Below are 72,089 nucleotides of genomic sequence, written 5' to 3'. Positions count from 1 at the left end.
TATAATTTTAGCAGGAGGATAATATCTACCAATGAAAGCATCCTTACATTTAGTCCATGAATTAATACTATTCTTAGGCAATGATAGCAACCAATCTTTAGCTCTTCCTCTTAATGAGAAAGGAAACAATTTTAATTTTATATTGTCACCATCTACATCCTTATACTTTTGCATTTCACAAATTTCAACAAAATTATTGAGATGGGCGGCAGCATCATCAGAACTAGCACTAGAAAATTGCTCTCTCATAACAAGATTTAGTAAAGCAGGTTTAATTTCAAAGAATCCTGCTGTAGTAGCAGGTGGAGCAATAGGTGTGCATAAGAAATCATTATTATTTGTGTTTGTGAAGTCACACAACTTAGTATTTTCAGGAGTACCCATTTTAGCAATAGTAAATAAAGTAAACTAGATAAAGTAAATGCAAGTAACTAATTTTTTTGTGTTTTTAATATGGAAAACAAGACAGTAAATAAAGTAAAGCTAGCAACTATTTTTTTTGTATTTTGTTTTAGTGCAGCAAACAAAGTAGTAAATAAAAGTAAAGCAAGACAAAAACAAAGTAAAGAGATTGAAGGTGGAGACTCCCCTTGCAGCGTGTCTTGATCTCCCCGGCAACGGCGCCAGAAAAAGTGCTTGATACGCGTACAGCACGCGTCCGTTGGGAACCCCAAGGGGAAGGTGTGATGCGTACAGCGGCAAGTTTTCCCTCAGTAAGAAACCAAGGTTTATCGAACCAGTAGGAGCCAAGAAGCACGTTGAAGGTTGATGGCGGCGGAGTGTAGTGCGGCGCAACCCCAGGGATTCCGGCGCCAACGTGGAACCTGCACAACACAACCAAATTACTTTGCCCCAACGTGACAGTGAGGTTGTCAATCTCACCGGCTTGCTGTAACAAAGAATTAGATGTATAGTGTGGATGATGATGTTTGCAGAGAACAGTAGAACGAGTATTGCAATAGATTGTATTCGATGTAAAAGAATGGACCGGGGTCCACAGTTCACTAGTGGTGTCTCTCCCATAAGATAAATAGCATGTTGGGTGAACAAATTACAGTCGGGCAATTGACAAATAAAGAGGGCATGACCATGCGCATACATGTTATGATGAGTAGTGTGAGATTTAATTGGGCATTACGACAAAGTACATAGACCGCTATCCAGCATGCATCTATGCCTAAAAAGTCCACCTTCAGGTTATCATCCGAACCCCCTCCAGTATTAAGTTGCTAACAACAGACAATTGCATTAAGTATGGTGCGTAATGTAATCAACAAATACATCCTTAGACATAGCATTGATGTTTTATCCCTAGTGGCAACAGCACATCCACGACCTTAGAACTTTATGTCACTGTCCCAGATTTAATGGAGGCATGAACCCACTATCGAGCATAAATACTCCCTCTTGGAGTTACAAGTAACGACTTGGCCAGAGCCTCTACTAATAACGGAGAGCATGCAAGATCATAAACAACACATAGATGATAGATTGATAATCAACATAGCATAGTATTCCATATTCATCGGATCCCAACAAACGCAACATGTAGCATTACATATAGATGATCTTGATCCACTACAAGAAATGTGTTAACTAATGACCAACTTATTGTGACCGTGGATTGATTAGTCATAAATCTATGACTTTTTTGCACCAAATAGTCGTAAGGCGTTTGGGAGGGTTCAAACCCTAAATCATTACGACCATTTTGGTGAGAAAGGTCATACTTTTCTTGCATGCAATGGTCATATAATATATGATATGATTTATGATTTATTTTTAGCCGATTATGATCAATTTAAATGGCCATAACTGCCAATTCATGATGCCTTAAAATGATAGTTGGCCACCTCAACAATTTCACGTATGCGCCGTCCGTGTCCGCTTACGTGTCATGTCTATTTGACGACTTTTGCTTTCGTGTCCAATAAACAGCTGCCCACGGATCAGCGTCCATAAGACCTCTCCATCCAACGCCACAAATAACCCCAAAATCTGAACGGCCCTACCTGTAATCCCGCGCTGCATTTTGGCTCACGCGGCAAACGGAGTAAATGTAAATTGGGTCGAGCATGGTGGCGAGACCAAATCGAGCCCACACGCGGGAGATGAAATGTTGAGCGGGAGGCCACATTGCCTTCCAGCTCGAGCCCCACCCAATCTAAGAGCATCTCCACTCGTCTCCCCACAGAGCCCCCCACGGCCACTTTTTTTCATCCGGACGGCGAAAAACGGCCCAGTCAGGCCCCCAGTTCCTCGTTTTGGTCCGGATTTGAGCCTATTTTCGTCCGGACTCCCCATGCCATCCTCGGTTTCCCGGGGGTCTCCCGGGGACTCCGGATGAAGCTAAACCAACCGCCCACGCCCACGTGTCTCCTCTTTCGTCCGGATTTCCCGAGCCATCCTCTTTTTCCCCGAGAAACGCCGCTTGGGGAGCACACGACTGGGAAACTACTCCTCCCCACGCCAAATCTTCCTCCAATCCGGACGAAAATTTCGCCGGATTTGGGCGTGGGGAGCGCCAACGAGTGGGGATGCTCTAATAGAATCAATCTCCCACGACCTACCCCTCTTCTAGGCTCCCACCGCCTCCTCCTTCCCATTTCCTCCAACGCCGGCCAAGATCCCGGCCAACTCCGGCGATGCCCTGCCCCGCTGACCCCTGCCCCTGAACTCCCTCCTCCACCTCCATCTATTCCACCCCGTCAAACCTCGAAATCATGCGCCCCGACACAAACCCTAGCTCGGGATCCAGGTGGAGCTGCAGGAGGTCTATGGAGATGGTGGCGCCCCTGCAGCGAGCGGTGGTGACCCAGATCGGACGATGGGGGAACAGAAGATGTTAGCCCCGCGGCGGCTATGCCGAGATATATCCTCCACATCCAGGGCGGGCAGTGCGGGAACCAGATCGCGGCCATGAGCAGCATCCATCTGCCCGCATGCGCGAAGGTATTCTCATCCACTTCTCTCCAAATACCTAGAGCCCTACCTCCCTCTGACTATACCGTCTTTCTTCCACAGGGACGCCACGGGCGAGTCCTCCATGACCTCGGTGCCACCATACCCCCTCGTTCGGATCACACAGCCGCCGGATCCGCTCCTCCCCAACAAGGCCACTGCCGGATGCGCTCCTCCTCGACAAGGACGCCGCCGGATGCCTCCTCCTCGGCAGCCACCGTCCTCGTATCCATCTCTACCTGGCTTGCTCCTCCGGCCAGAACAGCGGCATCAGCAGGATCTATTCCTGGGCCTGAACCCCAAGTCCCTGGTCGCCAGTTTTACCGGTTACCTCATTCTCGTCTCCATGGTTGGTCAGATCCCAGCGCGCAGGATTTGTTCTTTTTCTTTGCTTATGTCTGTCAAAGCATTTGATTAGTTCTTGGTGAATCTTTCGGAATGGTGTATCGATGATGAATATGGTAGAAATGAATACAAGCTATGCGGTTCCTATTATTACAACCTGGATTTGTGACTGCAAAGAAAGTCTCATATAATTGCTAATTATGCCTAGCAGCTAGCAGTTGGCCTCGTAAAGAGCTATTAGTATTTAGTACCATGATTCTTATGACTGCTTGGATGTTCTCTGTTCATAGCACACTCTTGTACTGCTAGACGTGAAGTACCCTGGGGCAGTAAACACTAAACAGTAACATTTCCAGCACTAGCATATCAGATGGAGCTTGTTTTGTTTGTCCCCACGTATAGCCAGAATAGTGCATCATCACCATCATATTAGCTCTCTGGGGACGCTAGCTTACTGGATTGGGCATCGTTGAACTAGCATATCTAAGATTTGATCTTCATGTACTGTATTTAAAAAGTAATGAAGAGTAAAATATCGCTATAAATTTGAAGTTACCGTCTTTCTTTGAAAATTGTACCTTGCGGATGGCAGCATTACCTTTATTTCAGTCAATACCTATTACTTTTCTAGGAACTGATTTTTGTAACCATCTTTAGAGGATCTCTGAATTGCTAGCATAGTTTATAATGGTAATAATGTTATGCAACTTAGGCTGCACATGCATAGTTCACTGTTCCCTTTTTATTTTCTTCTTGGCCTTTCTGGTGCAATAATCTAATGTGGGTCTGTGGCTGCACTGCATGATGCCTTAATTTCCTGAACTATCTAATTATTTGTTGAACCACATTCACAGTTTGTGTAAGAAATAGTGAACACAGTGAGTATATCTTAAAACTTTTTGCGGATTGTTTATTTGTTGTTGCATTCCACCTACTGTTTTCAGATAAGCTGATACTATAGCAGCATACTCTTGTATACTTGATAGTTAACCTCAATCTATCTTCACACTCACAGCACCCTATATCACTAATACTATTTGTTTATGTACACAAACTCTCTGTTAGTCCTTTTGCTTCATGTTCATCTTGTTGGTCTCTTGCTAATGGCTTCTCATTTGTGTGTTGTGTAGCAGAACTAGAGCAAGGGAAGCAGTATGTGCAGGTGAAAATACGTTGGTATTCGGCCAGGCCAACTACCACAAGCTTCTCACCAAGGTTCCAAGCACAAGCAGATAATCCATCTGTCAGTGCTCCAGGAATGACCTACGTACGTCCTCTGCATCTCTGTGTGCACAACATATGTAAATGCCATATATAACTGATTAGTTACTCTTTGAGACACCATGGAACTGTTAGGTGCCCATACATTTGTAGATGCCCAAAATCCAAAGCATGTCAAATATGTATACAAGCTTAGAGTTGTAAGCATCAGCAGAAATAGAAAAGTGACATAATAAATAAGTAACTTGAACCCGCAGCTATTATTATTGCTAGCTTTGTTAATTTATTTTATTTGTATCAACCTTAGCTTGGTTGTTATTAACTTTGTTAACTGGATTTGTAGGTTCAAGTTGCATGTCTAACTGATTTATGTAACCTACATAAGTTCACTAAATTAGGATTACAGTTGATGCACCTAAGATATCTGTGCATGCTGCAGCTAAAAGCCCAAAAGTATCCCCACATTTTTGTCAATGCTGGCTTTAACGGTGCAGTTCTTGGAATCTGAGTTTAGTTAGCTCTGGTAAGCTGTTACACCACATGCTCACAGCTAACTCCTCTTTGAACTTTAGCTACTTGCATGATGTATTTGGAGCCTGCTAAGTTTGTCGCAAAGCTGAGCGAACTGAAAACGGATGGAAGATCCTGCTATTCATGTGCAATCTCGGTGCTGGGTACTTCTCCAACTCAGGAAGGTAAAGAATTTAGGCGAGTTCATGTTATTACTTGTTCTGCGATTGATGTCTGGTGCTTGTTATTGTCTTCTTTGTTTACAATGTAGTTCGTACCAAAAGAAATATCATTGTGTTTGCAGCCTAACTTATCCTTTTTAACCTGCAGTTTAGAGAAATTGCAAGACGATGTCACCTATTGCCTTCATCCTCAAGTCAGTGGCCCTTTTCAGGGAATTTCTGAAGCAGCAGGGATTCTGTCAAGTGATGCTTATAATGTTATTCTATATCTGGTGTTTTACTCTCTGAGCTGACCTGCAGGTACCTATGGTTGTTTACTCTTTGACAATATCGAAGATAGCTGACGTTCCAAGAACTACAGGCTGAAGAAATTTGGCTGTACTGTTACTCACCAAATAGCAGCTCTTATCTTATGATTATATTATGGTGTTTGTTTCTCTCTTTTCTGACAGGAATATTGTAATAGACTTAGCTGTTACTTGATGAGTGTTGGTCTGTCAATTTTAGATACTCGTTTTTACTATTTTGTAATGAGAACTAAGTTGTTATTTATCTAGAATGCTTTGGGCTTTGAACTGTAACGGTTGCTGATATGAAAAGAAATGTATTTGGATCTAAAAGGGATAGTCCCAACGACTCATTTCAAATTGCAACAAAATATAGGAAACGAAAACGAAAGGCCAACCCATAGGAAAACGGATGTAAAAAATCTGAAGCCGTAAAAAGAATTGGAATTTTTAAAGGCAAGGGCCCAAGAAGAAGCAGTCCGTAATTTTGGATTTGGCCCATATAAACAGCAGAACTGGATTGGGCTGATTTTGATGCATGATAATTTTGTTTGGTCAAAGATCTACCACGTAGGATTTGCCACGTTGGATCTGACGTGGACAGGCAAGCCAGCCCGTGACCAACATTTTGGTCGTAGAATCTACGACCATCAATTCTGGTCATAGAGGACTATGACCATTTAAATAAAAACGTCGTCGTGCGCCGTCAGTGACGCTCAACTGGCGACCAACTGTTATTGGTCACGGCGTGGTCACAGATGGTGCACAATGACCTTTCAGCGACCAATATAGAGGGTCGTCAGTCACCATATTTCTTGTAGTGATCATGTTTGGCAGCTCACAAGATCTAACAATGATAGCACAATTAGGAGAAGACGACCATCTAGCTACTGCTATGGACCCATAGTCCAGGGGTGAACTACTCACACATCACTCCGGAGGCGACCATGGTGGTGAAGAGTCCTCCGGGAGATGATTCCCCTCTCCGGCAGGGTGCCGGAGGCGATCTCCTGAATCCCCCGAGATGGGATTGGCGGCGGCGGCGTCTCTGGAAGGTTTTCCGTATCGTGGCTCTCGGTACTGGAGTGATTATCGACGAAGGCTTCTTATAGGAGAAGAGGTAGGTCAGGGAGCGACGCAAGGGACCCACACAGTAGGGCCGCGCGGCCAGGACCTGGGCCGCGCCGCCCTAGCGTGGCGTCGCCTTGTCGCCCCACTTCGTTTCCCTTTCGGACTTCTGGAAGTTTCGTGGAAAAATAAGATCCTGGGCGTTTATTTTGTCCAATACCGAGAATATTTCCTTACTAGGATTTCTGAAACCAAAAACAGCAGAAAACAACAACTGGCTCTTCGGCATCTCGTTAATAGGTTAGTGCCAAAAAATGCATAAATATGACATAAAGTATGTATAAAACATGTGTGTATCATCATAAAAGTAGCATGGAACATAAGAAATTATCGATACGTTGGAGACGTATCATGAACATGCTCAAACTTCTGAAAATGCTATTTCCTATAAGCATGTTAATTTTTGTGGAATTCATAGACCTTGTGAAAAGAACAAAATTGAAGAAGAATATTGTATCTTGGTGAAAAAGTTTGTGCCCTCTATCCTTTTATTTGTGAAGTTTGCCATAGAGTGGGTGATGACGCGTGAAGCACACGTTCGTTGGGAACCCCAAGTGGAAGGTGTGATGCGTACAGCAGCAAGTTTCCCTCAGTAAGAAACCAAGGTTATCGAACCAGTAGGAGATGAATGCCACGTGAAGGTTCTTGGTGAAGGAGTGTAGTGCGGCGCAACACCAGGGATTCCGGCGCCAACGTGGCACCTGCACAACACAATCAAAATACTTTTCCCCAACTTAACATTGAGGTTGTCAATCTCACCGGCTTTCTGTAAACAAAGGATTAAACGTATGGTGTGGAGAATGATGTTTGTTTGCAAAGAACATCAGAGAACAATGATTGCAGTAGATTGTATTCAGATCTAAAAGAATGGACCGGGGTCCACAGTTCACTAGTGTTGTCTCTCCAATAAGATAAATGGCATGTTGGGTGAACAAATTACATTTGGGCAATTGGCAAATAGAGAGGGCATAGCAATGCACATACATATCATGATGACCTAGTATTCCATATTCATCGGATCCCAACAAACACAACATGTAGCATTACAAATAGACGATCTTGATCATGATAGGCAGCTCACAAGATCTAAACATGATAGCACAAGAGGAGAAGACAACCATCTAGCTACTGCTATGGACCCATAGTCCAAGGATGAACTACTCACACATTAGTCCGGAGGTGATCATGGTGATGTAGAGTCCTCCGGGTGATGATTCCCCTCTCTGGCAGGGTGCCGGAGGTGATCTCCTGAATCCCCCGAGATGGGATTGGCGGCAGCGGCGTCTCTGGAACTTTTCTTGTATCGTGGCTCTCGGTAATAGGGTTTTCGTGACAGAGAGAATATATAGGCGAAGGGGCAGAGTCGGGGGAGTCCCGAGGGGCCCACCCCCTAGGGCGGCGCGCCCCCCTCCTTGGCTGCGCCGCCAGGTGGTGTGGGGCCCCCTCGGCTCCCCTTCCTTTCCTCTTCGGACTTCTGGAAGGCTCCGTGGAAAATAAGACCCTGGGCTTTTGTTTCGTCCGATTCCGAGAATATTTCCTGTGTAGGATTTCTGAAACCAAAAACAGCAGAAAACAGGAACTGGCGCTTCGACATCTTGTTAATAGGTTAGTGCCGGAAAATGCATAATAATGATATAAAGTGTATATAAAACATGTGAGTATTGTCATAAAACTAGCATGGAACATAAGAAATTATAGATACGTTTGAGACGTATCAAGCATCCGCAAGCTTAGTTCCTACTCGCCCTCGAGTAGGTAAACGATAACAAGGATAATTTCTGAAGTGACATGCTACTATCATAATCTTGATCAATACTATTGTAAAGCATATGAGATGAATGAAGTGATTCAAAGCAATGGTAAAGACAATGACTAAACACTGAATCATATAGCAAAGACTTTTCATGAATAGTACTTTCAAGACAAGCATCAATAAGTCTTGCATAAGAGTTAACTCATAAAGCAATAATTCTTAATAGAAGGTTTTGAAGCAATTACAAAAGAAGATATAAGTTTCAGCAGTTGCTTTCAACTTCAACATGTATATCTCATGGATAACTGTCAACACAAAGTAATATGATGAGTGCTAATAAGCATGTATGTAGGAATCAATGCACACAGTTGACACAAGTGTTTGCTTCTAAGATAGAAAGAAGTAGGTAGACTGACTCAACATAAAGTAAAAGAAAGGCCCTTCGCAGAGGGAAGCATGGATTACTTATGTGCTAGAGCTTTTTATTTTGAAAACATGGAAACAATTTTGTCAACGGTAGTAATAATTCATATGTGTTATGCATAAAACATCTTATAAGTTGCAATCCTCATGCATCGAATACCAATAGTGCTCGCACCTTGTCCTAATTGGCTAGGATTTCCATGGATTATCATTGCATTACATATGTTTCAACCAAGTGTCACAAAGGGGTACCTCTATGCCGCCTGTAAAAGGTCCAAGGAGATAGATCACATTTGATTTCTCGTTTTTGATAGATCTCAACTTGAGGACATCCATACCGGGACAACATAGAAAACAGATAATGGACTCCTCTTTAATGCTTAGGCATTCAACAACAGATAATAGTCTCATAAGAGATTGAGGATAAATGTCCAAACTGAAACCTCCACCATGATACATGGCTTTGGTTAGCGGCCCAATGTTCTTCTCTAACAATATGCATACTCAAACCATTTAATCATGACAAATCACCCTTACTTTAGACAAGACGAACATGCATAGCAACTCACATGATATTCAACAAAAGTGTAATAGTTGATGGCGTCCCCGGAAACATGGTTACCGCTGAACAAGCAACTTATAGGAAATAAGGTACATAAGCTACATATTCTTTACCACAATAGTTTTTAAGACTATTTTCCCATGAGCTATATATTGCAAAGACAAGGAATGAAATTTTAAAGGTAGCACGCAAGCAATTTACTTTGGAATGGCAGAGAAATACCACATAGTAGGTAGTTATGGTGAACACAAATGGCATAGGTTTTGGCTCAAGGTTTTGGATGCACGAGAAGCATTCCCTCTCATTAGAAGGCTTTGGCTAGCAAGGTTGTTTGAAGCAAACACAAGTATGAACCGGTACAGCAAAACTTACATAAAAACATAATGCAAGCATTATAAGACTCTACACTGTCTTCCTTGTTGTTCAAACACTTTTACCAGAAAATATCTAGACTTTTAGAGAGACCAATCATGCAAACCAAATTTCAACAAGCTCTACAGTAATTCTCCACTAATAGGTTCAAACTACATGATGCAAGAGCTTAAACATGATCTATTTGAGAGCTCAAAACAATTGCCAAGTATCAAATTATTCAAGACCATATACCAATTACCACATGAAGCATTTTCTGTTTCCAACCAAATAGCAATGAACGAAGCAGTTTTCAACCTTCGCCATGAACATTAAAAGTAAAGCTAAGAACTCCAGTGTTCATATGAACAAGCGGAGTGTGTCTCTCTCCCACACAAGGAATGCTAGGATCCGATTATATTCAAACACAAACAAAATAAAAACATACAGACGCTCCAAGTAAAGCACATAAGATGTGATGGAATAAAAATATAGTTTCACTAGAGGTGACCTGATAAGTTGTCGATGAAGAAGGGGATGCCTTGGGCATCCCCAAGCTTAGATGCTTGAGTCTTCTTGAAATATGCAGGGATGAACAACGGGGGCATCCCCAAGCTTAGACTTTTCACTCTTCTTGATCATATTATATCATCCTCCTCTCTTGACCCTTCAAAACTTCCTCCACACCAAACTCAAAACAAACTCATTAGAGGGTTAGTGCATAATCAAAAATTCACATGTTCAGAGAGGACACAATCATTCCTAACACTTCTGGACATTACCCAAAGCTACTGAAAGTTAATGGAGCAAATAAATCCATTCAAACACAGTAAAAGAGGCAATGTGAAATAAAAGGCAGAATCTGTCAAAACAGAACAGTCCGTAAAGACGAATTTTTCGAGGCACTTAACATGCTCAGATGAAGAAGCTCAAATTGAATGAAAGTTGCGTACATATCTGAGGATTACTTATGATTTTTCGCAGATTTTTCTGAGTTTCCTACAGAGAGATCTACTCAAATTCGTGACAGCAAGAAATCTGTTTCTGCGCAGTAATCCAAATCTAGTATCAACCTTACTATCAAAGACTTTACTTGGCACAACAATGCAATAAAATAAAGATAAGGAGAGGTTCCTGTAGTAGTAACAACTTCCAAGACACAAATATAAAACAAAAATTGCAGAAATAAAATAATGGGTTGTCTCCCATAAGCGCTTTTCTTTAACGCCTTTCAGCTAGGTGCAGAAAGTGTGAATCAAGTATAATCAAGAGATGAAGCATCAACATCATAATTTGTTCTAATAATAGAATCAAAAGGCAACTTCATTCTCTTTCTAGGGAAGTGTTCCATACCTTTCTTAAGAGGGAATTGATACTTAATATTACCTTCCTTCATATCAATAATAGCACCAACAGTTCAAAGAAAGGGTCTTCCCAAAATAATAGGACAAGATGCATTGCATTTAATATCCAAGAAAACAAAATCAACGGGGACAAGGTTATTGTTAACCATAATGTGAACATTATCAATCCTCCCCAAAGGTTTTTTTATAGAATTATCAGCAAGATTAACATCCAAATAACAATTTTTCAATGGTGGCAAGTCAAGCATATCATAGAGTTTCTTAGGCATAACAGAAATACTTGCACCAAGATCACATAATGCATTACAATCAAAATCATTGAACGTCATCTTAATGATGGGCTCCCATCCATCTTCCAACGTCCTAGGAATAGAAGTTTCAAGTTTTAATTTCTCTTCTCTAGCTTTAATGAGAGCATTTGTAATATGTTTTGTAAAGGCCAAATTTATAGCACTAGCATTAGGACTTCTAGCAAGTTTTTGCATGAACTTAATAACTTCAGAGATATGACAATTATCAAAATCTAAACCATTATGATCTAAAGCAATAGGATCATTGTCCCCAATATTCTGAAAAATTTCAGCACTTTTATCACGAACAGTTTCAGCAGTTTCAGCAGTTTCAGCATTTTCAAGCAGTTTTGCACGCTTTGTATTAACATTGCCAACTCCAATTATTTTACCATTGATAGTAGGAGGTTTAGCAACATGTGAAGCATCAACATTACTAGTGGTGGTAATAGTCCAAACTTTAGCTACATTATTCTCTTTAGCAAGTTTTTCTTCTCTTTCCCACATAGCATGCAATTCAGCCATCAATCTAATATTTTCATTAATTCGAACTTGGATAGTGTTTGCTGTAGCAAATGACTTAATATCTTTAGTTTCATTAGGCATAACTTTCAATTTTAAAAGATCAACATCAGCAGCAAGACTACCAACCTTAGAAGCAAGAACATCAATTTTACCAAGCTTTTCTTCAACAGATTTATTAAAAGCAGTTTCTGTACTAATAAATTCTTTAAGCATGGCTTCAAGACCAGAGGGTACACTCCTACTATTGTTGTAAGAATTACCATAAGAATTACCATAACCGTTTGTCGTCGTGGTGAATAGACATATGCCATAGGATGGCTTATCTTGGGGCCGAATGGACGCTAGAGGATTCGGGGGAGGGTTTTTGTTATAGATGGACAGGTTTCCGGATGGATTCCTCAAGAACTTGGCCTTGGCTGAAGGAAGAAGATGATGAACTCAAGAACAAGAACAACACTAGATCTCTTTATTTCTTCATAACAAGTGCTTACAAGTTTCTGTCTACAAGATGACTAATGCAACGTAACCTCTCGTATCGTGCCCGCGAAGGGATGTGCCCCCTCTCCTTATATAGGGGAGAGGGTGGCTTACAAGGGAAGGAACCCCAGAAACCCTAATGGGATCTTTGAATAGACAAACTACTTTACAAAGCTACTTTGGCTACCGGTGATGCCGGTTTGCCTTTAATCGGAAGCCGTGACATCCTCCGGCATCTTTTACGTCATCCTATGCCTTTGGCGTCATGGCTTCGATTAAAGCTGAAGTGCTTCGCTCATCTTTGTCCTCTAGCTCTGGAGAGCATCTTTGAGTGGTCTCTGCCGACGTGCTATAGTGTAGCCTGTTCCGGTTATTCTAGTACACTCTTATCTAGTTCCGGTATCCCCTCCTTGGGATACCGGTATGATTTTCTGAATCAACTTCGCTATCCGGTTCAACCTTTAAACCGGTACTCTGATGCCCTAAACCATCCGGTTTGGCATGCCTTTGGCATACCGGGGGTCATCCCCCGACATTAGTCCCCGAAGCTGGTATAGTTCGGTGGATCCTATCCAACGGACCATGCCAGGTTTTTCTTTCTCAAGGTACCGGTTTAACCCTTCTGGATTCCGGATCAAACCCTTCGGCGTCCTTGCCGAACTTGTGTATCTATACCGGTTTTCTCTGGCATCTCTTGTCATTAATCCTCTCCTCGACGAAGTCGAGAATATCTCGAGTCCCGTGCCTGTCAGTGACATGCGCACTGTGCCTGGCGTGTGACAGCATTTATGGCGCCACACTGGATCCGCGCGGCCATTCCGGATCCGTGTGGCCCTCCCCGTGTTTTCCATTTTCCGCGCGTGTATCCGCGTGCCATGTGGCGGCCCAAGAACCGAACCGCCTCGGCCCAGCGGTTTTCAGCCACTACGCGCTCTCCCTATTTAAGGGGGAGTGGTTCCTCCTTCTTCTTCTTCTTCTTCTTCTTCTTCTCGCATTTGCCCCCTTTCTCCCTGCGCTCTTAGCTTCTTGCCCCCTGTGCTTCCGCCATCACCGTTCTCCGCCGAAGCACTACTCCGATGAAGTCCAGCCGTTGCTCGTGCTGCACAGGGGACTCTCCGCCGCAGTGAGGATCCTGGAAGTTCTTCGCCTGCTGTAGCCTCGGGTTCCCGCAGGCTCCTTCTGCACGCCTACGCCGTCGGCCTTCTCCGATGACCGCAAGCCCGTCGCTCCTCTGGCAATCCTCTTCGCCAACGTCTCCGCCGCCTCTGGTTATTCTCTAGATCCCAATATCTTCTTACTTGTCTTGGCATTTCAGTTCTTTGGGCGTTAGGATATTTATCTCCGCTTTTTCTTGCTTTTTCCCCTTTTCGTAGATCTCCGTACGAGGATAGGATTTGGGAAAGTTGTTTGTGAGTAGCATCTGACATCTTTAATCAGATGTCAACCGATCTTTATCTTTCCGAGTCTACCGGCAGCAGCCGCCACGACAAAGCCTCCGATGGGCTCACGGCAGATCTCGCCCAGAGCGAGGCTGGTACCGGTAGCTCTGTTCCTGCTACTGGTAACCGAGGGGAAGCCGGCAGCTCTAGCCAAGGCGCCAGAGTAGATCTGGACTCCTACACGAGGGGAGCCTGGATGGGCTCCGATGTGACCCAGGCGGATATTGATTGGCTCTACCGCTCCCGGAGGATTCCGGAAGAGGTTTGGTGCCGGATCCCTGGTGAGGAGCGCCAGCCAGAGCCAGAGCGGGGTGAAATCGTGGTCTTCGCCGCTCATTTTGAATGCGGCTTAGGCCTTCCAGCGTCGGACTTCTTCCGGCGCTTTCTAGATTTTTACGACCTTCAGCCCCACCATCTTCCTGGCAATGCTATCTTCTACCTTTCTTCTTTCACCGCCTTCATGGAGGGATACTGCGGTATCACTCCTTCTGTAGATAACTTCTCTTTCTTTTACTATCTTCGGAAGAACTCTATCCAAGATAGGGAACTTCCACCGCCTAAACCCTTTGTCCGGTGTGGAGGCTGCATCTTGTCTCCCCGCTCTGGAAGCAACTTCTACAAACTCTCCGGTCTGGACTCTGTCCGGACCTGGCAGAGGACTTTTTTCTACGTCCGTAACGGCGGTCCGGAAGACTTCATTAATCATCCGGCTTATGTTCCCAGGCCGCCCTCCACTGGCTCCACAATCTGAGGGATGACAAAGAGTCCATCCGGATCACTGGCTTCATCGACATCAACCGGGAAGAGACCAACCTCTGCGCAGAGGATCTGGTCCGCGTCTTCCTCGCACGCCGGATGCTACCGCTTCAGCGGCGCGCCCACAAAATCAGCGAGATGTCGGGGCCCATGGACCCGACAAGGATCACAACCCATCGGCTTAGCCCTACCGACTTGGTCCTTAAGGCCAAGCAGATCTGCCAGAATCTGCTAAGTTCTAGCGGGAGATATGGGCTGGCCCCTATAGCCGCCGCAACTCTCCTCCGCGGCGAGTAAGGCCTTGAGATCTTCGGAAAGCTTCTCCGGATAGCACCGCGTGTATTCCATTCTAATGTGTTGTTTTTGTTTCAGAATTTTCGCTGGATCGGCCAGGAGCATCCGGCTTCCTATACGCCGGACCGGATCTTCCAGGACGACTTCGACGCTGATCCCTACGTGAGGGGAAGGCAGCAGATGGGTCTCACCCATACCCCTCGTCCTGGTAAGGACTCTGGTTCGAATGACGAGGTTGTTATACTTGAGGCATTTTGCTCCTTCGCTTTCTCATCCGCCATTTTTTCTTTCTGTAGACCTTCCCTCAGCAGGCTCCGAGGGCCGGAAGAACAAGGCGCCCGCAACCGAGGCCGGCTCAAGCCATGCTCCTCCTGCCAAGCGCTCTCGGCAGGAAGTCGTTGGCGGAAAGAAGGTTACCGCCAAGCATCACCGGAAGATGCCAGTTGCCTCTAGGTAAGCTTCCATCTCTTTCGCTTTGCGGTTCTTTTTCCGGTTGCTCTTCCTCAACATCATTTTCTCTTTTGTCTTTTCAGGCCCGCCCTCAAGATTACCAAGAGTGCCTCCGGCATGAAGCCAGAAGGCTCTGAGGATATGCCCAGGGCCTCACCTCCTCTTCAACCAAGTCCGGTACCATCTGGTCCCGGCAAACCTTCTGCCTCCCCCCTGGGGGGCAGCATAAGTACGGGGCGCGCGGCCCCTAAACCTCCACAGCACCGCGCGGAGGGGAAACCTGTTTCTCCTCCTAGGACCCAAGATACCGGCACCAGCAACATCGGCACCGGCGCTGAGGACGCCGGGCAGGGGGAACCTCTCGTTCCTCCTGTCCCAAAAGAGAAGAAGAAGAATAGTGCTTCCTCCCCCTCCAAGGCCGTGCCGGATTCTTCCGGGCCGGCCAGCTCCTTTCCGGCAAAGGAAGCTCCTGGGGCTTCTGCGCCATCCAAGACTCCAACGCCTCCACCGGCCGCTTCTACCGGCGGGCCCGCTCCTGCGCCTTCTTCGCTGGTGCTGCACACCAGCCGCACCTCCGTCGTGGCCGGAGAATCGGTCTTAGCTCAGCTGGGCCGGATCACCGAGCTAACCCACGGAGGGGTGGAACTGGGGCATCTCGCTGATTACGCCCATAAGTGGAATCAGGCGGATCTGTCCCCTAGGACCTATGGCCTGGGGAAGGACAAGCTGCCGGTTGCGGACCCTGCCGGCCCCCGGAGCACCGTCCAGCACTTTGGCCGGTTGCGGCGCGCTGTCAAAGAATTTGACACCGCGTGGCACGATGCCAACAACAATGTGGTGGTAAGCTGCACAAACTCAATTTCTTTTACATCCTTGCCAGTTTTTACCTTTTCCGGAATATATATCTTCCCTGTCCCCGAGTTTCGGGTTGAGAACGCAGTTCTCAGCGCGAAACTTTGTTAAGAACTCACGAAAAACCGGCATAGCCAGTCCCCGAGTTTCGGGTTGAGAGCGCAACACTTAGCACGGAAATTTGTTAAAAACACACAAAAAACCGGCATAGCCACTCCCCGAGTTTCGGGTTGAGAGCGCAGCACTTAGAGCGAAACTTTTCCCCTTGCCGGCATATTTCTTACCGAAAATCTTTTCAACTTGAACAGAGCACGGCGAACACCCGGAAACAGCTCTTTGAGGAGCTGCTATGGGAGCACCGGGAGCTTTCGGAAGCCCACAGCAAATGCCAAGGTTAGTCCTTGCTCATCCGGCTTCTTTTTACCGGTTGCTTTTTTCCTTTAGGTACTTATAAAATTTTCTACACTTCAACTGTCCCGGAAGCCACCATTGAGGCCTTGTCTTCCCAGGTCGCCGCTCTCCAAGGTATCATTTCTTTTCCGGTTGCCTTGCGTCCTTCCATTTTACCGGAGTTATTTTTCTGTTAACGCTTTCCCTTCCGGCCTGCAGCTGAAAAGGAGCGGCTCACCAAGGAGCATCAGCAAGCTATGGATGTTCATAGGAACAATTTCTCTGAGCTGAAGGCACAGCTCAGGGCGGTCGAATCCCGGCATTCCCGGGAACTCGAGAAGGTCCGGGCGGCAGCGGAGGCCAAGCTGAACGAATCCTTGGAGGAGTACACGAACTCAACAGCGGTGCTGCGGGCTGAGCTGGAGGAGCAGACCAAGGCTCGGGAGGAACAGAGCAAGGCACGGGAGCTGGCTGAAAAACAGGTTGCCGCCCTCATGACGGAGCAGAAAGACTACGACCGGTTGGTCGTACAAACCGACACGCTGCTCCTCAGTAAGCCTTTCTTCTTTCCCTTTACTGCTTATAAGCCTATGTCGTCCGGTAGTGTGTCCTTATCCTCTTTATTTTCTTGTAGGGATCTTTCCGGACTCCCAGGAGTACGCCGTCCAGAAGGTAGAGGAGCGCAGGACGGAGCTGTCTTTCCGCGATCAGGAACTTCCCTGGGATGCATATGACTGTGGTGACCCCGCATACCACTGCATGGTGTAGTATGGAAGTCTGATATAACACCAATGAAACACAGTTCCACGGGTATTATATCGCTCAGAGTGGTACAACAGAAACATATGCGGTTCCAAGGCATGTCTATAGAATTACAACATCGACTCTGTTACATAAGATCATCACAGCCTCCTACTTTACAATGAGGTAAAACTGCAAATAAACTCCAGAAGAACGACTCGTAGTCTAGTCTTAGCATGAGCCCTATTTGTAGAGTATTTCCCTAACTACAGAGGCTAAGAATAGACTCTAGCTAAATAGGAGCTAGGTTTAGGAAGCTAGTTCCCTTCTATGGCTAAACTAGGTTTTCTCCTTGTTGGATGTGGTATCTGACTCCTCTGACAGGGTCTTGTCTCTTGAAGTAGGTGTTGACTCCTCGGCCTTCGAGTTACACTGTGGATCCTCCTTCGATGCCTCCATATCTAAGCAGGGGATTTAAGAGTGGGATGAGTACGAGCGTACTCAACAAGTTCATTATAGGAAAGAGGTGTTTAATGCACTAGCTACGGCATTAGACCAGAAAGTCTAATACCAATGCAGGTTTTCATAATCATTTCTTCAAGAGATTGCTTTTATTCAGAAGAACTATGTCCGTCAGCCTTCACCGGTTTACTAGAACTTCATGGAGCTCCTTTCCGGCCGCGTTCGCAGTTCCATATCCCGGAACAGGGAGTGACAGGTCACGGTTCTTTACACTCTGCAGAGGTGTGTTGCTTTACCCATAAGAGATCTTAACCTTGGTGCCAACCGAGCCGCGAGCTCGTCCACACTTTCTATGGTGTGAGGCCCGGTATAAGGTCTAGCCAATCATGTTCCTCCGCTACCTCGAACACCCACCCTTTGTTGCATGCCCCGACCCTGGGTCCTCGCCGGTCCCATTATTCCCACTCACGGGTGGACCCCGACCACGACGACAGTTTGGGATCGAACCAAACTCCTTCGCCGGTAGCTGCAACCCATCATAGACCGCAATACCGTGGGGACTTAAGGCTTCCCCAGCCAACCGCTTGCTCTTCGAGCGACAAGTGTCTACGGACTATGCCGTGGGGACTTAAGGCTTCCCCAGCCAACCGCTTGCCCTGACAGATACAAGTGTCTACGGTAAAGCGCATCCGTTGATGAACGAGAGGTGGAAACACTTTTGACTACTCCGTCCCACTCTGGATCTTATGGTTAACACGGGTATTACGGCACAAGAATCACTGGCGACATTTGTTGTTTAATCCTAGATGGATATAACCCTTGCAATGGAACTTCCACCATATCAACACAATCCATGGTTCCATTGCCCACCACATAGTCATATTCATAGTTATGAAAGTAGTGGTTTTGATTTTTATGCAATAGTGATAACCATAATACTTTGCAAGTAATTTGATAGAAATACTCAAATGACATGAGCAAGTGATGAACTTGCCTTTCTTGACTGCAAGATTATGCAGGCAAGGTCTTCGATACGCAATAACTCCAAATTCTGAAATAGCATCATCGTCCGGTAAAGACGATGTTTAAAATATTGGCAAGGATGCAATAATGCATAAGTATGAGATGCAATCATTCTAAACGTGATCTAACCCCAATGATTTAGGATTAGTGAGTGGTAATGATTAGTTCAGAGTGTGTTGCACTTTTAGAGTGATTCACAAACAAGGTTCTTATTCAGGTGTGATTACTTTGTATTATAAACAGGTGGATAATAAAGCATAATAATCAATTGAGCACATAAAGAATGATAATTGGCTTAATGTTAACAAGTAAAGAACAGTGGTCAGTTTTAGTACTATAGGGCATGATTAATGATTAATTATCATATACTTTAAAAGAATAACCTTTGAAGAACATGTTCTTTAATAAAGAACAAGTATGATAATTAGGTTGAGGGTTCTATGGTTGACTATGGTTTCATTTAGTTTCGGGAGTAGGTATTAGATGGATCACAACATAGTTGGATTCATCAATAGCAGGTGGAGTTATGCCTAGGCATCCTAAGCAATTAATTACACATGGGTGCTATCAAGATTGGTTTATTTTGCTAGTGATAGCTGTCTAGGGTTTATAGGTCCTTATAAGCAGGGTTGATGATGATTCCTTATTTTCTTCAAAAGAATAACTTTTGAAGAACATACTTCTTAGGTAATAAGAAGTATATCAATTTGGGTTGAGGTGGTCTAGGTTTTACTGTTGGTTCTATTAAGTAAAGAATAATTGGCTCCTAAATAGGATGGTTGATAAATATCCAATACTAGTAGGGTTTAGTGGAATATGGTTAGGTAATGCTCAGGGTTTGGCATAGTTGCTCCCGAGGTTTATCATATTGGTGTGATGCTAAGTAGGAATGATTAAGGTTGGTGTTTTAGTAATAGGGTCTAGGGTTTACATTTGGTTCACCCTACTTGATTAATTAGGTGGGATAGGTATGCATACTTGGAATACTGAATTATGGATAATAGGGCTCCTACATTTTATGTGAACATGGTAAGTATTTATTTGCTAATTATGGATCTATGGATCAAAAGGAAAATATCATGATCACTTATCCTAACCTAGGGTTTAGGTTAGAAACAAATTAGGGTTCATATGAATAAATGGAGCTAGGTTGCCTAATGGTATTAGGGTTTTAGGGTCCCACATGAAATTATGGGTTCCTGGTTCTATTACTTATGAAATTAGGGTTTTCTAAATACCCTAAAGTTCTTGAATTAATAACTTCACTTTAAGGTTGAAGTTATTAATAATTTTGAATTAAAATTAATATTGGATTTGGCATTTTATTATTTTTAAATAATTAATAATTAAGATAATTATTAATTAGGGTTTAAATCCTTCTGATAATAATTTAATAAGTTAATAGTAAAGGAAAATTAATTTTAATGTTTTCCTTATTTACTTTCTGGTTTTTATTTATTTTATACCTTTTTCCTAATTATTGAATTTTAACTGAATTTAGAATTACAATTAAAGGCTTTAAATAACAAGTATTAAACAATTAAATTTTTATTAAAAATACAAATTTCATATTATATTTTTATTAAATAGAATTTTTCGTTTCTAAGAATTTTAATATCTTACTTTAATTTTTCTGAGTTCATATGAATTTTCTAAATTTCATGTAAGGTTGCAGCAATTTAATGGATTTAAATTTAAAACTCGAATTGCTAACTATACCCGGACTAACCTACCTATAGGGGCTGACTAGTGGGCCGGTGGCCCTGTTGGTGGCCACGTCAGCGTGGACTGGTCAATGGCTGGTTGTGCATAGAAGCACACCGCCGGCGAAGCAGATGGCGACGGCGCCGCCGCTCCAGGGCTCCCGCGGACGAGATAAACACACCACTAGGTTCAGCTTGCCGCGGTGAACACAATGATACTAGCTCCGCTCCTAAATGGTCGCCTGAGCAAGCGTCGACGGCGAGACCGAGCGGCGGTGCTCGCAGGTGAAGGGTGTGATGCCACTACAGCGCATGATTGAGCGAGCTAGGGTTGCTGTGAGGTACAGGAGCTCACCAGGAGCACGCCGGGCTTGACGGCTTGGCCGGAGACGGCCAGGTTCGCCGGAATTCATAGCTGCCGGTGCCAGAGAAGATGATGGCGTTGGCATCGATCTCGGGCACCTCAGCTCGATTCCCTTCGTGGGCTGAGCTTGTCGAGGATGGCGGTCACACTGGTGTGCTCAACTCGGCTCGGGGAGGTCTTCATCACCGGCGACAATGGTGAAGTGGTGCGGCAGGGTTTCGGCTTGGGGCGAAATTTTGAGAGGAGGAAGAAACTCGGGAACGAGAGGTCATCGCGAGCCTTTATACAACGCCAGGGCGTGCCTCGTCACACTGCCGGTGAAGGAGAGGACGCCAGCGACGAAGAGAAGGGAGGCACGGCGTCGAGCTGGCCGGCCTGCGTACTGGAGAGGATGAGGATGACCCTCTCCTCTTTTTTTAAACGAAGGGGTACTCTGGCCACTATGGGTTTGTCTTTGTCTTTGGCCGGGCTGGTGCGATTGGGCGATGGTTGAGGTTTGTCTTTGGTGGGCTGCTCGACCAGGTAAGGCTCTTCTCCATTTCTTTCTCTGTTTTCTTTTTCTTTTTATTTTCTGTTTTTGAATTTTTTTTTAATTCAATTTTGAATGCTTTTCTATTTGCAGGTATTTCTTATTTGAACAATTCAAGGATTCGCCCAAGATACTGCAAGGTCTTGAGTGGTGTATTTGCAAATTTAATATGGCACCATAACATTGGTTTAATTATTATTATTGGTATTTGAATTCAAATATCCATATGGGCATGAATTTGAATATTATCTTGAAGAATGTTAAATTGTTTTACATATGATAATTTTCTTACTTAGTGATATATAGAGTTTTGTTGGTATTACTTGGCAAGAAGTATTCTCAAGGTAATACTTATTAATGAATTTCAATAAGGGGTGAATTAAGGGCATGAGCTCATGTGCTAAAATATCTCTAAGGATTTGACCTCCTATTAGAAAATGTTGTCACTTACCTATTATTTTATGTGCATTACTATGTGCTAATGCATTTGAAACTCTGCTTAAACTCCTTCCTAATTTAGTATTAAAACTGTGTTTTAGTAACACTTTAAAATTACTTAGAGTAAGTACTACTATCCTCATGGTTTGGTTTAATTATAAGGATAAGTGGTTGATCACAAACATGGTTTTGATTATAGTATTTAGCACTAGGATAATCTTAGGTTCAATAATTGAATCCTAAGATTTAGTTTGTGAGCAATTCTAAGGTTCTACTGATATTCACCTAATGGAATATGGTTTGGAATTTAATTGTGACTTAGGTTTTAGTTGTGATCACCCAAGTGATGCACAAACTAGGGTTGAGTTATAATTCTAGATTACAGAGATGAGATGACATTTTATTGCATTTGCTAGGGTTTAATTTCCCCTAACCAAGATAATATGATTACTTGCTTAATTGTTCATGTGCTCCTTTAATTACTAAGGACTTGGGAATTGGTTTTATCTTGTACCAATGGACTTTTATTACTATCCTCAATTTATCATTAAAGTAACTAAAGTGGTTATGGTTCTTTTTATAGTTAACTTTGGTTATAGTGATGAATGGTTTCTCACCATATAAATTATAGGCTTTAACTCTAAGCTTTTCTTATGTGCTTATATCCTCTACTTCAACTTCTTAGGGTTTATGATCACTACACAATTTATAATGATCAAGGTTTGGCTTCCTAAGGTACCTCTCATTAAATAGGTTTCTCACTTCCATGATCAAGCATTGTCTTGATCAATTAATGTATAGTACTTCTATTTTACTTTCTAGGATTGACATGGTCATGGTTGTCTCACCAATTTTATATCCCAGGAAAATGTCTGAGATATCCACTTAGAGTTCTTTACAGAAAATGATGATATAATCATATGGATATATGGATAGTTCTCTCCCTCAAATCCAAGTGTTGCCTCAATTAACTTGAGGGTAACACCATAGCTTGGGCTCTCTTATAAAGGAATGGTTATTCTAGGGTTTATGGTGTACTCACAATATTTCAATAGGTATTTAGTCTAACACTCCACTTGGCTATCTTGGTTGAATTAATCTCCTCCTTTCCTTATCAATCCATGGATATAGTCTTATTCCATGTGATATTAGGTTTTCTCACCACTCCAAGATGAAATGGTTAATCTCCTAATACTTTAGTTCAAGTGTTGTCCTTTATTCTTAAGTAGGTAAAGCTAGGATTAGAATGAATGGTCTCTCTCATTTGGGGAGGACTTGAATATTATCCCAAGGTTATGGTCTTAGGATGATGTTTTGATTACATGGATGTATATCTAAGATTTATCTCAAGGTTTTTCATTGCTTCTCTAATAAATAATATAGAACTCTCACCTCTCTAGGTTTGATGTATAATAATTTGGAATGTAGAAGAATATATACTTCTTGAGTGGATCTCCTTGTTATAATTCCATTGTTGAGGTGGAATGAATACCATGAGGTTTCGTGGTAGGATCATGGATTAGTTTAAGACATGGAAAAGATAAGTGAAGAATGGTTTCTCCATTTATTATTACTTGATTTCCAAATAGATGTATGTTCATATGTTATGGTAAGGATTACCATATTATATTCTTTTATAAGATCAAGTATTTGATCATTGAGTAAAGTGTTGTTGTGTTGATTATTAGTTCCATTTGATCTAACCCCTTAGATCAAATCATCTCTGCCCAAAACAAGGTTTTAGCAAAGTCACATTGAGGTTTATAGCGCTTGACTTGATGAGCTACTTCAATTCCACCAAGGTCAAGTGAAACTTCTGGGCCATCGTGGACTTGTTTTACTTTAAAGCGCGAAAATTCCCCAGATTTTCTATGCATGAATGCAATGCACACATCTGTTTCCTCTATTTTTGTAACCCCATTACCTGGGATATTACAGTCTCTACCCCTTAAACTAAACTTCGTCCCCGAAGTTTGATATCTCTCACGTTTCGGAGTGTGGATCTGACTTGTGCAGACTACATCTTTTCTCAAACTCCTTGGTGATCTTACTGGATATAATTGAATATATCCCTTGTCCAGATTCTTCCTGGAATCCATTAGGGTTTGTCTCTGAACCATGGTTCTTACTTTGATTCATTGATCTCTTCCAACTCTATAAGCTTATTTCCTTTTTCATTGAAGATTCAATGATTGACACTTCTTCTTGTCCTGGCAGTCTTAATTAAGGACTAATTGGATAACATTCTCCTATTTGATAAAATAGGTCTTTGTTTTTCCCTTACTACCAAAAATGCAATAATGGTACTTAGTAAGGTACTTAACATGGAAATGATCATGGTGGTTTATTCCTCTAAGAATGGATTAGACACTCTTAGCCCATCCAATCATGGTTTATAGTTGATACCTATAACTATTTTGGGTTATTTAGGTTCCATGAAAGGAATCTTTCAAGTGGACTTTAGTTTTGGTATGGTCAATCTCCTTCGGTCTTTGGCCTTCTTGAGCTGTATTTGGTCTATGGTATTTTCTTCGTCCAACTTCTTTATGCTTGACTTACTTGAGCTTTCGTACTTCTGAGTGAACATTACTCACTTTTTCAAGCTATAGTCTACTTCTTACTTCCTCGAGGTATAATTCTCGACTTCTGGTCTGACATCCTTCTGAAAGTAGTGTTCACAGTCCTATGAAAATAAGATCGAACTTCCTCTCAGTTCAGACCTTCTTCTACTATCTTGCTCAAAATATTGAGTTATTATACAGCCAACTCAATCTTTACTCTACCCCTTAGAGTTTTCTTATAGTCTTCAGCTCCTTTTCTTCCAACCATTGGACTTATGGTTAGAATATTGGTCTGGGTCTAGCTTATGGTTTATACTTTTCTAAATGTCTTGTGAAGAATCTTTGTGGTTTATCCACTCAATTGTGGACATCCAATGTGAATCCTTTGACTAAATGATTATAGGTCAGTGTTATTTGGCTAACAAAGTTTGTTTGTTCATAATTTCTTGGTACAAATAATCCAATTACGGACTACTTGATACCAATTGTGGCTAATTGTCATCTAAAAATAGCTTCTATTATAGGTTGTTTACCAATTGGTCTGGACTTCTTCTATTTTATCTTCCAGTATTGATCCTATACCAATTGTGGTATTCTGATATCAACTATGGTCTTCTTATATCTGTTATGGGTTCATAGGTCATCTTCCTTTCTTCGAGGGTTTATTGTTGCAAGAAAACCACTAGCTAACACTATGATTATAGTATTCGAAGTGATTTCCCACGCATTCCCTCTTCTATGTGGATTATGGATCTGCTTCAGCTTCACCATAATCACTAGATTTCTCACCCTCATGCTTCTTCCGTACTAAAGTTCTCCTCTGTTGAGGTAAAGCATGAGTTTTGATTGGTACTTCCTTCTGAATATTGTGGTTGCTTCCCACAACTTTGTTTCCTTTATCTGGTGAACCTTCATCTTGTCTTCAGAATCTCCGGAATTCGTCACTTCCTCACATGTTTACCATTACCTTCTAGATCTATAGCACCAAGTAAGGACTTGATATTGCAACATGCATTTGCATATCAACATCAAACTTCATGTATGGATCTAGTCAAACAATGAAAATCCAATAAAATCCAAGAAGATTCAGCTTTGTGTTTATAATACACACCATCATAAGCCTGAATATAATAGTTGAGTAAGACATCTCTAAACATCAGGCTCTGATGTGTAGTATATAACACCACATAAGATAGGTTTATATCGTGATACTTAGCACGAATATGTGGGATTCTTCTATTTTGTCTCACCCTTTACCTTAATTGCACATTTGCAATGAGATAATCTTGAAACAAAGTGGTTTGGGATGGTTAAGGTTCACCTAATTTCCTTTGGAAGTTCTAGCTCAACTTCCATTTTGTTGAGGACTATCTCACATGATATGTCTAGATTCTAACATTGCTACTCTAAACACATAACTATGGAATTATAGCTCTTATACTTCCATGTGTTTCTACCATAAGACTATGGTCATGATGTGCTTGGCACACTTCCCATGGTTTTTGGAACACAATTCTTGCACTAGTAGTGAACACCTGACTTCTTATTGTACTTCTCCTAAGATATTTATGATGTTCTATTCCATCACATAATGATTCTCAGGTGAATCCTATCTGATTACTATCCTTACCATGTAAGTAGGCATATTTTATTCCTATCTCTCTTCCTTACCTCCCATGATTGACTCATCATGGTCTATACTACCTCATATAACTCATAATTATCACTTACTATCAACTATTTCACAAGTTTGGATAGATTTTTACTTACCCATTACTTGTCTGGGTCTACATCTTCTATTAGGATATCTTAATTATCTTTATCATTTGATATTACTCCTATTACAAGTCTGGATAACTCTTACTTAATCATGACATATGTTGGTACACATCTTCCAATAGGATATCTTCCTTATGGTTGTATCCTCTCTTTGGACTACCCTGTATTGTATACCAACTGTGATCTACTCATCTATTGTTTTAAGGACTTATTGGTGTGCTACTTGTTTTGGATTAGCTAACTAACTTCACTTAGGAAGGATAGGTAGGAAATGTTGACCCAAGTGTGTCAGGATTATTCTCAAGTGAAGATCCATCTCAAGTCATAAGAAATATTTGGTTTAACTAAGACAACTTCCTATAGACACTACCAATCCTATAGGTCTCATTTTAAAGGGTTTTAATCCTAGGGTCAAAGCATTTGCTCTGATACCAACTGTGGTGACCCGGCATACCACTGCATGGTGTAGTATGCAAGTCTGATATAACACCAATGAAACACAGTTCCACGGGTATTATATCGCTCAGAGTGGTACAACAGAAACATATGCGGTTCCAAGGCATGTCTATAGAATTACAACATCGACTCTGTTACATAAGATCATCACAGCCTCCTACTTTACAATGAGGTAAAACTGCAAATAAACTCCAGAAGAATGACTCGTAGTCTAGTCTTAGCACGAACCCTATTTGTAGAGTATTTCCCTAACTACAGAGGCTAATAATAGACTCTAGCTAAATAGGAGCTAGGTTTAGGAAGCTAGTTCCCTTCTATGGCTAAACTAGGTTTTCTCCTTGTTGGATGTGGTATCTGACTCCTCTGACAGGGTCTTGTCTCTTGAAGTAGGTGTTGACTCCTCGGCCTTCGAGTTACACTGTGGATCCTCCTTCGATGCCTCCATATCTAAGCAGGGGATTTAAGAGTGGGATGAGTACGAGCGTACTCAACAAGTTCATTATAGGAAAGAGGTGTTTAATGCACTAGCTACGGCATTAGACCAGAAAGTCTAATACCAATGCAGGTTTTCATAATCATTTCTTCAAGAGATTGCTTTTATTCAGAAGAACTATGTCCGTCAGCCTTCACCGGTTTACTAGAACTTCATGGAGCTCCTTTCCGGCCGCGTTCGCAGTTCCATATCCCGGAACAGGGAGTGACAGGTCACGGTTCTTTACACTCTGCAGAGGTGTGTTGCTTTACCCATAAGAGATCTTAACCTTGGTGCCAACCGAGCCGCGAGCTCGTCCACACTTCCTATGGTGTGAGGCCCGGTATAAGGTCTAGCCAATCATGTTCCTCCGCTACCTCGAACACCCACCCTTTGTTGCATGCCCCGACCCTGGGTCCTCGCCGGTCCCATTATTCCCACTCACGGGTGGACCCCGACCACGACGACAGTTTGGGATCGAACCAAACTCCTTCGCCGGTAGCTGCAACCCATCATAGACCGCAATACCGTGGGGACTTAAGGCTTCCCCAGCCAACCGCTTGCTCTTCAAGCGACAAGTGTCTACGGACTATGCCGTGGGGACTTAAGGCTTCCCCAGCCAACCGCTTGCCCTGACAGATACAAGTGTCTACGGTAAAGTGCATCCGTTGATGAACGAGAGGTGGAAACACTTTTGACTACTCCGTCCCACTCCGGATCTTATGGTTAACACGGGTATTACGGCACAAGAATCACTGGCGACATTTGTTGTTTAATCCTAGATGGATATAACCCTTGCAATGGAACCTCCACCATATCAACACAATCCATGGTTCCATTGCCCACCACATAGTCATATTCATAGTTATGAAAGTAGTGGTTTTGATTTTTATGCAATAGTGATAACCATAATACTTTGCAAGTAATTTGATAGAAATACTCAAATGACATGAGCAAGTGATGAACTTGCCTTTCTTGACTGCAAGATTATGCAGGCAAGGTCTTCGATACGCAATAACTCCAAATTCTGAAATAGCATCATCGTCCGGTAAAGACGATGTTTAAAATATTGGCAAGGATGCAATAATGCATAAGTATGAGATGCAATCGTTCTAAACGTGATCTAACCCCAATGATTTAGGATTAGTGAGTGGTAATGATTAGTTCAGAGTGTGTTGCACTTTTAGAGTGATTCACAAACAAGGTTCTTATTCAGGTGTGATTACTTTGTATTATAAACAGGTGGATAATAAAGCATAATAATCAATTGAGCACATAAAGAATGATAATTGGCTTAATGTTAACAAGTAAAGAACAGTGGTCAGTTTTAGTACTATAGGGCATGATTAATGATTAATTATCATATACTTTAAAAGAATAACCTTTGAAGAACATGTTCTTTAATAAAGAACAAGTATGATAATTAGGTTGAGGGTTCTATGGTTGACTATGGTTTCATTTAGTTTCGGGAGTAGGTATTAGATGGATCACAACATAATTGGATTCATCAATAGCAGGTGGAGTTATGCCTAGGCATCCTAAGCAATTAATTACACATGGGTGCTATCAAGATTGGTTTATTTTGCTAGTGATAGCTGGCTAGGGTTTATAGGTCCTTATAAGCAGGGTTGATGATGATTCCTTATTTTCTTCAAAAGAATAACTTTCGAAGAACATACTTCTTAGGTAATAAGAAGTATATCAATTTGGGTTGAGGTGGTCTAGGTTTTACTGTTGGTTCTATTAAGTAAAGAATAATTGGCTCCTAAATAGGATGGTTGATAAATATCCAATACTAGTAGGGTTTAGTGGAATATGGTTAGGTAATGCTCAGGGTTTGGCATAGTTGCTCCCGAGGTTTATCATATTGGTGTGATGCTAAGTAGGAATGATTAAGGTTGGTGTTTTAGTAATAGGGTCTAGGGTTTACATTTGGTTCACCCTACTTGATTAATTAGGTGGGATAGGTATGCATACTTGGAATACTGAATTATGGATAATAGGGCTCCTACATTTTATGTGAACATGGTAAGTATTTATTTGCTAATTATGGTTCTATGGATCAAAAGGAAAATATCATGATCACTTATCCTAACCTAGGGTTTAGGTTAGAAACAAATTAGGGTTCATATGAATAAATGGAGCTAGGTTGCCTAATGGTATTAGGGTTTTAGGGTCCCACATGAAATTATGGGTTCCTGGTTCTATTACTTATGAAATTAGGGTTTTCTAAATACCCTAAAGTTCTTGAATTAATAACTTCACTTTAAGGTTGAAGTTATTAATAATTTTGAATTAAAATTAATATTGGATTTGGCATTTTATTATTTTTAAATAATTAATAATTAAGATAATTATTAATTAGGGTTTAAATCCTTCTGATAATAATTTAATAAGTTAATAGTAAAGGAAAATTAATTTTAATGTTTTCCTTATTTACTTTCTGGTGTTTATTTATTTTATACCTTTTTCCTAATTATTGAATTTTAACTGAATTTAGAATTACAATTAAAGGCTTTAAATAACAAGTATTAAACAATTAAATTTTTATTAAAAATACAAATTTCATATTATATTTTTATTAAATAGAATTTTCGTTTCTAAGAATTTTAATATCTTACTTTAATTTTTCTGAGTTCATATGAATTTTCTAAATTTCATGTAAGGTTGCAGCAATTTAATGGATTTAAATTTAAAACTCGAACTGCTAACTATACCCGGACTAACCTACCCGTAGGGGCTGACTAGTGGGCCGGTGGCCCTGTTGGTGGCCACGTCAGCGTGGACTGGTCAATGGCTGGTTGTGCATAGAAGCACACCACCGGCGAAGCAGATGGCGACGGCGCCGCCGCTCCACGACTCCCGCGGACGAGATAAACACACCACTAGGTTCAGCTTGCCGCGGTGAACACAATGATACTAGCTCCGCTCCTAAATGGTTGCCGGAGCAAGCGTCGACGGCGAGACCGAGCGGCGGTGCTCGCAGGTGAAGGGTGTGATGCCACTACAGCGCATGATTGAGCGAGCTAGGGTTGCTGTGAGGTACAGGAGCTCACCAGGAGCACGCCGGGCTTGACGGCTTGGCCGGAGACGGCCAGGTTCGCCGGAATTCGTAGCTGCCGGTGCCGGAGAAGATGATGGCGTTGGCGTCGATCTCGGGCACCTCAGCTCGATTCCCTTCGTGGGCTGAGCTTGTCGAGGACGGCGGTCACACTGGTGCGCTCAACTCGGCTCGGGGAGGTCTCCATCGCCGGCGATAATGGTGAAGTGGTGCGGCAGGGTTTCGGCTTGGGGCGAAATTTTGAGAGGAGGAAGAAACTCGGGAACGAGAGGTCATCGCGAGCCTTTATACAACGCCAGGGCGTGCCTCGTCACACTGCCGGTGAAGGAGAGGACGCCAGCGACGAAGAGAAGGGAGGCACGGCGTCGAGCTGGCCAGCCTGCGTACTGGAGAGGATGAGGATGACCCTCTCCTCTTTTTTTTTAAACGAAGGGGTACTCTGGCCACTATGGGCTGTGCTGGGCTGGTGCAGTTGGGCCAGTAGTTGGGCTGTGCTGGTGGGCTGCTCGACCAGGTAAGGCTCTTCTCCATTTCTTTCTCTGTTTTCTTTTTCTTTTTATTTTCTGTTTTTGAATTCTGTTTTTTTTAATTCAATTTTGAATGCTTTTCTATTTGCAGGTATTTCTTATTTGAACAATTCAAGGATTCGCCCAAGATACTGCAAGGTCTTGAGTGGTGTATTTGCAAATTTAATATGGCACCATAACATTGGTTTAATTATTATTATTGGTATTTGAATTCAAATATCCATATGGGCATGAATTTGAATATTATCTTGAAGAATGTTAAATTGTTTTACATATGATAATTTTCTTACTTAGTGATATATAGAGTTTTGTTGGTATTACTTGGCAAGAAGTATTCTCAAGGTAATACTTATTAATGAATTTCAATAAGGGGTGAATTAAGGGCATGAGTTCATGTGCTAAAATATCTCTAAGGATTTGACCTCCTATTAGAAAATGTTGTCACTTACCTATTATTTTATGTGCATTACTATGTGCTAATGCATTTGAAACTCTGCTTGAACTCCTTCCTAATTTAGTATTAAAACTGTGTTTTAGTAAAACACTTTAAAATTACCTAGAGTAAGTACTACTATCCTCATGGTTTGGTTTAATTATAAGGATAAGTGCTTGATCACAAACATGGTTTTGATTATAGTATTTAGCACTAGGATAATCTTAGGTTCAATAATTGAATCCTAAGATTTAGTTTGTGAGCAATTCTAAGGTTCTACTGATATTCACCTAATGGCATATGGTTTGGAATTTAATTGTGACTTAGGTTTTAATTGTGATCACCCAAGTGATGCACAAACTAGGGTTGAGTTATAATTCTAGATTACAGAGATGAGATGACATTTTATTGCATTTGCTAGGGTTTAATTTCCCCTAACCAAGATAATATGATTACTTGCTTAATTGTTCATGTGCTCCTTTAATTACTAAGGACTTGGGAATTGGTTTTATCTTCTACCAATGGACTTTTATTACTATCCTCAATTTATCATTAAAGTAACTAAAGTGGTTATGGTTCTTTTTATAGTTAACTTTGGTTATAGTGATGAATGGTTTCTCACCATATAAATTATAGGCTTTAACTCTAAGCTTTTCTTTTGTGCTTATATCCTCTACTTCAACTTCTTAGGGTTTATGATCACTACACAATTTATAATGATCAAGGTTTGGCTTCCTAAGGTACCTCTCATTAAATAGGTTTCTCACTTCCATGATCAAGCATTGTCTTGATCAATTAATGTACAGTACTTCTATTTTACTTTCTAGGATTGACATGGTCATGGTTGTCTCACCAATTTTATATCCCAGGAAAATGTCTGAGATGTCCACTTAGAGTTCTTTACAGAGAATGATGATATAATCATATGGATATATGGATAGTTCTCTCCCTCAAATCCAAGTGTTGCCTCAATTAACTTGAGGGTAACACCATAGCTTGGGCTCTCTTATAAAGGAATGGTTATTCTAGGGTTTATGGTGTACTCACAATATTTCAATAGGTATTTAGTCTAACACTCCACTTGGCTATCTTGGTTGAATTAATCTCCTCCTTTCCTTATCAATCCATGGATATAGTCTTATTCCATGTGATATTAGGTTTTCTCACCACTCCAAGATGAAATGGTTAATCTCCTAATACTTTAGTTCAAGTGTTGTCCTTTATTCTTAAGTAGGTAAAGCTAGGATTAGTATGAATGGTCTCTCTCATTTGGGGAGGACTTGAATATTATCCCAAGGTTATGGTCTTAGGATGATGTTTTGATTACATGGATGTATATCTAAGATTTATCTCGAGGTTTGTCATTGCTTCTCTAATAAATAATATAGAACTCTCACCTCTCTAGGTTTGATGTATAATAATTTGGAATGTAGAAGAATATATACTTCTTGAGTGGATCTCCTTGTTATAATTCCATTGTTGAGGTGGAATGAATACCATGAGGTTTCGTGGTAGGATCATGGATTAGTTTAAGACATGGAAAAGATAAGTGAAGAATGGTTTCTCCATTTATTATTACTTGATTTCCAAATAGATGTATGTTCATATGTTATGGTAAGGATTACCATATTATATTCTTTTATAAGATCAAGTATTTGATCATTGAGTAAAGTGTTGTTGTGTTGATTATTAGTTCCATTTGATCTAACCCCTTAGATCAAATCATCTCTGCCCAAAACAAGGTTTTAGCAAAGTCACATTGAGGTTTATAGCGCTTGACTTGATGAGCTACTTCAATTCCACCAAGGTCAAGTGAAACTTCAAGCATCGTGGATCGTTTTACTTTAAAGCGCGAAAATTCCCCAGATTTTCTATGCATGAATGCAATGCACACATCTGTTTCCTCTATTTTTGTAACCCCATTACCTGGGATATTACAATGACCACCTGGTCGCGCTCTCCTCCCGGGTTCAGCACATGCGCGCCGTGGACCGGCACTTGGTCGATCTGCCAGATCATGCCAAGGAAATCTGCAAGGTGCTATGGCCTGAGGACGCTGTGCCGGAGAGCGTAACGCTTCTTTCTGACCGTCTCAAGGACGCCTGCCGGAGGATCCGGGAATGGAGATGCTCTGCGGCTCGTGCCGGAGCAGATGCGGCCCTGCGCGTCGCCTGCTCCTGGTATGAAGACCTGGATCTGGATGCCTTCCACGCCGTTCGTGACGAAGCACCACAGACATGGATCCGGTCTTAACCGCCAAGCGCCAGGATCTTGCCTACCGGATTGCGGAGTTCGCCCCCTTCCGACCTTCATCCCTCTCCCTCCCGAAGTCAAAGATGCGCTCTCTGACGACGAGGAAGACATCGAGGAGGAGGAAGAAGAAGGAGCCGGAGAAGGCGCTGCTCCCCCGGAAGCTCCTGAGGCCGGTGCTCAGCTCCCCGTTGCCTGAACTTGTTCTCTTGTGCCCTTTGCTTGTTGCCTTAAAGTTTCAAACTTGTTAAATTCTACCCCGGTATGCCGGGGTTTATGATGTAAGATAAAACTCAGCATTTCTTTTGCTTTGTGCTATAACAATTATGCTTACGCCGGTATCTGTTTACCGGTAAGTATTTAAGTTAAGTTTTATGTGCTAACTTAGCATTTTGCATATCGTTTGCTTTGATCTTGCACTGTGAAGATTCCGGAATTGTTTCGGCATCCAATCCGATGCACACTTGGTTCTTTTGCTTTGCCTCTGCCTACCTCTGTGGGTTTTTTGGCGTATGAGTCACAAAGTTCTTTTGCCAAGCAAACATTTTCTTGAACTTAGAAAAAATTCAAAAAATTTCACAAAAAACTGGTATAACCGGGGTTAGTTAAACTTTTCCAAATTGATTGTTCCCATTCATCCTCTTCGTGTTTCACGTGCTTAGTTCCTACCGGTTTATCTTGCTTGCCATGAAGCCGGTCTGCGGACAACAGCATAGTCGAAGACTCCGGTAGGTTTAGCACGTTACTAAACCGGAAAGAAAAAATGTTCACCAAGCAACCGGTAAACTGAAAAAAAAAACACATTACATGCAATTTTCGGTAGAGGCAGTCCCCGAGATTCATTCGAGGTGCCGGCATCTTTATTCATAGTACTTAAGGTACAAAAAGGAACTTCTTACAGCACAACTTCAGGAATAGAAAGGACGCAGTAGCGCTATGTTCCATGGGCGCTTGGTTTCTTCTCCAGACCTGTCCGCCTTGCCTTTCTTCAATTCCTGTGCGTCGATTAAGTAGTAGGCATCATTGTGCAGAGCTTTGCTCACGATGAAAGGTCCTTCCCATGGGGGTGAGAGCTTGTGGCGTCCCTAAGTGCGCTGCACTAGGCGTAACACCAGATCTCCCTCTCGGAAAACCCTCGGGTTAACCTTCCGGCTATGATAGCGTCTGAGGTTTTGCTGGTATATGGTTGTTCTTGCCAAAGCCAGCTCTCTTGCTTCCTCTAGCAAGTCCAGGTCATTTTCTCGGGCCTCTTTTACCTCTTCTTCGGTATAGAGTTGAACCCTTGGTGAATCATGAATGATATCGGTTGGGATCACGGCTTCCGCCCCATAAACCATGAAAAACGGAGTGTATCCGGTAGACCGGTTCGGTGTCGTCCGGTTGCTCCACAGCACAGATGGTAGCTCATCTAGCCAACATCCTGGTGACTTTTCAAGCGGTTCAATCAGCCTTGGCTTGATACCAGAAAGCACCAGAGCGTTTGTCCTTTCAACCTGGCCATTGCCTTGCGGGTGAGCGACGGAGCACAAGTCCAACCGGATATTGTTATCCTCACAAAACCTTTTGAACTCACCTTGAGCAAAGTTTGTGCCATTGTCAGTGATGATGCTATGCGGGTATCCATACCGCAAGATCACATCTTTTAAGAATTTCACAGTCGTATGCCCATCACACTTTGCGATAGGCTTCACTTCCAACCATTTGGTGAACTTATCCACCATTACCAGCACATGTGTCATGTTGCTCCTTGCGGTTTTAAATGGACCTACCATGTCAAGGCACCAAACAGCAAATGGCCATGTCAATGGTATAGTTTTGAGGCCAGATGCTAGGGTATGATTTTGCTTGGCGTACCGCTGGCAGCCGTTGCATTTTCGTACCAAGTCCTCAGCGTTTTCCAGAGCGGTGGGCCAATAGAACCCATGCCGGAACACTTTTGCCACTAAGTCCCTTGAAGAGGCATGGTGCCCACATTCTCCTTGGTGAATCTCCACCAACATTTCTTTTCCCTCTTCCGGTTCCACACATCTCTGGAGGACACCGGTAACACTCCTTTTGTACACATCACCGTTGATGATAGTGTATGCCTTGGACCTTCTCTGGATCCTTCTTGACTCATTTTCGTCAACCGGCAAGGTGCCGTTGATCAGGAATTCCTTAATAGGTTCAACCCAAGTTGGCGTTTCCCGGACTAGGAATACCGGTACGTCTATCTCCATATTGTCCACCAGCATAACTTCTTCCGGCTTAGACATCGCAGTCCCCGGGTCTACCGGAACAGTCTCCGAGTTTACCGGAATAGTCCCCGAGTTTCCTTCGTCAATATCCATTGGCACAACATGTGACTCCGGTACAAAAATTGACTCTGATTCCGGACTTGGTTTGATTGACGGAGTCCTTAGGTGAGCCAAAGCTACTCCGGGAAGAATTTCCTGCCGGGAGGAGCCTAGCTTGGAAAGAGTATCCGCGGCTTCGTTTTCTGCGCGCGGCACATGGTGAAACTCACAACCTTCGAAGAATGCGGCAATCTTTTGCACGTGAAACCGGTATGAGGCCATGTTGGCATCTTTTGCGTCCCAATCTCCGGAACACTGCTGCACCACAAGATCTGAATCACCATAGGAAATGATCCGGTGCGCACCGATTTCTTTTGCGACCTTGAGCCCATGGATCAAAGCTTCGTACTCAGCAACATTGTTCGATGCTCGGAAGTGCACTTGTAAAACATACCGGAGATGATCTCCCTTAGGAGAAGTGAGCACCACACCGGCGCTCAGACCCTCCTTGAGCTTGGATCCATCAAAGTGCATCTTCCAGTACTCTACCTTGTGTTCTGGCAGTTTGTATTGCATTTCCGCCCAATCAACCAAGAAATCAGCTAAAGCTTGTGATTTTATGGCATCCCTTCTTTCGTAGTCCGGTACATATGGTGATACCTGAATCGCCCACTTGGCAATCCTGCCGCTAGCGTCCTTGTTGCCCATGATATTGGAGATTGGTGCCTCGCTCACTACCTTCATGGGATGCTCTTCAAAGTAGTTCTTGAGCTTTGTGGCGGCCATGTACACGCCATAAGTCATTTTCTGGAAGTGAGGATAGTTTTGCTTTGAGAGGGAGAGCACCTCGCTCAGGTAGTATACCGGTCTCTACACGGTTTTTCCCTCCTCTTCTCTTTCAACCACAACTACTACACTCATAACCCGGTTTGTTGCTGCTATGTACAACAGCATGGGCTCTCTTTCTAGAGGCGAAGCCAATATAGGCGCAGTGGCTAGCATTGTTTTTAGCTCTTTGAATGATGCGTCTGCATGAGGGGTCCAGACAAAGGTATCGGATTTTTTCATCAAAGCATAGAGCGGCAGGGCCTTCTCCCCCAACCTGCTTATGAACCGGCTTAGCGATGCCAAGCTTCCGGTAAACTTTTGCACATCTTTAAGCTCTTGCGGTATTGCCATTCTTTCTATGGCCCGGATCTTTACCGGATTAACCTCAATGCCCCGGCTAGACACGAGAAAGCCAAGCAACTTGCTTGGCCGGGTACACCGAAGGTGCATTTTGCCGGATTGAGTTTCATCCGGAACCTTCTTAGGTTATCAAACGTTTGCCTCAAATCATCGATCAAGGTTTCCTTGACCTTCGTTTTTATCACAATGTCATCGACATAGACTTGCACATTCTTGCCAATTTGATCAAACAAACACTTTTGCATGCAGCGCTGGTACGTTGCACCAGCGTTGCGCAAACCGAAAGGCATAGTAACATAGCAATAAGCCCCGTGCAGGGTGATAAACGCAGTTTTTATTTGATCTTCCTTTTTCAAGGGAATTTGGTGGAAACCGGAATAGGCATCCAGGAACGACAACAGTTCACATCCAGCAGTGGAATCAATCACTTGATTGATCCGGGGTAAAGGGAAAGGATCTTTTGGACAAACCTTGTTCAAGTTGGTGTAGTCGATGCACATGCGCCACACCTTTGGAGCTTTTGCCTCAAGGTTCTCTTCTTTTTTCTTCTCGACCAGCACTGAATTGGCTAGCCACTCAGTATGCAGTACTTCCACGATGAAACCGGCAACCAACAATTTTCTCACCTCTTCTCCGATAATCTTTCTCCTGTCTTCAGCAAAACGGCGCAGCGGCTGCCTTACCGGCTTCGCATCCTTCTGGACATTCAGAGAGTGCTCAGCCAACTCCCTCGGAACACCTACCAAGTCATCAGTAGACCAGGCAAAGATATTCCGATTCTCACGGAGGAAGTTGACGAGCGCGCTTTCCTATGCCTCACTGAGACCGGCACCAATACGAACGGTGCGCTCAGGGTAAGCCGGGTCCAGCACGATATCTTTTGTCTCCTTGGTTGGCTTGAACGCCGGTGCGCCAAGGTTGGCACTCATTGCAGCTAAGCTCAACTGTGAGGACTGAGCCAGCGCAACCGCAGTTTGCATTCTCCTTTTTTTCTTCTGCGATTACCAGCGATTCGGCCAGATTTGATCCGGCGGAAGCGGTTTCCAGTGAGACTTTGTAGTTTCCCACAACGGTTAGGGGTCCAGATGGTGCCGACATCTTCATCTTGAGATACGCCGTATGAGTTGAGGCCATGAACGAGGCCAACGCCGGTCTCCCCAGCAACGAATGGTAAGGACTGTCTAGGTCCACCACTTCGAACAGAACATTTTCCACTCGGCAATTGTCACGTCCTCCAAACGACACATCCACCCGGACTTTTCCCATGGGCGAGCAGGACAAACCCAGAATGATCCCATGGAACGTAGTGTGGGTTGGTTGTAGCATGTTTTCAGTGATTCCCAGCGTACGCATGGTGTGCCGGTACATAATGTTTATGCTGCTTCCATTGTCAATCAACACCTTGCTGAAGCGCACTCGACTCGTTGGCCCATGCATGATAGGGCCCACAACAAGAGCATAACCACCCGGATTAGGCATGATTTTCGGATGATCCTTGAACGACCAGGTGATTTCCTGATCTGACCACAACATGTACCTTGGTACTGCCGGCATCACTGCATTCACTTCCATGGAACGGCGGTACAGGCTTTGTTTGTCAGTTGGCTCAGTAACGAACACAACACAGCACATGTCCGGATCCTGGTAGACATTCCGGCCCAAAGGTGCCGGTGGTGGTGGTTGGCCATTTCCATCGGCCACCTGATGAACTTGCTGGTGCTGCTGCCGGTTTGGCTGAGGCTGTACCGGTAGAGCATTTGCTCCGGTAAGCGGTGGTGGTGGTGGCAAGGGATGCTGATGCAGGATATCCTGCGACGGTGGTAGTATCGTGGTACAGCCTTGTGCTTGCGCCTCTTTTACCGCACCTTTGAACATCAAGTACTTAGTCCAAGAACAATCCTTCGTCAAATGGTTAGACGGATTAGCCGGATTCGGTGTGTGCCACCGGCAAGGTAGGTCCATGGCTGCTTCCATGGTGTATTTTGCATGTTCTTGCCAGTTCTTTTTCTGGCCCCAGGGTTTCGTTTCAACCCATTGTTTCTTAGGACTCGCCCACGGCTGCGATCCGGTTTTTTGCCTCTGGCTGCCGCTGGCACCAGAATTCTCTTGTACAGCAGCAACTTGCTGCGGACCGTACCTTCGATCCGGGAATTCTTCCCTTCTTTTGTTGTGTCGGTTATCCCGGTATTGATCTTGGCATGGTTGGCTTGATTGTGCTGGCTCTGCCTGCACTGCCGGTTGCATTGGGTCTTCCAATGCGTAGCTATCCGCCACACGTATCATTTCCGACAAAGTTGCCGGCATGTTCCTTTGTAGCTTTTGCCATAGAGGTGAACCTCTTCTGCACCCGTTGCAAAACCAAGCTATGGCTTGCGCTTCGATTACCCCTTCACAGGAGTTCCTTGTGGAGTTCCACCGGGTTAGGTAATCCCGGTCTGTTTCGTTTGCACGCTGCGTGCACAGAGCAAGCTGTTGCGGCGTGTTTGGCCTCCGGTAGGTACTGCTGAAGTTTCTTACAAAATCTTCCTCAAAGTCCAACCAGCCGTTTATGCTTCCTGCTGGCAAGTTGTTCAGCCAGATGCGTGCTGGCCCTACCAGGAAAGACGGTACAATTCTCTCGGCCCAACGTCGGTTTTCTCCTCCAGCGACAGTTCCTCCGCCTCCGGCAACGTAAACTGCGGTCACGTAATCCGCCAGCCAGTCTTCCGGCTTAGTGCTACCATCGTATGTTTTCATGTCACGGGGCAACATAAAGTTGCGAACTGGTGGTTCTTCTTTCATGATCCGCGGGCCAAAACACTTGGGACCCGGAGGACCTTCCGCCTCATCCATTTCAGACAAATACATCCTATCCAGCATGTGCCTTGCATCCCGGTCTGGTAGGCATCTTTCTCCCAACCTTTCCTCTAAAGGGTTCCGGTAGGTTCCGACTCTTTCGGTTGCTGAATCAGCTTCATCGTATCTTTCCTGTACCGCGGCCCTTGCCTGCCGGTACCTTGGCGGAGGCATTTCCTCCTCTGCATAAGCAGCTCTTGGTACACGATAATTTTGCCCGGTTTCACCTCTACCGGCATACTCATCTCTGGCGTTGCCGTATCTGGCGTAGCCACGATCTGCCCCTTGGTTTTTTCTACCGGCCTCGTGTCGCCCGGCTTGTTGTTTTCCGGCAAGAACCGGATCATACACAGTCATCTGCTGCGCATTCACCTCTTTTTCTTTTCTCTTGTCCGGATGGGGGGACGATGCCTACCCATGGGACTTGCTTCTGGCATTCCTTGTTGAATGCACGGATTTCGAAGCTGCAGCCTTGTTCAACTTGGCTAGCTGCTCAGCATTTTGCTGCTCGATGGTATCAAGCAGCTCCCTAACACGCTCTTGCTGTTTTGCCAAAGCATCTCCGAAAAGCGATTCACACAGTTCTACTGCAGCCTTAGAAGCTTTTATGGTTTTATCCGGACTACTATACTTAGGTTTCTCTACCATGCTCAACGACGCATAAGTGCTCTTTCCGGCGAGAATCTCCTTACGCAAATCCTGATCTAGGTTGCGAGCTCTAAGCCGGTTTTCCGGTATCCCTGCAGCCTGAGCGCTAACAGAAGTAAAGCCATGGGCAGCATTATACTCACGTAGGGTTAAGTTCAGCTCGCGCTGCGCCCGGACGATGTTGGCGCCGTTCGCTAGCAGCGTCTGGCGCTGCGCCTCCAGCTCCGCCTGAGCCGCTGCTGGGTCGATGTTCTGCGTGATGGGCGTAGCGAGGACGCTCATGGCCGCCAACCGAGTGTGACCAGGAAGTTGCGGGAGCTTCCGCAACTTCCTGGGCGCGCTCGGTTGGCGGCTTGGCCATGCGCGTGGACTTCGTCCGGCCAACACCTTCCGCCGCAACTCCCTTGTCGGTGTCGCCCGCGCCAACGACCAGCACCTCGACGCTGCCGGTGGCGCGGTCACTGCGAAGCGTGGATCTTGGCGGGTCCGGAGCCACCAGCACCGGCGAGAGGCACTGGCGCTCGGGGACGGTGCCGTAGTAGACGGGGATGCTTCCGAACTCGATGACACGGCCGTTCTTGGGGAACTTACCTCCATTGGAGAAGCAGCCCGTGTTGTCGTTGATGAAGCGCATGTCGCGGATGCGGTTGACGAGCGCGGTGACGACACGCTCGCCGCCGACGGTGAGGAGGCCCGCCCGAATATGAACTCCAGCAAGCGCCGCTGCTGGCCCCATGGTGGGCGCCAACTGTCGTCGTGGTGAACAGACAGATGCCATAGGATGGCTTATCTTGGGGCCGAATGGACGCTAGAGGATTCGGGGGAGGGTTTTTGTTATAGATGGAGAGGTTTCCGGATGGATTCCTCAAGAACTTGGCCTTGGCTGAAGGAAGAAGATGATGAACTCAAGAACAAGAATAGCACTAGGTCTCTCTATTTCTTCATAACAAGTGCTTACAAGTTTCTGTCTACAAGATGTCTAATGCAACGTAACCTCTCGTATCGTGCCCACGAAGGGCTGTGCTCCCTATCCTTATATAGGGGAGAGGGTGGCTTACAAGGGAAGGAACCCCAGAAACCCTAATGGGATCTTTGAATAGACAAACTACTTTACAAAGCTACTTTGGCTACCGGTGATGCCGGTTTGCCTTTAATCGGAAGCCGTGACATCCTCTGGTACCTTTTACGTCATCATCTGCCTTTGGCGTCATGGCTTCGATTAAAGCTGAAGTGCTTCGCTCATCTTTGTCTTCTAGCTCTGGAGAGCATCTTTGATTGGTCTCTGCCGACGTGCTACAGTGTAGCCTGTTCCGGTTATTCCGGTACACTCTTATCTAGTTCCGGAATCAACTTCGCTATCCGGTTCAACCTTTAAACCAGTACTCTGATGCCCTAAACCATCCGGTTTGGAATGCCTTTGGCATACCAGGGGTCATCCCCCCGACACCATTACCATTATTAGAAGGATATGGCCTATAGTTGTTACCAAAATTATTCCTATAAGCATTATTGTTGAAATTACTATTTTTAATGAAGTTCACATTAACATGCTCTTCTTGAGCAACCAATGAAGCTAAAGGAACATTATTAGGATCAACATTAGATCTACCATTAACAAGCATAGACATAATAACATCAATCTTATCACTCAAGGAGGAGGTTTCTTCAACAAAATTTACCTTCTTACCTTGTGGAGTCCTTTCCGTGTGCCATTCAGAGTAGTTGATCATCATATTATCAAGAAGCTTTGTTGCGGCACCCAAAGTGATGGACATAAAAGTACCTCCAGCAGCTGAATCCAATAGGTTCCTTGAAGAAAAATTCAATCCTGCATAAAAGGTTTGGATGATCATCCAAGTAGTCAGTCCATGGGTAGGACAATTCTTTACCAAAGATTTCTTTCTCTCCCATGCTTCGGCAACATGTTCATTATCTAATTGCTTAAAATTCATTATGCTACTTCTCAAAGATATAATTTTAGCAGGAGGATGATATCTACCAATGAAAGCATCTTTACATTTAGTCCATGAATCAATACTATTCTTAGGCAAAGATAACAACCAATCTTTAGCTCTTCCTCTTAAGGAGAAAGGAAACAATTTCAGTTTTATAATGTCCCCATCTACATCCTTATACTTTTGCATTTCACAAAGTTCAACAAAATTATTAAGATGGGCAGCAGCATCATCAGTACTAACACCAGAAAATTGCTCTCTCATACCAAGATTTAGTAAAGCCGGTTTAATTTCATAAAATTCTGCTGTAGCGGCAGGTGGAGCAATAGGTGTGCATATGAAATCATTATTATTTGTTCTTGTGAAGTCACACAACTTAATGTTCTCAGGAGTATTCATTTTAACAATAATAAAAATAAACTAAGCAAACTAAATTAAGTAAAGTAAAACAAGTAAATAATTTTTTGTGTTTTTGATATAAAGAAAGCAAACAAAACAGAAAGTAAAGTAAAGCAAGACAATAAAAAAGTAAAGAGATTGGATGTGGGAGACTCCCCTTACAGCGTGTCTTGATCTCCCTGGCAACGGCGCTAGAAATTTAGCTTGATGACGCGTGAAGCACATGTTCGTTGGGAACCCCAAGTGGAAGGTGTGATGCGTACAACAGCAAGTTTCCCTCAGTAAGAAACCAAGGTTATCGAACAAATAGGAGATGAAGGCCACGTGAAGGTTGTTGGTGAAGGAGTGTAGTGCGGCGCAACATCAGGGATTCCGGCGCCAACGTGGAACCTACACAACACAATCAAAATACTTTGCCCCAACTTAATAGTGAGGTTGTCAATCTCACCGGCTTGCTGTAAACAAAGGATTAAACGTATGGTGTGGAGAATGATGTTTGTTTGCAAAGAATAGCAGAGAACAATGATTGTAGTAGATTTTATTCAGATGTAAAAGAATGGACTAGGTCCACAGTTCACTAGTGGTGTCTCTCCAATAAGATAAATGGCATGTTGGGTGAACAAATTACAGTTGGGCAGTTGACAAATAGAGAGGGCATAGCAATGCACATACATATCATGATGACTAATATGAGTTTTACTTAGGGCATTACGACAAAGAACATAGACCGCTATCCAGCATGCATATATGCCTAAAAAGTCCACCTTCGGGTTAGCATCCGCACCCCTTCCAGTATTAAGTTGCAAACAACAGACAATTGCATTAAGTACTGTGCGTAATGTAAACAATACAAATATCCTTAGACAAAGCATTGTTGTTTTATACCTAGTGGCAACAACACATCCATAACCTTAGAACTTTCTGTCACTGTCCCAGATTCAATGGAGGCATGAACCCACTATCGAGCATAAATACTCCCTCTTGGAGTTACAAGTATCAACTTGGCCAGAGCCTCTACTAGCAACGGAGAGCATGCAAGATCATAAACAACACATATATGATAGATCAATAATCAACTTGACATAGTATTCCATATTCATCGGATCCCAACAAACACAACATGTAGCATTACAAATAGACGATCTTGATCATGATAGGCATCTCACAAGATCTAAACATGATAGCACAAGAGGAGAAGACAACCATCTAGCTACTGCTATGGACCCATAGTCCAAGGATGAACTACTCACACATCAGTCCGAAGGCGATCATGGTGATGTAGAGTCCTCCGGGTGATGATTCCCCTCTCCGGCAGGGTGCCGGAGGTGATCTCCTGAATCCCCCAAGATGGGATTGGCGGCGGTGGCTCTGCAACTTTTCTCGTATCGTGGCTCTCGGTAATAGGGTTTTCGTGAAGGAGAGAATATATAGGCGAAGGGGCAGAGTCGGGGAGTCCCGAGGGGCCCACCCCCTAGGGCGGCGCGCCCCCCTCCTTGGCCACGCCGCCAGGTGGTGTGGGGCCCCCTCGGCTCCCCTTCCTTTCCTCTTCGGACTTCTAGAAGGCTCCGTGGAAAATAAGACCCTGGGCTTTTGTTTCGTCCAATTCCGAGAATATTTCCTGTGTAGGATTTCTGAAACCAAAAATAGCAGAAAACAGGAACTGGCGCTTCGGCATCTTGTTAATAGGTTAGTGCCGGAAAATGCATAATAATGATATAAAGTGTATATAAAACATGTGAGTATTGTCATAAAACTAGCATGGAACATAAGAAATTATAGATACGTTTGAGACGTATCAGTGGGTCATTTTAATTTTCAATACTCCTCCAATGATAATTCGAAGCTCATAAGTGCTGCAAATTTGTATTGTGATGATGAAATCACTCCTAATCAGCATGATGAACTTACATTATTTTTGGAGTGTGAAGAGTTATTGAGAAAAACTTCTTTGGTGGATATGAGTGCTCTTGATATTAATAGTGTCCTGCATGGGTGTCTTTCTTATTGCATTGATGATTGCCATACAAATACTTACATACAAAATATTTTTAGAAGATGACACTTTGCCAAAATATGATAGGACCGCTGTGTGTTTTGAACTTATTATTGAAAAGGAGGAATCCTCCCAAGTTTCTTCTATTGTTTCTGGAAATAAATCAGGTTATGTGGAGAAGCCTCCCTTCAAGCCTCTTCCTCCTAAAGAAGGGAACGAGGAGAAGGAAAAGAAGAAAAAGAAGAAGAAGAAGAAGAAGAAGAAGAAGAAGGGGAATAAAAAGAAAGTGGTAACGACATATACCCGCGTGTATGAGATAACGATAGGTAACCGTAAGTATATTGATCCTAATGATTATTACGATAATGAATCTGAGTACAATGATCTTTCTATGCCCTTTACCTACATTAGTGATCATGATTTAGAAGAGCACACTACTTTTGATATTGAAAATCTCTGGGAAACTAATTCTGAAAATGATGATGTTAATAATTGCCATAGTATTAGTACTATCCATGCTTCTTCCCATAATGATATAGAAAGCTCTAAGCTTGGGGATGAGGTGTTTGAAAATCCTTTTGCTACTGATGATTATATGTTTGATACATCTCCTTCTAGTAACAATGATGGTATGGTTACAGATGAACATACTATGGAAGATAACTATTCTATTTCTTATGATGACACTATGCCTCCAATCTTTGACAATTATTATAAAGAATTCTATGACACAGGTTATAATTATCCTTATGAAACTTGTCATAGTTATGATGGGATTGCCAAAAATCATTCCCTTAGTATGCAACTTGTTTACCATGTTCAAATTCTTGATAATGATCCTGCCCCAATTACTATTAATGAGAAGAGTTTTTCTTATGCCAAAATTAATGATACTTTTATGCATATGAACCATGATAAGAATGTTTTAAGTGATGGGTATATTGTGGATTTCATCAATGATGCTATTGAAAGTTATTATGAGAGAGGGAAACATGGTTATATGCATCTTAATAATATTAATTTTCCCCTCTTTATGTTGAGAATCTTGAAGTTGCGCTTGTGTTGTCTTTCTATGCTTGTTGCATTATGCGTACATGACTTGTTTATTTACAAGATTCCTTTTCATAGGAAGTGGGTTAGACTTAAAAGTGTTTCTTATTTGCTTTTGGTGGTCTCTTTTGCTTCGACTCTTATTTCTTGAGAGAGCATCATTAAAATTACCGAGCCCATCTTAATGGCTATAAAGAAAGCACTTCTTGGGAGATAACCCATGTGTTTATTTTGATAATGTTTTGTTGTGTATTGGAAGTTGTTACTAATGTAGCAACCTCTCATTATCTTTATTTTATTGCATTGTTGTGCCAAGTAAAGTCTTTGATAGTAAAGTTGATACTAGATTTGGATTCCTGCGCAGAAACAGATTTTTAGCTGTCACGAATTTGAGTTGATCTCTCTGTAGGAGAGTCTAAAAAATCTGCGAAAATTCATGTGTAATCCTCAGATATGTACGCAACTTTCATTCAATTTGAGCTTCTTCATCTGAGTATGTTAAGTGCATCGAAAAAATTCGTCTTTACGGACTGTTCTGTTTTAACAGATTCTGCCTTTTATTTCGCATTGCCTCTTTTACTGTGTTTGAGTGGATTTCTTTGCTCCATTAAATTTCAGTAACCTTGGGTAATGTCCAGAAGTGTTGGGATTGATTCTGTCCTTGCTGAACATGTGAATTTTTTATTATGCACTAACCCTCTACTGAGATTGTTTTGAGTCTGGTGTGGAGGAAGTTTTCAAGGATCAAGAGAGGAGGATGATATAATATGATCAAGAAGACTCAAGCGTCTAAGCTTGGGGATGCCAAAGGCATCCCCTTCTTCATCAATAACTTATTAGGTCACCTCTAGTGAAACTATATTTTAATTCCGTCACATCTTATGTGCTTTACTTGGAGCGTCTGTGTGCTTTTATTTTCGTTTTGTTATCTTAGTTCTCTGAATAAATTGGATCATATCTATCTTGTTTGGGAGAGAGACACGCTCCGCCTTTCATTTGAATACTCCTATTCTTCACTTATATTTGTTGAGTATTCAGTTTTCGCACGGTGTAGCTTCTAGCTCTTGGTTTTCATGTATCTCTTGTTCAGAGCTATTAGTTATTTTATAGAAAGTACTCTCTTACTTCACTTATATTTGTTTTGAGAGTTTCTTGCTATTTGGTTGGAAACAGAAAATGCTTCATGTGGTAGTTGGTATATTGTCTTGAATAATTTGATACTTGGCAATTGTTTTGATCTCTCAAGTAGATCATGTTTAAGCTCATCATGTAGTTTAAACCTATTAGTGGCGTAGAGCTTGCTGAAATATGGTTTGCATGATTGGTCTCTCTATGGTCTAGATATTTTCTGGTAAAAGTGTTTGAGCAACAAGGAAGAGAGTGTAGAGTCTTATAATGCTTGCAATATGTTCTGATGTAAGTTTTGCTGTACCGGTTCATACTTGTGCTTGCTTCAAACAACCTTGCTAGCCAAAGCCTTGTACTGAGAGGGAATGCTTCTCGTGCATCCAAAACCTTGAGCCAAAACTTATGCCATTTGTGTCCACCATAACTACCTACTATGTGGTATTTTTCTGCCATTCCAAAGTAAATTGCTTGTGTGCTACCTTTAAAAATTTCATTCCTTGTCTTTGCAATACATACCTCATGGGAAAGTAGCCTAAAAACTATTTTAGTAAAGAATATGTCGCTTATGTATCTTATTTCTTATAAGTTGCTTGTTGAGCGGTAACCATGTTTTCTGGGGACGCCATCACCCTGTCACACCTTTGTTGAATATCATGTGAGTTGCTATGCATGTTCGTCTTGTCTGAAGTAAGGGAGATTTTCCATGAGTTGAATGGTTTGAGTATGCATATAATATTGTTAGAGAAGAACATTGGGCCGCTAACCAAAGCCATGTATCATGGTGGAAGTTTCAGCTTGGACATTAATCCTCAAATCTTTTATGAGAATATTACCTGTTGTTGAATGCTTAAAGCATAAAAGAGGAGTCCATTAGCTGTTTTCTATGTTGTCCCGGTATGGATGTCCTCAAGTTGGTTGAAACATATGTAATGCAATAATAATCCATGGAAATCCGAGCTAATTAGGACAAGGAGCGAGCACTATTAGTATTCGATGCATGAGGCTTGCAACTTATAGGAAGTCTTATGCATAACACATATGAATTATTACTACCGTTGACAAAATTGTTTCCATGTTTTCAAAATAATAAGCTCTAGCACATGAGTAATCCCTGCTTCCCTCTGCGAAGGGCCTTTCTTTTACTTTGTGTTGAGTCAGTTTACCTACTTCTTTCTATCTTAGAAGCAAACACTTGTGTCAACTGTGTGCATTGATTCTTACATACTTGCTTATTTGCACTCATCATATTACTTTGTGTTGACAATTATCCATGAGATATACATGTTGAAAGTTGAAAGCAATTACTGAAACTTAAATCTTCCTTTGTGTTGTTTCAAAACCTTCTATTAAGAATCTATTGCTTTATGAGTTAACTCTTATGCAAGACTTGTTGATACTTGTCTTGAAAGTACTATTCATGAAAGTCTTTGCTATATGATTCAGTTGTTTAGTCATTGTCTTTACCATCGCTTTGAATCACTTCATTCATCTCATATGCTTTACAATAGTATTGATCAAGATCATGTTAGTAGCATGTCACTTCAGAAATTATCCATGTTATCGTTTACCTACTCAAGAGCGAGTAGGAACTAAGCTTGGGGATGCTTGATACGTCTCAAACGTATCTATAATTTCTTATGTTCCATGCTAGTTTTATGACAATACTCATATGTTTTATATACACTTTATATCATTTTTATGCATTTTCCGGCACTAACCAATTAACAATATGCCGAAGCGCCAGTTCCTGTTTTCTGCTGTTTTTGGTTTCAGAAATCCTACACAGGAAATATTCTCAGAATTGGACGAAACAAAAGCCCAGGGTCTTATTTTCCACGGAGCCTTCCAGAAGTCCGAAGAGGAAACGAAGAGGAGCCGAGGGGGCCCCACACCACCTGGCGGCACGGCCAGGAGGGGGGGCGTGCCGCCCTATGGGGTGGGCCCCTCGAGCGTCCCCTGACTCCGCCCTTTCGCCTATATATTCCTCGCGACGCGAAAACCCTATATCAATCAATCATATTCCACAAAGACTCCAGGGGCGCCGCCGCCATCGCAAAACCTAGTTTCGGGGGTCAGAAGTTCCTGTTCCGGCACGCCGCCGGGATGGGGAATTGCCCCCGGAGTCATCTCAATCGACACCACCGCCATCTTCATCGCCATTGCTGTCTCCCATGATGAGGAGGGAGTAGTTCTCCCCCGAGGCTGAGGGCTCTACCGGTAGCTATGTGGTTCATCTCTCTCTCCCATGGTGTGATCTTTATGTGATCATGAGCTTTGTATCCCTATTAATCTATGTGCTACTCTAGTGATGTTATTAAATTAGTCTATTCCTCCTCCATGATGTAAAGTTGATAGTGTGTGCATCATGTAGTACTTGGCGTAGGTTATGATTGTAATCTCTTGTAGATTATGAAGTTAACTATTACTATGATAGTATTGATGTGATCTATTCCCCCTTTCATAGCTATTGTTGACAGTGTGTATGCTATGTTAGTACTCGGTCTAAATTGCAACGGTCTATTATGCACTCTAGAGGTTACTTTAATATGAACTCTGGATTCACTCTCCACGGTGTGATGGTGACAGTGTGCGTATCGTGTGTGATTCCTTTATGAAGTTGTGGAGCTTGTTTACTCCGGCTTGAGGTGTGCTTTGTAGCCCTACACAATGAATGGTGTTTGTTATCCAACAAGTGAGTGTTTAAGAGTAGCATTTATTTATTCAGTTATGTGATCATTGTTGAGAGTGTCCACTAGTGAAAGTATGATCCCTAGGCCTTGTTTCTAAGCATTGAAACACCGTTTCCAACAAGTTCTGTTACATGTTCGCTTGCTGCCATCTTTATTTCAGATTGCAATTACTACTTATAATAATCCATATTACTTGTATTTCACTATCTCTTCACCGAACTAGTGCACCTATACATCTGACAAGTGTATTAGGTGTGTTGGGGACACAAGAGACTTCTTGTATCTTAATTGCAGGGTTGCTTGAGAGGGATATCTTTGACCTCTACCTCCCTGAGTTCGATAAACCTTGGGTGATTCATTTAAGGGAAACTTGCTGCTGTTCTACAAACCTCTGCTCTTGGAGGCCCAACACTGTCTACAGGAATAGAAGCGTGCGTAGACATCAGACAACGGGAGCAATTTTACTTCCAAGGAGTTCAAAGCATACTGCGCAGAAGTAGGCATCAAACTACATTTTGCATTGGTAGCGCATCCTCAAACCAATGGTCAAGTCGAGAAAGCAAACGATATCATATGCAATGGTATCAAGAAACGATTGATAACACCTCTCGAGAAAGCTCGACATACCTAGCCAGAAGAGTTGCCAAGTGTCTTATGGAGCATATGAACAACACCCAACACAGCAACACAAGAAACCCCGTTTTTTCTGGTCCATCGAGATGAGGTAGTGCTCCCGATAGAAATAGGACACAACTCCCCGAGAGTGGCAGAGTATGATGAAGAAACCTCGAGAAAGGCGCTAGAAGACGATGTTGATGCACTTGATGAAGCTAGAGACGAGGTGCTATCAAGAGTTACCAAGTGGAATTCGGCATCTGGTAAGACCTTAAGTGGCACATGTCGAATTACGCTAGTATCCCGAGATCATGTCCAGGGACATGATCTTGAAGTAGGTTTTTGCGGGATTGCCACAAGAGCAGTTAACTGGTACCTGATCCGTCAGATGAAACAGCCCCAATTACCGTTATCCCTGTACAATATACGATCGATTTATGAAAGTTATTTATTAACTCGAAGAAATCATATGATAATTGTAAAGATGAAGATTTTCCCTGATTCTTCGATTCAAGCAAAATCTCGGGGGCTACTGACATAGGCATCCCCAATGGGCCTGCCAAAGATGGTACCCGTGGTTTACTGAAGGCCCACGACCCGAAGTTTATGAAGCCCGGAAGTCCAATGAAGAGATAGTTTGGAAAGATAGTTGTATTAGGAATATCCGACATGTAACTAATACGGGACGAACTCAAAGAGTTTCCCGGACTTTGTAAACTTGTACATCACAAAAACCCTCGGCCCCGCCTCCTATATAAGGGGGGCGAGGGAAAAAGAGAGGATCAATTTCATTGTCAACACAACCCTAGTTTTCTAGTAGTCGAGTACTTTTCCGGCTGAACCTTCGAGATCTACTTGCCCTCTACTTCCAACTAAACCCTAGTCTACAATCCGTAGGCATTGACAAGTTAATACCTTGTCACCCGATGGGAATAGTATCCAATAAAAGAGGCCCGAACAACCGTTCGAGTGGCGAAATAATTAATAAGGATGGAAGCCCAATCAAGAATTTTATTCGTAATATGCGACATGCTAAGAATCCTTCATGTAGAAAATAAAGAATAGATGAGTCCTATGCCTAGAATCGTCGCAAATGTGCAATGTTCCATGGATTGTAAACGTCCTTGCCTGAAGCAGGATTCTTGAGATGATAAGATCCTCCTAGTATCACTTCAGTGACTATGAACGATCCTTCCCATGAAGATTCAAGTTTCAAGGTTCTTTCTTGCTTCAGTCGTAATACCATGTCACCAATGCTGAAACCGCGGTTGTGAACTCTTCGACTGTGGTAATTTCGAATTTCCTGTTGATATACAGTCGTCCTGGCTAACGCAATGTCCCGAGCTTCATCAAGGAGATCTACAACATTTTGTAATGCAATATTGGAAGTTGTCTCTGTGTATGCAGTCACCCGAGGAGCTTCAAAACGAACATCGGCTGGTAATACTGCTTCGGCTCCGTACACAAGGAAAAACGGAGTATACTGGGTTGACCTGTTTGGCGTAGTCCGTAGGCTCCAGAGCACATATGGTAATTGTTCGAACCAAGCTCTAGCCGCGCCTGTGAGACGCTTTTTAATGTCGTTGCATATTAAGCCATTTATCCTTTCGACTTGACCATTAGTTTGAGGATGTGCAACCGAAGCAAATTTGAGTTTGATATCACCATCATCACAGAATTTACGGAATTCCTTTGAATCAAAATTACTCCCGTTGTCTGTAATGATGCAATGGGGCATACCAAAACGACAAGTTATACCTTCAAAGAATTTAACAACAGTTTTAGCTATTTGATGTCTAACTGGTACGGCTTCAATCCATTTAGTGAACTTGTCGACTGCGACCTATAGATATGTGTGCCCTCCGGGTGATGATCTCCGTAGTGGACCAACTTGATCGAGTCCTCATTGCGCAAAGGGCCAGGCCAAAGGTATGGTCATTAGATCCGTTGCAGGGCGCGTGTGGCTTTAGTGCAAAACGTTGACAAGGGTCACACTTTTTTACCAAATCCCGAGCATCAGATGCGGCTATTGGCCAATAAAACCCTTCTCTGAAAGCTTTGGCTACGAGAGCCCTACTGCTTGCATGATGGCCAAAAGTTCCTTCGTGTATTTCCCGCAAAAGAGCTTTTCCATCGTTAATGGCGATACACCTTTGAAAGATGCCAGAGATGTTGCGCTTGTAAAGTTCGTCGTGTACTATAGTAAAGGCCTTAGATCGGCGTACAATACGCTTGGCTCCGTTGGGTCGTCTGGTAATTTTTGGTCCATCAAGTATGCTAAAAAGGCTCCGTCCAAAGAGGTTCAAGGAGAAAGACTTGCTCTGTAGATTGTAGTGTAGAATCTTTGACCCCTTCCTGGTGCACAATTTCTGGACCGACAATCGACACTTCGGGAGGTGCCGACGTTTTTTTTCCTTAATGGATCTTTGAGTAATTACTTCGTAGAAGACTCCATCTGGAATATGAGAGCATGTGGATCATATGTTTGCTAAAGTATCGGCTTCTTTGTTGATAGCCCTGCCGATGTGTTTTAGCTCGCATCCTTCAAATTTTGCTTCCATAGACTGGTATATTTGACAGTAAGCAATCATGTTGTCACTAACTGCATCGCATAGATTCATCGACTGCTGCACCACAAGATTTGAATCTCTATACGTTTCCAAGCGGGTTGCTACACATGCCTTAGCCATTCGCATCCCGTGCAACAGTGCTCGTACTCTGCTTCATTATTTGTCGGTAATACTGTCGAGGGTGGCTCACAACTCGCTCTTCTTCTTCGCAGCGTGAATCCCTTCGTCTCTTCCTTTGCTCCTCTTTGCTGACGAAACTGCTTCGGCTTCCCTCTCCAATACTCCCAGGTAGGACCGCCAAAGATGCTGCTGGCGCGATATCATCTGGAACCAAAGTTCTTGGGCTTGGCGTGCTTGAACTAGGAAGGTGAAGAAACCCTCTGGAGTCGATGATGAAGTCGACACCACCGAAAGTTGTATCCATGTTGCCGCGCTACTCCGTGGAAATCGGATGCGATACCTTAGTGCGCGGTGTGTACTCAAAGGATCCACAGTGAACCGAATTTCTTGGACTTGGTGGCGTTGGCGATTCCAGCACGAACGCTGCAGACGTAACTGGAACTGCCGATGACATGTCTTGTGCCGACAGGGTTCCCACAGACGGCGCCAATTGTCGAGGGTACTCCTCGGCAATGCCCTCCGTATGGGGCTTAGGGTAGATGGAATCCTGTAGGCTGACACGAGACATCGATTATCAAACAAGCGGGGAGAGCGATTTACCCAGGTTCGGGGCCCTCGATGAGGTAAAACCCTTACGTCATGTCTGTCTAATCTTGATGATTATGAAAGTATCGAATTATAATGGGGTGCCGAAGGTTTCGGCTGTGATCTAGTCGAGAGACTAAGTTCTGTAATGACCTAGCCCTAGACTTGCGGTGGCTATGATTACTATGATTGCGCGTGTCCCTCGGCCCTCTCCTGGCCCTTATATTGGGAGCCAGGTCTCGAGAGATCTGTCCGGGTACGACTAGGTTACAGAGAGCCCTCGATCTAAACTTTCCTTGCATTCTTCGTGTTCTTGCCTTGTGCTTCAAGAATCCTTCTTCGGAACCGACGCTACGGCCCACCTGGTCGTCGAGTGTCTTCATGGGCCCCTAGCTGGGCTGTAGGAGGTAGTACAATAATAGTTACCCGAAGGGTAATGCCCACATCAATCGCCCCTAGAATACCACAACTAGCCTGTCGTCAGCACAGCCGCCGACCCCGTGGAGAGCACTGTCACCGGCCTCATGGGCCTACTTTCCCCCCCTATCCCCATCCTCCCGTCTTCCTCTCCATTGCCCTCCTGCAAGATCCGTCATGCCCTCCATCAAGCTTCACCGATGTGGGAACGAGAGGCGGCGTTCTCCTCTGGGGGACGGGAGACGGGCGTTCCAGCAGCGTTCCTCATGTCGGGCCTTCTCCACGATCTCACCCGTTGTAGACTATGGGGGCGGACGGTGTTTAGGATGATGTGGATCAACCTGCGTGCTACATGGCAGATATGGAGGTCACCCGAGTCCCGCGCTCCCGTGTATGCTGGGGCTGCGCCCTTTGTTATCTCCGGCGCTAGTGGCGAAGGATGAAAAAAAGTTGAGGTAGGGCAAACAAAAAAAAATGATGCAAATACAAAAATAGTAGTAAAACATGAACGTCATATATGATTCTAGTACAATACAAATAAAGACATATTTGATATACGTACATAGAACCCAAAACATAACAATAATGCCACCTTAATGCAAAAGCTTTACTTTTATTTGTAAAAAAAGATTAATTTTATCGATCAGACTTTTAAATATTCATCGTGAGCAACTAGGTCTTAATGATCTTTGTCGCTAAGAAACCCTTCCAACTCACCATCTCAATGAGGTGATAATGTCTTTGATGAAATCATATGTGTCTTTCATATACTAAGATTCATGATAAATCTCTATAATAGAAATATAGAGTCATTGTTATTTACATTGAACCTAGAATATGAGTCTATGTTTCCAGTTCAAAGTCGATTATACACAAAGTTCACTAAAACAAGCATAACTTTCTCATACGAAGTCTGTTTTTGATGCACGACCACTTAAAATATTCAAAAAACACGTACATCTAAATGTTTGCACCAAAAATCAAGATAGGGCGGCTGCCCTGCCTTGCCCTAAGGGAGCTTCGCCCCTGTCAGGCACGATCTAGGGGGCCTCCATTTTTCCTTTTATTACTGTGATACTACATACAGAATGTGGTGCTGCTACAGTAGGTCGACAACAATGCTACTATAGGACGATGATGACGTTGCTACCATATGTGATGAAGGGAATGCAAATGGGATACGGGGATGCTACGAACGGCGGTGAGGGCTGCTACAAACTATGCTCGGTGTTGCTACCATCGGGATCACGTTTTGAGGATTTTTGGGTGATTTTCTACATTCCTATATTTTCCTTCCTACAATCATTCTATGATTTTACTACAATAATACAAAATTATTACTGCAAAATGTCTTCGATGGGAGTATCCGACAAAGTCGGTTTGCTATAGTAACACTTTTTCTTTCCCTGATGAGGTCTCTAGCGATGTTTCTGATAAAGTAAAATTTTGCTACAATGTTTTTGGTACCAGGTTTCCGACGAGGTCTCCGGTGAAGTCTATGTGTTTTATGGTGAACCATTGTTTGCTACAATCGGATCGATTTTGCTACAGTGGTGCTTTTATTGAAGCAAATGTGAGATTTTACATTGGAATAGATTTTGCTACACTGGTGTTGCGCGGAAATTAATTTGTGTTAGCCAGAGGTACGCGACGGATGCACAACAACCCTATGTGGCTGATGAGGCTAACCTGCCACTCACGACGCGGGTTTTCGTTCCATCCCGCGTCCCACAACTTCCACTATGTAGCGGGATAACCTCAGGAGGCCGAACACCGTATTGGACCGTGCCATATGGAAAAGGAGACATGTGTCGGCGTAGCGCCTGCCCAGGCCGTCCCTACTCATGCCACGCGTCCACCTATGCCAAGGGCCTGACCATCGGCGTAGCGACGACGTTCGTTAACGAACGGGGCCTGCACCGAGGGCCCGTACGCCGAGGGTCGGACGGGCTACACCGAGGGCCGTGTCTATGCCGAAAGCCTATGTGGCTCCGATGAGGAGGACCTACACGAGGGTTCCCTGCCGTTGGCGCAGCGCTCGATGCGCTCTCTGGACCGACCAGGGATCAAAGGGGAAAGTTCAGTTCTCCCCCGGCGTATATAGGTTACTTTCTATATATCGGCCATGGTTGGTTTGACGAACAACAAGGTCAATTGTCTTTGCTACTAGTAAATGTGCACATGCACGCACGTGTAAGTTTATGATTTGTTTTGCCGCCCACTGCCACCTTGTTCATCTCGACACCGGCAATCATATCGTCGCACAAAAGCAATACTTTCTACCTTAACTTGGAGCTGCATCATGCGTATGATAGAGCTTAGCATGGTGTATGGCCCAATGTAAAGTTTAGATCTATGAGACAACTCAACTGGAAGTAATTCGAACATGGCAATAATGAAGGTGAATTCTTATTGGTTTGCTTTTCTAAAATTATGAGTTATAGGTTGGTTAGATATTCTCACGAATACTGTAAACAGAGAATGGATACATTTATCATTTAACACTACAGTTGAAAGAAAAGAACATGCATGAATATTGCAAACAGAGAATGGACACATTTATCATTTAACACCAGTGGAAAGAAAAGAACATGCAGGCTGCAACACTTGCAAACTATGCATTCTTGAGATGGTTTATAACAATGGAGGTCAATGTAGAAACTAACTGTTACAAACTTAAACATCATTTGTATTTCCAATTAACTTGAGAGAATAAAAAGTAGTTCACACTTCACAACCAGGAAGTTGACCTCATGATCCAAAATTTCCATTACACTTTCCATTAAAGGGATGACTTATCAAGAACTCGAGGAAGGGCAACGAAAGACGGATCAACCTTGTAACTAAAATTATGACTAATCCATAGCTAAAAAGAACATTAGTTTCACAAGCTTTAAGTGAAGTACTCCAATTGTGACCACTTTTGTGCAGATTTCAGCATTAAGTATGTTAAATTACAAATCATGGTAAAATATGAAATATGGTAGAGGCTACAACACATAATTGAAGTAAGTGTTTATAGCCAACTATTCTGAACCTGCATACATCGCTACTCAAATGATAGGAAGCAAACCTCATCGGTGGTCTAAGTCACTCACGCCACGCGCATCTCCCCTTTCTTTGAACGGCCTCTTGTGTCACCAGAGGAACAACCTACACATCATCGCAGTCCTTCACAACACCATGTTGAATGTTACCTGCAGTCTTTCCACGACTTGGCACAACTGGTTGAGACCAACTCAAACTTAATATTCTGGTCATCTTCTTCGTACTATCCATGGCCATATTCTAATTCCCATCAAGGTTCCCACCAGATCAGAATCTAGCAGCTTGTTTGCCAATAACCCTCTCATATGCAGAAATGTAGTTTTCTCCTAAAGATTTACTTACTTCACTGAAATTTGGTAGGAATGCAGGAGAATACCTGCCAAGGCAATTTTGATCGTAACGTTCCCAATGGAGTGGCGAACAATTCAGGCTGACCCTGATCAATGCCAATAAATACTGCACCCAGTAGTGTGCTACAATATCGTGCTGAACAAATGGGACAAGAATAACATGTTTATATGATATACAAACAAATATTTTGGAACCTAGTACCAGCCAACTAATTAACAATGCATTTAGTTGTAGACATTACAATGAGGAATCAAAACCATAACCAATAAAGGTTGAATCTAAATGATGCTAATATAGTAATATAATTTTTTTATTTGCCGGAGTCCAAACCATATGAATTAAATTATTTGTTAGAATGATTGAACAAACAAGGGATGAAATACTCACTTCCTGGCATCTAGCGAATGTTAGCCTGAGAGACTCGGAGACGTTGTATACCAATATATATATAGAGGCTTAGTTAAGAAATGATACATACGCACATAAAAATTTAATAATAGAATTTTGTGTGGAATGATTTGATTCTACTTAATAATATAATTACATGAGTACCTAATTCATATATACGGAGATAGCAAAGGTCCACATGAGGAATCCATACATAGAAAAACAAGGATTTGTTGTCATACCTCAATGTATATCTGTACATTGCCACCCCTTTTTGATGGTGTGTTTCCATAGAACTCTTCCAAGATTGAGATCGAGTTGTCCTTCCTAACTGGACCACTATCACCGCAAGGAACAAAAATGAGAAGGGCATTTCTGAGAACATTGGTGTACAACATAAGTACACTCTTCCATCTGGTAGCATTAGCTGTTCAACTGAATTTGCTTCTAACATTCTGAAGGGACTGAAGATTGGAAAGCTGATGCAATATACAAGCACTCCATTGAGAAATTGTGCAATACTCGGCATCATATCCTCTCTAGCACCAACATCGGCCTATAAAGTGGAAACATACAGAAATTATATGACATTGGTGGATGGTATATTGTCATCATATTTTGCTGGAGAGATTGCCACAAGAATCCGAAGAGCGAAATTCATTTTATCCCGGTGAACACAAAAATCGGAACGGAACTATTTTGCCTGGGTTCACCATTCAATTGCTTATGTTGCACTCATGTCAACAGAAGATATTGGAAAAATGAAATCTATTAGAGGCGAATACAAACTGTAAGTAGCAATCCATTCCATACTAAATAGCACTCATCTTTTGATGCTAATTTATTATATAGAAATTCAGCAATGAAGTAACTGAAGCTTTTTAGACCAACATACTTTGATCAGCGAGAAAATGAAGATGTGATAGTCAATAAACTATTTTCTCCCCTAACAAAACCAGTTCGCAACTATATGATATAGTTTTGGTACTGGGTGATAATTGCTGAAACAATGTCAAGATGTACACCTTTGGTTCAAGTGCAATGTTGGACGGCTGGGACTGAAATTTTTCTCAACAAATGCATGAGAGAAACCAGACTGGACAAGTGGCGTAGCTGCAGGAGCTGGTAGAATTGAAGGTGATCTAGTGGTATCTTCTTGATAAATTGAGGACACTGCATATCCATCTAGCTTCCCAGTATTAGTTCTAGAATCTAAATATTCAGTAGAATTCTGTACCATCGACATGATATCAGCACCAGAATCTCCTTTCTCAATATCAGGACCATTATTCTTCTTTTCTTGCAGGGATTTGTGTTGCTCTTTCCTCATCAATTCAAACGATGTTAAGATTAAATTAGTTGAACAACTTACCAGTGATTCCTCGACTTCAGGGAGTAGGCTGGCTGTGCCGTCATGGATAGATGACGAAGGTAAGGGAGAGTAGAAGAAAGCCGCAGCAGCATGGGCGATTAGCACTGAGACCGGCCGGATCGGATCCTTCTGGTCGCGATGACGATGTTCTCCGTCGTGCTCTGCGCGCAAGACGACGGGATGGCGACGGTTGTTCTGCTGGATGCGGCGACCGATAGGGAGAGAAGCACACCTTAATGACGACGTTAACGACTGCGGTCGATCTCGGGGAGAGGATGATGGCGTGGCTGCGGACGGCGACGGCCGCGGAAGGCAGATCGGAGGGGCACGATGGCATCGGCCGACGGTGGAGGCGTGGATATTGGTGCGGTTGTTTGATGAGATGGTCGTGGTGTGGGGCAATGTGATTTCCCTGACATGCGACTTGCCGGACGTCGGACAATGTTTTACCGCTAATCGCGGGTGCCATCTAAATTGTTGGATCATGGTTGGATGGCTGTGATTTTATTGATCTGCCCCCTCCCTCTGGGTCTTTTATTAGTATTTCTCCTATAAATGTTGCAACTCTACTCGCACAACCAGATGGTCTGAAAGGGGCAAATCCATCCTGTCCACCCGTTTTCACCACTACAGTAACGATGCCCACCCACTTTTCACCCTGGCCGTCGGATCTGATAATTTTTTCCTCACTCCTTTGTCTTCCAAGCAGGTCTATGACATGTGGGACCATCTGTGTGCAGGGTCCAGCAGTCGGAGGCAGCCATCAGCGCTCGTCTGCGTCGTTCGTTTCATTTGTTGGTCTGTTGAAAGGTGAAAACCCTAGATCGAGATTGGCCCTCTCCTCCCCCAATCCCCGCCCCCTCTCTCCACCCCAATCAGACGCCTCCTGGCTTCCTCCCAATCAGACGCCTCCTAGCTACGGGAGCCCCGACGGTGGCGGCGGCCGGAATGGAACAGGTCGGCGGCAAGCAGGGCAAGAACGGGCGGCGGCGTCTCATCTCTTTTCTCTCTCTCCATATTGGCCACGTGAAGCGCAGGAGGTTGAGGTTGAGGTTGAGGCAGCGGCGGCTGTGCTGGCCGCGGCAGACGTGAAGGAGGAGGGGCGCCTGGCCGAGGTCGGGCGGGAGGAGGCAGCGCGGCAGCGGTGGGGAGCGCGCTGCGAGCGACGGCGGCAGCTGGACGCGGTAGTGGTCGGCAGCTCCCCGAGCGATGGGGGTGACTCGACGCGGCAGAGCAGCGGCAAGGAGTGCGCGCTCGGGCGCGCGCCAGCAGCCTGATCCAAGGGATGTTTGAGCCGGACGGCCGGCAGGCGGCAGGACGAGGTTTGCCTCTCTCTCCTCTCTCTGTCCCTTCCTCTCTATCTCTCTCTCATCTCTCCTGTCCCAGGTCGCCCCATCCACCTCGTCTTCTCACGTCCATTCCGGTCAAGATCCGGATCTCCCGCTCTCTCTCCTCCTGGTCTTCAACAGCACATGGCAGATGGGGAGGACGGCTGGGAGGTGGTGACTGCTTCACTAGAATCCATGAAGAAGCTGGAGCTTGTGGCGCCCTTTTGCTACAGCCTACAGGCTTAGGTATGTGCTCTCTTCCCCCTCTCCTCTGAAAGAACCGAATTTTTTGAAGCCTACGGTGAAAATTTGACTGAGACGACGAGGTCAAGCGGCTATCCAAGTCGACAAAGACCGAACCATGAAGGATCTGGGGCTGTTCGGGCCTGGAGTGATTTGATTTGCAGTGTGGGGGAAAGACAGTGCTATGCGCATGGGTAAGTAATATGAACTCACAGGGAAATAGTAGAGTCAGACTGGAGCTCTCGCTGGCGTGGCATCACAATGCACAGTTCATAGCTAAAAGCTACTGAGATGTAGATTCTGATGTATTTTAGCTTAGTCCAAGAAACAATAAAACGAAACTGGTATCTTTCTTCGTTCTTGCAGCTCTTCTGCTGGTTTTGCTTCATAGATGTGTGATCAAAATCATAAGCCTTGTTAAATAAGTAAATCACAATATCAGGATTTTGTTCGCTTCGTGTTAGAACGACTGTTTGATCTCTTAGTGCTTAAAAAATTTATGAGTTCATCTTGCTTTTTGTGTATGCTCTCGATCTCCTTGTGAACAAAACAAGTGGACCAAATTTTCTAGCTTTTGTATGCATGTTGGTCGGGCGGGAGGAGGCGGCGCGTCAGCGGTGGGGAGCGCGCTGCAAGCGATGGCGGCCACTAGATGCGGAAGCGGCAGTGGCCGGCAGCGCCTCGAGCGATGGGGGTGACTTGACGCGGCAAGGAGTGCGCGCGCCAGCAGTCTGATTAGGTTACATATGTTTCATATCAGTAATGGCCATTCCACAATTAGTTTGTCATGTTCAGTTTATACAAATTAATTTTGTCTGATGTTGAACTGCTTGACTTCAGGGTAATTATGGTATCCACCGTCCTCCAAAATTTCAGAAGGTATTATGGATGAGAGAAAGGCACTAGCAAGTATGACAACAGAGGAGATTATTGATGTTGCTGCTTATAGGTCAAAAGAGGTTTGTATGTAATTCCATTTGGGTAGTTAGTTTCTAGCTTAGTTGCAGATTAAGTTATATGGTGTGCTATTCTTGAGCTAAATTACCTGTATGTGCAACTTTGCAGTGGGAAGAAACAATGGGTGATGAAAGCAAAGAATTTGTGAATTACATGCGAAAGAGAGAGAAGCAAGAGAAAGCAAGAGGAGCTGTTCCCTCAAGCTCCAGAACCAATGTGAAAAGTACATCGAGAAGATGAAGAAGTAACTTCATGGGTACGCTATACCATCTTCTACAGAGTTTCTCTTGTGCTACAGTTTCTCTCCTTATAAAGTGAACCCATTAGCCACGTTAATGAATAATGTTAGCTTTGGTCACTTGAGGCTGAGCTTGTTCTTTGGGGTTTTTTAGTTATAAACTTGTTTGTTTATGTACACAGGTTATAAGGCGTACCTCTCTCTTGGCTTATTACACTTATCTCATAAGGCAATATTAAGAATCTGGTTAGTTTGTCAATACTGTGATTCTATGATTCATTTTCACTACTCATAGACTTTGATTTTTTCAACTGATCTTGATATATTGTTTAGATACTTGCTTGAGTCAACACGCGTCAGCGCCGGGCTTTGATGGTTTTGGGGACATGGAAAACAAATGTAGCACACGTGCGTTTGAGATTTAAGCTAAACCATGTATGTGTAGTCCCATCTCTAATTGCCGACAGTTTGTCAGGATTTCATATTTTTCTCATTTGAGGCGAATGCTTATGTTCTCTTAGAGCTAGCTTGCATCTTTCTTTTTTATGGTTCGGAGTCTTCAGGTTTGGGGTCCTCAAACGTCTGCGTTTTCTGGCTGGTTCTTGGATCTTGCTTGCTCGCGTCAAGAAAATCAAATGTTGATGGTTTGGGGGAATTAATTAAGAAAAACAATGTAGCGCTTGTCCATCTATCCTACACGGCCTTGCTAAATCTGTTAATCCATGGATGACTGTTGAAAATTGCCATTGTATTTATGAGAAAATAACTTATTTGTTGATCCTGAATTCATTGTGCTCATTTTTTACTTAATGTGCTACTAACTATTTTATCTGTAGATGTAATCAAATATTTAGTTCACTATCAAGTACTCCTCTCTATTTGTGTGTTGCATCCTCTAGCGCTCAGGTTTTCTATTGTTAAGCACTATGATTTTCAATTGCTAATTGATTGTTTGAACGCAATGTGCGTAGGTCTAGGAAAGAAGAGGTCAAGTGATGCCAGACAACAGCGAGCATGGCGCGCAACGCACCTGTCGGGACAGGCTGCCAGAGCGGTGTTCATGACGACTGCTGCAACTTGGGGAGAGACTTCTGCATTGATGTACAACAAGTTGCCTGAAACCAGGGTGAGCTTCTCTCGATCCTTCTCCCCTATGTATGGTCTCTCTCTATCTCTCTCTCTGTTGTCATATGCTATGGTTCAATGGTTTTGTAGTCACATCCCTTTTCTTGCTTGACTGAAATATTGGTCATCCAAATGGCATATTTTAAGAATATTGATGATGTTGTAGTCGCTTTTTTAACATCTTAAAGAGTCCAATGGAAGCTATAATCTCAGAGGTTTGCTTATGCCATTTGCAGTTTTGGTTGATATCTTGGTTTGCTTTTTTCATGGGTGCGGGGTTTTAGAGTTAGAGCAGAGAGTTCAGCAGTGGTAGCGAATTGCACAGATGCCTTCAATTTTGCACTCTCTTCTTTCATACATTTATTTAGCCAATTGGATTGTCTCTGTTGAGGGGATGCTTTATCTGCAGAATTAAAGGGTTTATTCATGCCGAAAAGAAAGCATGTGACAAAGTACATTGTTTGGTCCTATTTCACATTTTGAAATGTTGCTAGAGATTGGAAAACCATCCAACTACTACCCCACAGTTATAGCAGTGCACAATGAATTAACCAGGTTGCTTGCCCAATGAAATAGATATTTGTTAACTGGGTTCTGAAATAAACATGAGTGATTGAGATAAATAAGAGTTGAAATAAATATTTGTTAACTGGGTTTCTTGCCTAATGATGCTCACATGTTGAAAATTATTGCTCTTCGTTACTGAAATTTGGATGCAGTATTCAAATAGAGAATTATGAGTGTTGCAGTGCAATATGGTGCCTGATCTGAAAAGTAATATTCTAAAATACAGTTCCATAAAAATGGTGCAATATGTAGCAACGAAGAACTTGATTTTCTTTCCCCTTGATTGTCCTTTGAACTTTTCCCTAGAATTGCTTACCTAGGCATTAAATAGTTTCCTATCCAAGCATACATGGTATTGTTACTGTGTGACGTGACCTAACATACATTAATCATTTGCCTATGTGAAAGCTCGCTCGTATGCAATTGGGAAAATAACAAGGAGCAATCGCTCGTTATTTCGAAGAAAAAGTGTGGACTTTTCGTGTTATAGTTTGGGGCATTGCACATGTTATGATTATCCTCTATTATTTAGTCTCTGAATAAGTTGTGTTTATTTTCAGAACATCTACCATGCATATAAGGGGATCAGGAGTGCAAATGAGGGGTTGAGTTTAGTTTTGCATATGAGGGGTTGAGATTTAGGCTTATGAGCTTTGACAAATCTAGCAGTTGAATATTCAAGAAAACTAAAAGCTTGGTTCAAACTCATTGACTTGATGGTTGCTTGTGTGCGTCTATTTTCCTTGATTTTTCGTTTGACTCTGCATTTGAAGTCTGCCTATGATTTTCTCCAAATTTGATACGTATGTGTATCCTTGTCATTTGATTTTTTGATATTTTTTCAGGAAGGAATACCCAAATGTATTCTCTATAGCCTTCTGCATTGACCCACAAGGTCTACTTGATTTTTACAAAATCTCGGTACCACCTTTCATCAGCTAAGATAAAAGAGGGTTCAATCATTGTTTGTTTTGTCATGGACTCGTGAGTTGGCATGTTATTTTAGATATTTTGCAGACATGTTTTTAAGATAAAATCTCTAACAATTGTTTTTCCCTCTTTGCAGCCGCTATTCCAGTAAAGGATTTGATGTGCTAAAAGAATAACGTGTTGAAAAAAATAGGTATAGCTATTTTTTGTTTGTTTTGTCGGTACCATTTTGGTCTTCAGTTTGCTGAAAAAGATAATAAAGTGAGCAATTTTCTACCATGTGATTATAGCATTGATGTCATAACGAGCATGATGTCTCTTGTGTACTATGAAAAATGCTCTACTTATATACTCAATTTCTTCGATTTCAGTGGTAGTATGCTTATCATTTCTCCTTATCATTTCAGGCTTCAGCAACGACGAGCACGGCCAAGCTAGACACCAAGGTGAGCTCCTCCTAGCCCTTCTCTCTCATTTTCTTATCTCTCTGCCCTCGATCTCATTTCTCCTGTCCCCTTTCTGTGGTGATATGCTGAAATTTAATTAGTGCGGTCTTTTGGGAGACGCAAGCTGTAATCTTTCGACATCATCTTAGACAGTGATTTATTACTGCAGGAAAATTTCAGCACTGGTACTGGTTTTCAGAGTATGATTTAACTGTTTATATCATGCCAACTCCATGTAACATTAGCACTGAGACTGTCTATGTAATGTCTGCCAGGAAATTTGTGTTTCCCCTGTTACATTGCTCCAATAGTCTTCCAGTCACGATGAAATGAAAAGAATCTTTTGGTTGCCTTTTCCTGACATTTTAGACATCTGATTGATTGATTCTTTGGAGCCTTACATGCTGAATGTTCTTCGTTAATTCTTTTCTAGACATTTTAGAAGTACTATGCTCATTTAATTTATTCTTTGGAGCCTCACATGCTGAATGCTCTTGGTTAATTCTTTTCTAGAAATTTTAGAAGTACTATGCTCATTTGATTTATTCTTTGGAGCCTCACATGCTGAATGTTCTTGGTTAAATGACGTGATCCTCATGTGTCTAGGTAGATGATGTTTTGTGTCTCTCCAGGTAATCTCTGTTCTGAATTACTGTTGATCATCTCTTCATTTTTCAGATATGCAAAAACAGTCCCAACCAGAGTTCGGGCCACCGAGGTTGTGCAGTAGCTGGCCCATCTCGTGCGGCGATCATGTGTACACTTGGTCCTCGGTGGCGGTGGTAGTTCTCTCACACATGGGGATTCCAGTAACTATTAGTTATACGGGAATATGTACATTTCCACATGTTTTCTGTTTGAGGAGAGGTACAAAACAACTTACATATACTGCAACTTATTTGGCTTTATTGTTTAAATAAAAACTTGTCACTGCCTATGGCGGACACTCGAATGTATTGTTTCTGCTCCGTGTATTAATATGTTGTGCTCATGGAAGTTGGAGCACCGGATCTTCGAAATCTCGAAGTAAGTTTACTGGCTCACCAATCATTTGAGTGCATGTCTCTATTCCAGTGTTTCTCTTCATGAGTGCTGCCTGGTAAGTCACCTGAGCCATCCATGACAGCCTGGCCTGGAGCTACGGCAGACGTGCAAGGATTTAGGGAGCTGGTGCAGCTGATTTTTCTCTCCCTCCTGGTGCACACCCTTCCTTCTGTGGCCACTCCCATGTTACTTTTTCTGCTCCTCTTCCGATTTTGTACATTTTCTCTTTTGTGTCTGTATACACATTTGCTTCTTAATCGACTCTTGTGTTGTTGATTGTTTTGCAACCTTACTGTTGGTTCAGATATAAGAGTAACACCTCAGAAAGGCTATGGATATTTTTTTGGAGAATTCAGTTAGTTAATATTGTATATGCTCAGGACAAAAAGCCTTTGCTGAAAAACTAATATAGCCACCACTTGTGTGATATTATGTACTTGGGAGTAATAAAAAAATGCATGTCCATCATTTATTAGCCTCCGCTGCATACACTAAGAAATGAGTAGTACTTGGGCTGCCATTCATAATCTTATTCAGAGTTTGGTGCAATACAGCTGTAGAGCTCTCAATATGCAAATTATAGCGCCACTAAGGAAAATCTGTACAACAGTCACTTAGGCTAATGCCCGATTGTTGGTAGACATCTGAAGTATTTACCATGCAAATTGTGTTTGCAATTTGTTTCCTTCTACTTCCTAAATTTGTGTTGAGACTATCCATCAATGTGCTATTGGGAGTGTAACTGTCGTTATGCTTTTGGCATGTACTCTAAACACTAGAGTCCTTTCCTGATCGAAGAACCTTGCAAAGCAAAATTGGATATTACATTGTTGCATTATTTTTTATGCCCTCCTCCATGTCAGGGTATCATTTATCCGTACCTGGACACATTCTTTTGCTTTTGTATTGTGACTTCTATTCACCCTTCTATTTATCTGTACCTGTAGTGGTACATACTTGACTTACCATTGTTTACATTTTCTTTAGTATTCAAAATCATTTCAGTCATTTAAAACTTTTTTTTAATCAAAGGGTGTCCTATTTTTTTTTCAGTTGTTATTGGATCATATACCAATGCTGGTTGATGGCTGAAATTGTTTTAGCATGAACTCTTCGGTAAGGTGGCATACGATTTCAAACTTAGAATTTAAAGCCAACTAACAAATGGGCAAACACAAGTTATTGCTGGATCAACATACCATGAACTCTTCGGTAAGGTGGCATACGATTTTAAACTTAGAATTTAAATACAACTAACAAATGGGCAAACACTAAGTTATTGCTTGATCAACATATTCAATGCTCGACTAACTAAGCATGTGTTTGTCATTAATGGCAAAGTTATGATAATCCCATTATCAGTGGCTGGGAGAATTGGTAAACCTTATAGGCAACAAAACGATCAGAACGTAAAAGTGGAAGCGAACACATATATCAGATACGTTTTCCAAATTGACACTTCTAACTATAAAAACTGCGGTCTCAGCTTTTTTTTTTGTCTTGAAGTAGATGGGTTCTTCCAAAAATTAGTAATTGTCTTTTTATGTTTCTTTTATAATGCTACCTCTTTTGGTACAATAACCATAATTTGGTGGAGGAGTTCATGCAAAAGCATAAAAGCTGAAAAAATAGTGTGAAATGTACTTAATTGTCATATGTTGATGTAGCACCTTGATGGAATGGTGTTATGCTGTGGAAGATACTAAAGCAGTTAAATTTGGGCTAATTCTTAATAGTAAAATAAGCTAAAATTTATGGTTTCAATTCTGATTTGATTCTGCCATTTGCGCGATAGCGCAACAGGTCATCTAGTAATAATAATACTAGGAAAAGTGCCCGTGCGTTGCTACGGTTGTTGAAAATTTGTAATTCATCCATCCCATTAGAAGTGTCTTAGATTTATCAAAAGTTGGATGTATCTAGACACTACTCAATTCGGCTCATGTTCGCGTATGCTCCCTCTACCAAAAATCATATTTCGAAACGTCGAAGTTTTTTGGAAAACAATTGGACATGTATATCTCCATAACATCTGTGCCTCGTTCGTCAAGTTTCACGAAAACCCAATCTTTTTTTTGGTCTATGTAAAAAAGAGGAAATTTATCTTGTGAAAACAATTATTTTGTACTAAATTTATCTTTTTACACACGTCGTCGATTTTTTATGAAACGATTTTGTGAGCGCATAGCATGTGAAGTATGTGCGAATTTTTTGTTTTAATTTTTTTTGAAATTGAAAATATGTGTAAGTTATATTCTCCCATGTTCCAAAACACGACTCCCATACACTGAAATTCAATTTTTGATAAATCTAAGAAACTTTTGGTGCAACGGAGGGAGTATACCACATAAAATTCAACAATTAAAAATCATATTTTTCTAAACGAAGAATTCCAGATTTAGATGTAGGTACAACTGAAATAGCTTTGTTGTCATGTCCTACCATTGGCTGAAGTCAAGATACCTATTAAGACAACCACGCTAGTGCAGCACCCACAACTGAAATAGCTAGCGTTGTTGTCATTTTTTTAATCATTTGTTTCTTCTGTGAAATTCATCTCATCTCTTCAGTTTTGTTACACCCGCCATAAAATTTCTTATTCTTCCCTTATTTTTTTGTTTTATTTTGTAATTTTTCAAAAACTAATAGTGGCAGATGCAGGTGCAGTAATGATTTAGGAAGCTGCTGGTGGTAGTTAGCTGAACTATTCATTTTGCTGCAAAATCGTGAAAATGTGTTCGCTTGCAAAGATATATTTTATGAGTGTGAATCTACCTAGTAAAATGGTACAAAATCAATCCTTTTTTTGCTATGTTCTATAAGACGAGTCTGAACTCCTCAAACTAAGAAGAGTTTCTGAATTCGTTTATGCATAAACTGAAGATTGCCAGGCTGCAGTTTGTGACGTTTGGAACGACGATGGCTGACTGTTGCTGCTAACTCCGGATGTTAACGTTGTCTGTTGAAAGATTGCAGCTCCCTGCTGTAGCATGCACTTCTTGTGATGGATTTTCCTATGCATCCAAGTCTTATCGGTACACACACGGAGAGGAGCATCAGGCGATCACCATAATGGCGGCATTGGTCCGGCGCTGACCTTCGATGACGGGCGTGCAACAGTCGGGACCGAGAGGATCACTCGGGCACACTCACGCCAATGTGTTGGAGATCCATGGGTGACGCAGATTTGTGGGTGCAGCAGCCGGCCGGAGGCCGGAAGGATGGGGACGGGAAACATGAGCGAAATAAAATCTCCTGTCCACCACCACCGTACCTGACGAGACGATGAGACTGTTCGAGGATGGCGCCGACGAGTTTGGCATGAAGGGAATCGAATCTCCTTGTCCTCTTGTCTTCGTGGCAGCCATGACCTCTGTACGTGATGAGACGGAGAGACTGTTCGAGAACGATAAAATTGTTCGAGACTCACGACAAGAGCGGCGCAGATCGATTTCTGGCGATGGCGAGACGACGTAAATGTCGAGCACGGGCGATAGCAGCGGAACCTGCAGTCGATCTGGGTTTCTGTCAAGGGTATCGAGTCTGTTTTTATTGGCTTCAGCTTGCCAAACGGAGTCCATGTCGGGTTGCCCGTGGGCGCCTGCTCTTACCTGAGTCCCAACAGGGTTCAAATCGTACCCGTGGCCGGGTTGTTGTTTGCCTTGTTCGTCCTCATGGTTCTCGCGGGACGAATCGAGGCCGGTCTTCGGCAGCTCACGGGAGAGAAAGGAAGGGAAAAGAAAGTGAAATGGTATGGTGTCAATAGAAGAAAAAAAAAAGTAAAACGGTATGGTGTCAATTTGGTGGTATTATATGGTTTGGTGGGAGGGTAAAACGGTAAAAATGAAGACGGACGAACAAGAAACCTTATTTTCTTTATTATTAGGTATAGATAATGTAATAATCGTGGGTGCCATCACTAGTGTAAAACAGGGCTTTTGTGGCGGGTGGTAAGGGCCTTTGTCGCGGGCGGTCATCCGCGACAAGGAAGGCGCGATAAAAGATAGGCATTTTCACTACTAGGAAAAAGCCTATAGTTGGAGGCAATAAGTGCCGGCGCACCACCAAGGACGTGCGGCGGTGGCCATTGTTGCCGGCGAACCACTTTGTCACCGCGCCGGCGATGAAGGCCTTCTGCCGGCGCACCAGAGTTGTAGGCTCGCCGGCGCTATTTCCTGGCATGGCCCCGGCCGATTCGGGCCAGGCCCAAGAATCATTGCCGGCGCACCGGCCCAGGGGTGCGCCGGCGGAAAATTCTCTATTGCCGGCGCACCCATGGGCTGGTGCGCCGGCAATGATTCTTGGGCCTGGCCCGGGGTGATATAGCCGAAAGGGCTATGTGCTGCCGGCGCACCCATGCCCTGGTGCGCCGGCAGTAACCTGGTCAGTTATTTCTGCTCAACAACCACTCCCCCCACTACTACCACTCCACTCCTCCACACAAACCCGAGCCTTCTCCCAACCCAGCTCATTTTTGCCCATTTCTATCCCCAATTTCACCAATTTGACCAAACAAAATCATATTTTTTGAGCAAATCTTCCCTTCCTACATGCATCTCCCACATCCCCCTATGTAGATCTAGATCTACTATCCCGCATTGACCGCTCAATCTAGATCTAGATCTAGAAAGTCGGCTTCCATACGCCGTGCTTGCGGCGCGACGTCTCGATCTCGTTGACGAGTATATCAAACAAATAGGTGATTAATGAACAAATTGAGGAATGAAATCAACGTATATTGGACATTTGAAGCAAAGCTCGTGTGTGGCATATATATATGTTGTGTTTGTGCTTGTGCTTGTGTGTGTTGGCGTTGAAAATGAGTTGCCAACGTTGCGCCGAAATGTTGATTCTTTAAGTTTCCGTTTCGGCACATTTCTGGCGCTCCTATGTCCTACCGTGTAGGAAGGTCATGCCGAAATTTACCGTGAAAACTACCGACGGATGCATGGTTCTAATCAATTATGTAATCTTACCATGCAGGCGATAATGGTTATCGAGATGAGTGAAAGCATCGTGATGAGATATCTGAAACACGCGATCATCGACATGTATGAAAATAACCGCACGGAGGTATTGTGTCCGTGCCGGAGATGCAAACGAGGGAAATGGTTTGACCACGTATTCAGGCAAATTGCAGGGGCACCTGCTCACTAATGGTTTCATGCATGGACACACTCAATGGATGAGTGATGATGGCGCGGAGGTCAATGGGGCGACGGCAGCAGGTGGTAATAATGGCCGGCAAGAAGGAGGGCATCATGATATTGATGACGATGAAGAGCTTGTCGCACAGGATGATAACCTTGACGACGACAATAACCTTGACGACGACGAAGAGGTGCCCCTAGCTTCAGTCGTGCGGGAACCTCATCTTCAAGATCTGCTTCTCGAAAAGACGAAAGGCGCCAAGCGGAAATCAAAGCTTGAGCAACTCGAGATAGACTCGAATACTCCGTTGTACGACTCAGGTCGCGGGTTGGGGGAGTCTCGCTTGAGAGTAGCTCTCGATGTGCTGCAGATGAAGGCGAAACACGGATGGACGGACACAAGCGTCGACGACATCCTGGAATACGTGAAAGATCTCCTTCCTGCCGGGAACACGTGTCCTGGTAGTCTAGCCGAGGCCAAGAGAATCACGTGCCCTCTCGACTTACCCCACGAAAAGTATCACGCCTGCATCAACGACTGTATCATGTATCGCAAGGAGCACATGGACAAGACCAAATGTCCTGTGTGTGAAGCTGAACGGTACAAGAAAGGGAAGAAGAAAGCTCCTCGAAAAGTTGTGTGGTACTTCCCGCTCGCCCCCCGGCTTCAACGGTTCTACGCGGACCGCAAGGAAGCAAAGCTCATGCGCTGGCACGCAGAAAGAAAGGAGGCAGTGTTGAATGATGAAGAGCAGATTGAGCACCCAGTGCTGACGCACCCTTCGGATGCAAGCCAGTGGAAAGCATTAGACAATGAATTTGGAAGTTTTGGGACAGATCCTAGAAACATCAGGTTGGGTGCGAGCACGGACGGATTCAATCCGTTCGGAAACCAGAGCAGCACACATAGCACATGGCCCGTGTTTGTATGGATCTACAACCTCCCGCCCTGGCTGTGCATGAAGAGGAAGTACATACAGATGAGTATGCTAATTCAAGGGCCGACACAGCCAGGAAACGATATCAACATGTATCTCGAACTATTAAAGGAGGAGCTTGAAACGTTGTGGGCGGA

General features: G+C 43.2%; 1 protein-coding gene and 2 long non-coding RNA genes across 10 annotated transcripts; 2 read left to right on the top strand and 1 right to left on the bottom strand.

Annotated features, from left to right (window-relative positions):
* Window positions 1-2,550: 2,550 nt before the first annotated feature.
* On the top strand, window positions 2,551-5,794 carry LOC127307175 (uncharacterized). Of its 3 annotated transcripts, XR_007855217.2 has the most exons (5): window positions 2,551-2,952; window positions 3,025-3,310; window positions 4,437-4,573; window positions 5,100-5,222; window positions 5,373-5,794. XR_007855217.2 is itself a non-coding variant. In XM_051337886.2 (4 exons), the coding sequence occupies exons 1-4, from the start codon at window positions 2,863-2,865 to the stop codon at window positions 5,109-5,111; spliced, it is 525 nt and encodes a 174-aa protein (XP_051193846.1). In that variant the 5' UTR covers window positions 2,551-2,862; the 3' UTR covers window positions 5,112-5,794. The 3 variants fall into 3 exon arrangements, 1 of the variants encoding a protein (XP_051193846.1); XM_051337886.2 differs by having other exon boundaries at window positions 5,100-5,794; XR_011747357.1 differs by having other exon boundaries at window positions 4,440-5,794.
* Window positions 5,795-56,734: 50,940 nt separating this feature from the next.
* On the bottom strand, window positions 56,735-59,362 carry LOC127310292 (uncharacterized). Its single transcript, XR_011746594.1, has 3 exons — window positions 58,987-59,362; window positions 57,857-58,170; window positions 56,735-57,362 (listed from the first exon to the last, which is right to left on the bottom strand). It is a non-coding gene; the product is annotated as an uncharacterized lncRNA (long non-coding RNA).
* Window positions 59,363-59,784: 422 nt separating this feature from the next.
* On the top strand, window positions 59,785-66,716 carry LOC127307176 (uncharacterized). Of its 6 annotated transcripts, none has more exons than XR_007855219.2 (13): window positions 59,787-60,308; window positions 60,373-60,751; window positions 61,129-61,316; window positions 61,398-61,516; window positions 61,623-61,770; window positions 61,935-61,998; window positions 62,086-62,187; window positions 62,724-62,878; window positions 64,290-64,428; window positions 64,511-64,567; window positions 64,782-64,820; window positions 65,499-65,846; window positions 65,947-66,300. It is a non-coding gene; the product is annotated as an uncharacterized lncRNA (long non-coding RNA). The 6 variants fall into 6 exon arrangements; XR_007855221.2 differs by having other exon boundaries at window positions 59,788-60,308; window positions 60,373-60,560; window positions 65,947-66,298; XR_011747355.1 differs by having other exon boundaries at window positions 59,786-60,308; window positions 60,373-61,296; window positions 65,947-66,715.
* Window positions 66,717-72,089: the final 5,373 nt, after the last annotated feature.

This window comes from Lolium perenne, chromosome 6, assembly GCF_019359855.2.
Source record: "Lolium perenne isolate Kyuss_39 chromosome 6, Kyuss_2.0, whole genome shotgun sequence".
In the NCBI taxonomy this organism is placed as follows: Eukaryota; Viridiplantae; Streptophyta; class Magnoliopsida; order Poales; family Poaceae; genus Lolium; species Lolium perenne.
This window is presented reverse-complemented; position numbering and strand designations above follow the sequence as displayed.

What these genes read in the sequence shown, in the direction of transcription:
- LOC127307175 (XM_051337886.2), top strand. Translation starts at nt 2,863, where the DNA reads ATGCCGAGATATATCCTCCACATCCAGGGCGGGCAGTGCGGGAACCAG. An exon ending in ATCTGCCCGCATGCGCGAAG is followed by an intron (nt 2,953 to 3,024) that starts GTATTCTCATCC and finishes TTTCTTCCACAG; the next exon opens with GGACGCCACGGGCGAGTCCT. An exon ending in ACCTCATTCTCGTCTCCATG is followed by an intron (nt 3,311 to 4,436) that starts GTTGGTCAGATC and finishes TGTGTTGTGTAG; the next exon opens with CAGAACTAGAGCAAGGGAAG.